Source organism: Manacus candei, unplaced genomic scaffold (genome assembly GCF_025592945.1).
Source record: "Manacus candei isolate 608988 ecotype Guabito, Panama unplaced genomic scaffold, ASM2559294v1 h1tg000010l, whole genome shotgun sequence".
Taxonomy (NCBI): Eukaryota; Metazoa; Chordata; class Aves; order Passeriformes; family Pipridae; genus Manacus; species Manacus candei.
In genome coordinates, this window is record NW_026138058.1 from 4,095,903 (window position 1) to 4,167,991 (window position 72,089).

At 39.7% G+C, this 72,089-nt stretch overlaps 1 protein-coding gene across 2 annotated transcripts; it reads left to right on the forward strand.

Annotated features, from left to right (window-relative positions):
• The first annotated feature begins 6,277 nt into the window (after positions 1 to 6,277).
• SYK (spleen associated tyrosine kinase) lies at positions 6,278 to 54,832 on the forward strand. 2 transcript variants are annotated; one of them, XM_051777426.1, is made up of 14 exons: positions 6,278 to 6,399; positions 24,555 to 25,000; positions 26,471 to 26,631; positions 34,807 to 34,945; positions 36,459 to 36,540; positions 37,679 to 37,728; positions 40,008 to 40,076; positions 46,831 to 46,921; positions 47,548 to 47,725; positions 48,912 to 49,121; positions 49,536 to 49,725; positions 51,033 to 51,173; positions 51,396 to 51,508; positions 53,091 to 54,832. In XM_051777426.1, the coding sequence occupies exons 2-14, from the start codon at positions 24,587 to 24,589 to the stop codon at positions 53,161 to 53,163; spliced, it is 1,911 nt and encodes a 636-aa protein (XP_051633386.1). In that variant the 5' UTR covers positions 6,278 to 6,399; positions 24,555 to 24,586; the 3' UTR covers positions 53,164 to 54,832. The 2 variants fall into 2 exon arrangements, with proteins under 2 accessions (XP_051633386.1, XP_051633387.1); XM_051777427.1 differs by lacking the exons at positions 6,278 to 6,399; positions 24,555 to 25,000; positions 36,459 to 36,540; positions 37,679 to 37,728 and having other exon boundaries at positions 26,490 to 26,631; positions 34,807 to 34,965; positions 40,018 to 40,076.
• Positions 54,833 to 72,089: the final 17,257 nt, after the last annotated feature.

Sequence of the window (72,089 nt, forward strand, 5' to 3'; positions counted from 1 at the left end):
ACATGCATTACTATAGCTGTTAGAAGTACAGTTTCTTTCTGGTAAAATTTTATTGTATGCACAAAATCAGGTAACCAGTAACAGTATAAATGGCATATTTATTGGAATAGCCACACTTCTGCTGCTCCTATAAACTGGAAGGACTGTTAACATTCTTGCAATCCGAGGATTTCGAAATCAATTCTGTAACAGTTAAGACAATGATGTTCAAAGCATTTGGAACAGTTCAGATTTTTTTTTTTTAATACTTTATTGTAGTTTTTATTTGGAGGCAGTCTGTGGAAAAGTTAAGTCAGCGCTAAATCAAGCCCCAGAAAACAAAATACCACAGAAAACAGAATAAGTGCCACTTGTTCAACTTTAAGATATCCCTTGGATTATATCATCTTAGGTGTATTGCTTCAGCATGAAGATCCCAGATACCATGCAGCAGCAAACTGTACACGAGGACTCTGATATTAATTAAGTATTTATTCTGACTGTAAAGTCAGGAATGTGGGTTATATGGAAAGATAGTTAATATTTTAAATTGTAATTTTATAAAATTTTGTAGCCTGATCCATTGACAGTGAATCCTGAACTGGAGGTGCCCACACTGTTTGGCTGGAAGAATATTTACGACTGGGTTACAAGGTCAGCTCAGATCTGACAGAACTCGTTAGTTCAGGTGCAGTGATGCAGAAATGCTTCATAGCTCTTCCAGAGCTAGCACTAACCCAGAAATAGCACATCTGCTTTTTGTGCATCAGTCAGATACTGTGACAATTATAAACTGGCTTCACAAAAAGACATGTTGGGTGTCTCCACAGCCTGTTCTCACAAAGGGGAGTACTTCTTGCTATTTGGAACACTCTCTCTTCTTCCTCAGAAAGCAATGCAGGTCCTTTTTGGATTGTCAGCTCTGAGCACTATGGGTGACACCTAATTCATTTTCTGGAAGGGTTTAATACGTTAAATCATAAATGCAGAGATGCCAGGACAGCATTTAAGCAAATACAAAGTCCTCGACCCCAGTGCAAAGATGGAGGGACTGGGTCTGTAGGGAACAGCTGACAAATGTTACAAACAGAACAAAACCACGGCTGCATCCAAGCTGATTTTTGCAGTATCTGTCTCATGTCTGCTCACTGATCCTTGAGATTAGAAAAGGGCTCATTGACAAAGTCATGACATGAGAATTTAGGAGAAATACTATGGAAAAGTCCCATTACCTGGGTTTATACTGAAGTTGCTTCATTCTATTTCTAAGTATGTGTTTGTATAAAAATAATGCTATTGAATTAATTTGTACTATTTACAGGTTATACTATGTTTCAGTTGAAAATAAAAATGGCAATATTATTTTCCTATTTTCTTTTTCTGAATCTCTTAAGGACCTGAAGTTTTCATCTATTTGTCTCTATTTACTTATGTCCTTGATTCAACATAAATGTAGCGGCTTTTATTATCCATATGAATATATAATAGCCTTAGAATGAAATTATAGGTGTTTGAATGCCAGTGCATATGACCAGGAGGTCTGACAGCCATGTCTCACCCAATGCAGTTGCCCTTAACAGTATCTTTCCATCCAGTAGTGCTATGCTTTCATATTTCTTAAAAGGAATGCCTATGTACAGACACTAATCATTGTAGTATACAATAGGTGGAAAGGTGAATTACCCCATCTATTAACTGATCCTTCAACCAGGGAGAATCACAAATGGGACAGGATGAAGAAAATGTGCTCTCCATGCTCCAGCATGTCAGTACACAACCAATGATAAAAAAAAGGCTTGTGTTCATGGTATAGCTTCATGTCAACACAATAGACAGCTCTGACATAACAGCTTCCAATACTGTTCTTTTTTTGCTGATTGTGACAGTCTTAGATGGTTCTCAGAAGGCTACAGATCTTACAAACTGAAATACTTCTGGAAATGGTGTTGAAACAGAATCTTCTCCCATAGTTAGTCAATCTTCTGACAGTTAAAAGATAATTATGTATGCTCCCTCTTTTTATTTCCTTTTCCCCACCTTTATGCTGTTTTTTATCCAAAGCAGAGATTACCAATACCAATAAATTCTTCTTAAAGGTTTTGCTCAAGTCTTCCTAAAAAGCTATTTATCAGCTCCTCGTTGCCCAGTGCCTGATTATTTTCTGTGCTACAATTAAGTAATTATTTTAAAGAAAAATTTACTTTTAAAAAAGCCCTATTTTCTGTTGCATCATAACTTGCTATTGTATATGCTTATCCTTCTGTCAGCCATTGTTCTTAAACAATGCACCATTCTTTAATATCTGCTTAAAAAGACAAAACATTGCTATAAAAACAGAAGCTAGGACCAGTAACTAGGTATGGGCATATGGTACAGGAAGTCATGAAGACTGGACTGGTCCAAACCTACATCTTCATTTCAACATAACCATGTATTATTTAAAGCCATGTAAATTCAGAACACATCTTTTCTCAACTAATCCACAATTCTACTCTACACTGACCCACATAACATTTTAAATGTGGACATCACACCCACTCGTATCCTGATCTTTTATGCGTAGAAAGTACATCCTAAAACTCCTCTTAATCACTAGTGAGCAAAACTTTCAGCACTGGTATAACAGGCCTGTATAATAAGTGTGATGTTTTTCTTGGTTTAAGACAAAAACAGAGGGGAAAGGTGATAAATGTGGCTACAGCACACCAAAATATCATATGAAAACAGTTATATTTATATAGACATGAAATAAAAGAGTTATAATTACAATTACTGTGAACCAACAAAGATCCCGTCCAATACAAACCAATGTATGATTCTATGATTCTATGATTCTATGATTCCATGATTCTATGATATTTGCTTTTGTGTCACAACACTGCTTTCAGGCTATTGACTTTTGATTTTCTCTAAATGTTGCTTACTGCTGTTTTTCTAAAATGGAAACTCTGCTTTCATCAGAGTTTAACTAATTATTTAATTAAAATTATGAAGATAATAACTTCCAAATAGAATATATTTTTTTTCAGACCATGACTGAATTCAACGAACTGTGCACAGATTTTATATGTCTTAAGCAAAAGGAATCACTTCTGTATTCATTTTGTAGAGACAGTCTGTACAGTCCCATCTTATTGACACTGATTTCCTCTATCATAGAGACCCTTTGCTTTTAGCTGTAGGTATGGTCACATGTTAAGAATTTGGACCTCAGTCTGTCAGTGGCATTGTCTCTCTTGTTGCTATGTGTTTTAGAGAATCTGACATTCAACCAGACAACAAAGCATCAATTTAGCTTCAGCATTCCCTACTATGGAAATGGACATGGCATTTTAGAAAATTGTCAGCTTCAACCTGTAATTACCTTAAGAGGAGTCACAGTAGTACCCCCTGCGCTGGAGCAGAATTCCGCCAGTGCAAACAATGTCTGCAAATGTACATCTGCAAATTGCAGCACACCTGTAAGACAAAAACCAACCTAAAAATTCCCTCTGGAGAATGAAATAAAAATTAACCTCTCAGCATGGCAGTTTAGTCGGAGGAAGCTTTATTTCAACATACCTACTGGTATTTTGTGTTCCCTGTAATGATGAAAACAGGTACCAGGAAGGCAACAGAATAGAAGTTCAAAATTCCAAAGTCATGAATTTTGGAGCGGCTCAAATATGTAATTAGCTTTTATAAATTATACTAATCCTAGAATCCTAGGAAGGAAATTAGATTCAGGCGTATTCTTTTAAATCATTTAAGCAAACTATCATGCCTCCTGAAAACAGGAGTCTTTCAAACTGTATTGCAATAATGGAAGCGTTGAAAATCTCTCACATGCTCTGAAGAAGTATGAAGTATTACGAAGTTAAGTACTACATTGTATACCTAGTGGGAAACTATGTAAAAAAATATTAGTTTCTATTGTACATATTTATATTTGGTAGGAGATTCCACAAATTTACTGAATCTTTCCTGAAATTCCGGATTTACACTGATTAAATTTTGCCAGAAAAAAGGAGTTATTTTACTTTACCGATTACAGGCCTTATATAGAGTTGGTCACAAATCACAGGAAAGTTTTGGAATGATAATATATATCTTAAGATATGCTAATATGTAACATTACATGCAACACATTAAATAGCATAATTCATTGTTGTGAGAGCCTTACCAAAAATCAGTATAGCAGAACTCAGACATTGGTATTAAATCTCATGCGAAACAAAAGACAAAGTAAACTGGGGACAGCCTAAAAGCTGTTTACTTCCCTTACTGGTATTCCCCTCTCCTGCTGTTATAAGCTGACCCAGGTCAGCAGTCAAGAACCCACACAGCTCAGTTCTCTCTGCCCTGTAGGACCGAGTATAGAATAGGAAGATCAAAAGCAAGAATTTAATAGGTGAAGGGGGGAAAAACAAAACAAACAAAAAACCCCACCAAACAAACAAACAAACAAAAACCCAACCAAAAATCACAACCAAACCAAATGATGCAGAGTTGGTCACTCACCACCTCCCAAAAGCACAGTGATGACCAGAAAGTCATTGTGGCCACCTTGGAAGAAGCCCACATTTTTCCATCCTTCATCTTTCCCCAGTTTTGACTGTCAAACATGATATGGGCTATGCCTTTGGTCATTTGCAGGCAAATGTTCAAACTCTGTCCCTCCCAACTTCTTGTGCACCTCTGGGGACAGGGGCAGATTGAAAAATGGAGAAAACATCAACGCTGTGAAGCAGTGTACAGAAATAGACAAATTGTTAGTTTGCTATCAAACTAATAGACAAATTATTTGTTTGTTACTGTTTTAGCCAAAGCAAAGACATAGCACCATATTGGCTCCTGTGATGAAAGTTAATTCCTTCCCAGCCAGGTCCAGTAGAATTGTTTATGTATAACTTAAAGCTATGCAGTATTGATGATTTTTTTCCAGCAATTTGAGACTTCCCCTTAAAAAACAGATCATAGTTCAATAATGACTTTCCAAAAGCTATTTCCTGCAGATTATGCTCTGTTCACATTTGGATGTTGATAGAAGAAGAACAGTGCCATCAAAACAGGTCTGAGAATCAGGTTTTCTAAGTTATTATTTTTTTTTCTAATGTGGAGACAGTGCCAATAAGAACCACACTGCCACTACAGCAATTACCAAAAGTCTCACTGAAATGGACCAAAACCAGAGACCTTTCTAACTGGCATGAAATATGAGAGATTTGTACTTTGGGAGCTCTATTAGCCATAAAGTGGGTGTATGGTCCACTTTGCAATAAGGAAAGAGAGCCAGTGTTTTCACATAGAAAACAATGCCTGTATCCCACATCAGCGTTTACACCAACTTATTATGGGGAAGAAGGAAGTGGACTTTTCCTCCTGCAAGCACTGCCCATCACGGGACACCGTGCCATGTCATGCATCACAGTCACAGTTGAAGGAGACCTGCCCACTCAGGCCTCAGCCAAGGCCCATCATGCCACTCATCAGTCCTGTATGAGCCACATCAGGATCAATCTGTCCTTGGGCAGTCCCTGGCAAAGGATAATGGCCCCTTTAGGCTGCGTGGTCTCATCTGCCACAGAAATTAATTCCCTGTCACACAGGGTGCTGAGGAAGCCTTGAAGAGGGATTTTCCTTCAACTCTGTCTGGGTACACTGGAGTCTCCACACCCGGAGTTGATCGAAATATGGCATGTTTTTTTGTGTGAAATATAACAGGAGGGAAGATACTGTGCTATGGTAGGCCCCTGTGTTGCTCCAGAAGAAAACTCTCTAAAAATCTTTTTCTCACCAAAGTACCGAAAGACACAGAACTTCAGTATTCCAGAATTCGCCAATTCCCAGTCGGTGTGTGCACCAACATGCACCCACTCGCTTCTCCCTGCTGAGAAGCCCGCATCTCACACACTTCGATCCTCGACTCCCAGCGTGGTGCTGAGCAGCGGCATGTCCATCTTCCAAGGCCAGATGCCGGCGGGGCAGGAACCCAAACCGCAGGGTACCAGGGAGAGCCGGCCCGGCGGGGTCCCAAGGACAGCTCCGTCACACGGCGCCGAGGGCACTCCCGTCACGGGGTCCCGAGGAGCCCGTGCCGCGGGGTCCGGACGGGACCGACGGCTCCTCACCCCCGGCAGAAGCGACGCCGACGGGTCCGGGGGTGCAGCCGCCCGTGCCCGGGCTCCCTCTCGGCGGGGCCGCCGCCCGAAAGAGGGGTCCGGGGGGGCGCGAAGGAGGAGGCAGCGCTCGTCCACACCCCGCTGAGGAAGTGGCCGCGGCTGCAAAAAAACGAGGAAGCGGCGGATCCGGCGGCGCGGAGAGAGGATCCATCGGCGCTCCCTCCGAGGCTCGGCGCGGCAGAGCCGCCCTGCCAGCGCTGCATCCCTGCCGGCCGGGGGAGGAGGCGGCGGAGCGGGGCCGAGCGACCCGCGGGCAGCGGTGAGTAGCGGCCCGGCCGCCAGCACGGAGAGCCGGCTGGCCCGGCCACACCGCCCTGCCCTGCTCCGGCCCCCGGAGCCGCGCCGGGCTGGGGAGCGGGCCGGGCCGGGCGGTGGGAGCGGGCGGCGCGGCTGCCGCATCCCGCGGGGTTCGGGGGGTCGGGAAGCGCGATGAGAAACCGGCACAAACGGGAGCCGGAGCGCTCGGCAGCGGGCGGGAGGGAGGGATGGAGAAGGAAGCGCTCCGGGACGCGGGAGCGGGGGCATCCGTGCCGGGGAAGGGAGCGGGCGGCTGGAAAACGCACCACCACCAGCCCGAAACCTTCCTGTGCTTCCAGCGGTTCGGGAAAATAAACGCGGCCAGAAATTTAAATCTAAAATTTAGGCGCAAAAAAAAAAAAAAAAGAAAAAAAAAAAAGAAAAAAAAAAAAGAAAAATTGGTTTTGCTGTGTCTCGGTACGTTATTGTGGCGGCAGGTTTTAAACAAAGACAAGTGTACACAAACATAGGGCTTGTGTCTAAATGGTGTATAACCTGTCAAAGCTTTGGTGCCTGACAAAATGTCTTTAAAGATGCGGGTTTTTTTCTTATGAAACTTCCCTATTCTGTTTCCCAGAAAACAACTGTAGTTAATGTTTTACTAGAAGTGCTAAAAGTAGTTGATTCTGGAAGTAATTTCTCTTTGTGTTATGTGTTCTGCCAGCATTATTCAGTTATCTTTGTTAGCACTGTATTACATAAAACTTTATGTTGTAGTTGTTCAGATGAGTTTCGAGTGATGTTATTTCGGACAAAGATAATACTTTTGTTAAGTGAATCCAGTAGAAGAGTGGCAAGTGGACTCCCAGTCTGATCAGGTTACATGATAAAGCAATTATTGAAAACAGTTTCAAAACGAAATTATTCTTCTTAAGGGCATTAATATCTTCTAAATTTTTTTATGTTCTTTTCTGTTAGGTTTCTTTCATGCTCTTTTTGTCCACAGAATCTTAGATCTCCTGAGCCCTTGGGTTGAATCCACAGAATAATCCATGGGAAAAAGCATCCAGTATAGAACTACTATCAGCATATGTAATTTTGCAGGCTTGGAGGCCATAAACAGTAGAAGTGTAGGGTAAATTAAGGCAGTCCACTTAGAGGAACTGTGACTTCTTTTTTTTTTCTTCATCTCTCAGTTCAGCATTGAGCGATAGACAAATAAGGAAGTTTGAATGCTGTTTATATTGTGACAGTTATCCTGTGGAGGAGAAAGATTATAGTTATATATATATGTATATTTGAACTAAAAGGTTTGAAATCAGTTGTGATGCTTAAAAATGGCTGAAATAGATAAAAGTATATAATTAAAAGTTTCACATTCGCTTGAGATAACTGTGAAATATCAAGAGAAATAGAGTTGACATGTTCTGGTTTTACTTCTGTTAAAAAATACTAACATTTTGTCACAGCAAAGGTGAACTGTGCAGCTTTCCGTTTTGCACAGTGTTGCAATTATGATAAAAGAGAAGAATTAAATCCACAGTCACAGGAAGACAAACACTGAAATTTATTTTCAGAAGTAGCTAGAAGTTTATGTTGAGCACAAAATAACAAATTGGAAGACTGATGGTGAAATTATAAACTGGTCTTAAGCACCTTTAAAGATACCAATGACCAAAAAAAAAAAAAAAAGGAGAATCATTTCATTAGTCTCCTATCCTTTCTTTGGTATCCGTTGTACCAGAGGCACTGGAATTGGGAGAAATCACTTCTGAAATGTATGTTGTGTTCAGAACCATAAGTTTTTTGAGTTTTTTTTTTTCCTTTTTAATCCTTTTTCAATATACAGTATTTAGCAGAAAACAATGAGTCTGTTGTTGTTGCTGTTTTGAATACTGTGACTATAAGAGATTTGCATCTGAATTCATTGAAGATTCTAGGTAGTGTCATCCTTTTCCCAGTTTTATAGACTTTGGGATAAGAGCCTCAAGATTTGTTGTGCACAGATTGTGCCAGAATCTGCTTTCAGTTGCATGTGTTTCGCTCCAGAACAGCACAGCTGAAAAGGGGAACTTGTCTAGGTTTATATCATAATTACAAGGAATACAAGACTTATCTTTAAATGTGAGTAATACTCACAGAAAAATCATTCCAATGAGCTGTTTAAAACTACTTCTTTTTTACTTAAATGTACAAACATGCTTGAGTGAGTTGCTCAGATGGGACAGGAGTACTCGTACCATTCAAGGAATCTGCTAAATAGCTGAAGAGGCACTTGAAGGTGTTTGTGAGTGTCAGTAGTAAGGTTCAGTCATAAGAATAAAAATTTCTCACCTTGCAAGGATTTACGCGTTCAGGTTCTTAATGTTTAATTTAATTAAAAATAAAAATGTATTTTATTATAGAGAAACAATTTTGTAATCCACTTTAACAGTAGTTTTGTTTGCATTTGATGAAAGAAGAAAATCTTGGGGGAGGAGGAGAAAGCAGATCACTTTATGTCTCAGCTGGAACTTCTGGAAACACTTTTACAGAAAAACATTCTTAATGTCTGCACCACTTTTACCAACAAGCATTATTAATTTCTGCAGTTGGATTTAAGCATTTTGACCACTCTTACGAGAAAAAGAAGCCTTGGGCTTTGCAACATCCTTCCCTATTCTTTTATGTAGTAGAGCATAGTACAATACACAGTTATAGATATTTATCTGAGCCATAGTGAAAAAAAAAATTGATCACAAAGTTCTTGGTTTGTATTTGCATTTTTCTCCTTTCATTTAAGGTTCCAGCAGCAAGGTTACATTGTTAATATTGTCTAGCTTTTAATTTCATGACACAGGGTAATGTGTAGGCATACAAGTAAGTAGAAGAAAACCTTTTGCCACTGACTTCTGCCTTGCATGTTGGGGTCATGGGAAAACGTCACCACTTTAAGTGCAAGAAGTGTGAAGGAGCCTATATGCTCCTGCACTAAAAAGAAAAAATTCCAGGATTTGCTGTAGGAAAGGACAGTTGATAAATATACATTGTGTTTGACACAAAAATATCACCTGCCTCGAAGAAATAAAATACAATTTAGTAGTTTTTCTTTACGTTCCAAAGTTAAAATTAGATTGTAACTTCCTGTACCTGCACATACAATGATTATTAAGTGGCCACTTCTTTAAAAGCAGCTCTTCTAAAAATGAAAGAAAAGGTAAAAATATTTTTGAGACTTATGAGGATCCTAATGTTCTAAAGAAACTTCAGCATACCCATATTTGGACCAGTGTTATTTAATATCTTCATTAATGACATATATGAAGAGATTGAGTGCACCCTCAGCAAATTTGCAGAGGACAGCAAGCTGAGTCATGCAGTTGAGTTGACACTCAACTCAACTTACACCCTGAAGGATGGGATGCCATCCAGGGGGACCTGGACAAACTCGGAAGTGGGTCCATGGGAATTTCATTAGGCTCAACAAGATCCAGTACAAGGTGCTGCACCTGGGTCAGGGCAAACCCTGGTATCAGCACAGACTAGGAGATAAAGGGATTGAGAGCAGCCCTGCTGAGAGGGACCTGAGGATGCTGGTGGGTGAGAGGCTGGACATGACCCAGCCCAGAAAGCCAGTTGTGTCCTGGGCTGCATCCAAAGCAGTGTGGCCAGTGGGGTGAGGAGGGGATTCTGCCCCTCTGCTCTGGGACATCCCAGCTGGAGCACTGCATCCAGCTTGGGGGTGCTCAGCACAGAAAGGACTTAGACCTGTTTGAGTGAGTCCAGAAGGGGGCCACTAGGTTGATTAAAGGGATGGAGCACCTCTCCTGCGAGGAGAGGCTGAGAGAATTGGTTTTGTTCAGCCTGGAAAAGAGAAGGCTTCACAATGACCTAAATGCTGCCTTCCAGTACCTGAAGGCAACCTACACGAAAAAGGGAGAGACATTTTACAAGGGCAAAGTGACAGGGCAAGGTGCAATGGCTTAAAACTGAAAGGGAGTAGGTTTAGATTGGATATTAGGAAGAAATTCTTTGCTGTGAGGATGGTAAGGCACTGGAACAGGTTGCCCAAAGAAGTTGTGGATGCCCCATTCCTGGAAGTGTTCCAGGCCAGGCTGGATGAATCTCTGGGCAAACCAGTCTAGTGAAAGGTGTCCCTGTCCACAGATGTAAATGATCTTTAAGGTCCCCTCCAATCCAAGCCACGCTATGGTTCTGTGATAAGCGGAGTGCCCTGAACCTTCTGTTTATAACAGGTACCAGAGCAACTAAAGGAAAATTAACATGTGTTAGAATCTAAATACCAGGGTACAGGAGTATGATACAAATAGTTTGTCCAGTTTCACTATGACTCAGTGTGCAATAAACTGAGGTTGCATTGTATTGGTTGACCAGCTAGGACTACCCTGTCATTCCTCCAGCTTTGTCCTAGTTTGCTTTGGGATGGCATTCCTCCAAACAGGTATGGATTGCCAGGTGTCCTGAATGGACAAAATGTCTGGCAATATCTCCAACAACTGTTCTTCTTTTCAAAATGTAAAGAGGCAGCAGAAGGAATCTTTCAGCACTGACACTGAGCAGGGGTAAGATGTGAGGTGCTAAAAGCTTTGGTAAGGAAGCAGGACTTTAGGCACTGTAGTATGTAGGTCCAGACATGTAAAACCCTGAGGCAATGCCTAGGTCAGGGGTGAAGTTGAAATTGGTGGGAAACACAATTGTAACTGGGGATAACTAGAGAAAACACATTCAGGAAGTGTTAAGGTAGGATATGTATCAAGAAAACAGAGACACAGTCACTTAAATATTTTAACATCATAAATCCTTGTCTTAAACAACAGATTCAGTAAAATGAGTAAGGAATCACCATTAAGTACATCAGCCACAACCTCTTGGATAGTCTTCCTCTTACTTTTTCCTCTCATTGGGTGAAATAATGAAGTAGGTGAGGGGAAAAAAAGAAAAGAAGAACAAACCAACCAAAGAGGAGAAACCCACAAAACTTTCAAGACCACAGCGTCTAGAACATAAAGAAGCCAAGATACTGTCTTTTAGCTAAAGCCACTCTGACTGAGAGCATCCGTGGGATGCTAGATCTAAAATTGTGCTGCTGCTGTACACAGAGTGGGTCATTCTGCTTAAAAAAATTCCGGTGTCAATATCAAAATTGACTCAGTTTTAAACAATGTCTACATATTTCTTACAAACTAGATTTCTTGATTTATTTTTTTTTTGTACAGTTGCCTGAAAAATTAATTTATTAGTCTATATTCAAAAACTGAGGTTAGAAATCTGCTATAATCTTCCCCCCCCCTTAAATTCTTGTAAAATACATTAGAGATAAACTTAAACTGAAAAAAAAAATCTTTTCATCCTTTGTTTTTTTTGAAAGACTATAGAAAAGGAAGCTGTTGTGTACTTAGTACCCTGAAGTGTACTAAGCAGTTGCTTATGGATAAGTTCCTACTCTGGGAAACTCAGACCAAATCTGATAACTTGAATCAAGAAGTTCATTCTATGAAAATAAAAGAAAAATTAAACTAAATTTTATCAAGGTGAAAATCTTCAATGTCATAGAATAATAGAATTACAGAAAGGTTTGGTTTGAAAGGGACCTTAAAGATCACCTAGTTTCAGCCACCCTGCCATGGACAGGGACACCTTCCACTAGATCAAGTTGCTGAGTATCTGAAAAATGGGGAATGTTAAGTAAAGGAAGCAACGTTAATATGATCATCTTTGACATAAAGTGTTAGATTTTACTGCTGTATTACAAAGAACACATATGAATTCCACAGTGTTTTGCTCAAAATTTAGTAAAGTAAGCAGGATGTTTAAATAAGGATTATTTCTGCAAATCACACAATGGTATTTGAAGGAGTAGAGCATCTTGCAACTCTCTGAGAATGATCATTTATTGAAAATAATTATCAAGAGTTAGAGCACTACTCTGAATAGTTCTGGTCATGCACGCAGTAGGACACCCCAGAACTGAAGTGGTCATCTAGGGAGGCTTTGAGTAACCATTCTGCCCTCATGTTATCATGTGCAGTTGGTAAGGAATCTCATGCTGCCTCGAGTGACAACTGCGTGACAATCTTCATCCAGTGGATGCATCAAAGATCTGGCCTGCAAGTATTTCTATGCACAGAAGTACACAGGGAAAAAAAAATCCACTAAGGCATGAGTGAACTCAAAACTACTGGAACACGCTTTCTGCCAAGGGTGCAGAGCTGTGTTCACTTGGAAGCAGTGGTGTGTTGAGGGAATGATGTCACTAAGTGTGAAATCCATTTGACTCCGACTGTCAAGGGACACATTTCATCAAATGAAGGCAGCTTTTGCCCATCCTGATGTAGCAGCTGTCCATAGCTACAGTCACCAATGGACCATTTAGCAACGTAATTGTTGATGCTGTGCAGAGCACAGCACACCATGAGAAAAGAAGCCTGGCCATGAGCTATTTTGTTCCAGCCTGGCAGTTTGTCATGCAAGAGATAGGGAAATACTGCCTATTGGCCCAGAACACACCCAGGCCAGGTGCATCCTCTCCCTGCCCAGAGTGATAAACAGGCCCTGTCGAGGGCGTTTAATTGGTCCAGGTGTTGCAAATGGGCTGACTCTCTGGGAGGGGAGGAGACAAGAAGGCTTGTGCCTCTCTCTCTCTGTCTAGCATTTCTGGACCATTCTATGTTTTACATGAGGGATGGGGTTAGGTTGGATTTAATCCAAGTTGGTTGTTTGCTGGCTAAAATGGGTTCCTGCACACTAAGAGGCTGTTTGATCCACTCTTTATACCAATAAGAAGTAAGTTTTATCTGTGCTGCTTATTCTGAGGATAAAGGTTGGTATGGGGAGAGATGCAGACTTGGTCTTTTCTGGATGGCTGATTGACTGATGCACTAATTGGTGTGAGGGGTTTTTTCTTGCTATGCAGTCTGTCTTTTTTGATGTGTGTGTCCTCACAAAAGCTAGTCAGGAAGAGCTGGTGCCCTTGCTGGAGGATACTATTTTTGGAGAGAAGCATTCCTTTGATCTGTCTCCTAATTAAAAAGTTGTTAAATTAAAAGTTCTTTACCGTGAGGGTGATGAGGCACTGGAATAGGTTACCCAGAGAGGTTGTGGATGCCCCATCCCTGGAAGTGTTCGAGGCCAGGCTGGATGGGACATTGAACAACCTAATCTAGTGGGAGGTATCCCTACCCATGGCAGGGGGGTTGGAACTAGATGATTTTTAAGGTCCCTTCCAACTCAAGACATTCTATGGTTCTATAATTCTAATTATTACATAGATTTTAAAAAACTGGTCCTTAATATTGGCAGTCAGACTGTGTGAGCTAACATCGCATCTTCCTTTCAAAAAATAAAATTACTTGCCCATTCTTCCATAACTCTGGGGGTGTGAATTCTTTCTGAATGTAATTGACAGCAGGAGATGAGCTATTTGTGCTTAGAGTGCCTCTGTAGCAGAAAATTACCCTGGCTAAAGGCTTCTAGCAGGAATTTTTCAAAGAATAATGTAACACAGCAAGGTTTTCATAGAGTAGAGAGGGGCACTGGGAAGGCTTGATTAGTTTTGTAGAAACTTTCCTATTCTAAGAGTATGAAAAGCAAGTTATTTTTGTTCTTGCTATTTCTCTGCTTTATATATAAAGCAGGACACTGAAGACTGTTTCAGGTCACAAAATAGTTGAAAGAGGAACCTGCCTAATTTTGCTGCTCTGACTCACAGTGAGCCCAGTCCACTGAGGCATCTCTTCAGCAAAGGCTTTAGTGATCTCAGACAAATGAATGAAATATAGTTGTGTTGTTTGCTTAATAATAAGCCATGGCTAATATGCATGGCTGAGCAACTGAGACCATTGCCCACATCTGTAGCTCCTGACTAGGAACCAAGTGGAGACAGGCAGAACTGCACAAAGAAGTGAAGCCCATACCCTTATGATAGCTTTGGAAATGTCAGCCTGCAACAATTAAAAAACTAGTTTAAAAAAAAAATTAAATGAGGATACTGGAGCCTAAAATTAAACTTATCCTTTAGGTCTGGCCACTAGCAAAACCAGAGTGGTGTTTATCCTGAATTTTGAATGACACACATGGCATTTTGCTTTAGTCCTGTGATGGCTATCAAATTTAGAGACTGCTGTAATAATGTTGAATTTCTGCTGTGATTTTGGTTTTGTGTTTTGTTTTTTTTTTTGGATGGAGCTTTTCTTTCACCTTTTGTTTCATGTAGCAACTTCCTTCTAGAACTGATAATGCTTTATTTCTCAGGGAGGCCTTGTTTATCAAGGATTTTGCTAAAAATGTCACAAGGATTGCAAAAGAAATGTATGGATTGTACATCCATCCACACTTAGAGCCTGATCCTTCTTAATGAAGCCAGTCTTTCTCAGTTCTCATGGTAATAAAAATTCACAGTATCACCAGCTCTGTGCTTGGGGCTGCACTTTTCTGGTTTTTGTGTGTGTGTGTTTGGAAATGGGGCAGATATTCCAGGTTTTGCCTTCCTGGAAAAAGTATTTTGATTCAACAATGCTGTTGGTGTAACATTCTGGTAGATCTCCTTTGTCTGGCAACATCTTTGTGAGTTGTGAAAGCAGTGAACCTTGAAAGACGATTTTGGAGTAATTCGTGGCAGGGCAAAATTTAGTGATAGTTAGATGTGTCTTGGTTTTACTGTGCTATCCTATCCATAACAGTTTTGTCATAGATGACCCTGTAAAAATGAAAATATATTCCACCTGTAAACATGCAATGCTGTCATACTTAATGTCACTGCAACTGTGAACCTGAAAATATCCAGGCCATTGGGGAGACAGTTCTATCCCTTTTTAGTGAACCTCCTTTCAAGTAAGCTGGTTTTTTTGTTGTTTGTTTGTTTGTTTTTCTCTTCACGTGTGTTCACTGACTTTATAAGTTCATTTCACAGCTCCCTATGTGCAGCCAACGTAGCCTCTGTGGCACGTAAAAGAGTTTTACTTTTTACCATAATTCTGGAAAGGAAATAAGTTTGAAACAAAACCAGAAAGGAAATATATATATATATATATATATATACTTTTTGGCCAACATTGGGAAGAAACAGTTATCCCTGCACTCTCTTTTGGTCACTACAGAGCCACAGCTGTCTGTGCCCAAAGAAGTTTGTTCACATCTTGTCACAGCAGGAAAATGAGAGACTAGAGAAGTGTCTGCCTGCAATATCTTGAATGTTTTCCTTCAGATTCCAGCTCATCCCTAATGGTTCCATTGCTTACATGGTGGTTTTATAGGGACTGATCACAGTTGAGTACTTTGTCCAAAAGGGAGCAGGTTTCCATAGAGATGATGGCACCTGTTTGTAGGCTGAAATGCTTGCTTTGACAAGAGGCATCTTTAGCCAATGTTTGTATCTGTGACAGTTGTAAGAGTTGAAACAGAGGCAAGGGAAAAACTAACAGGCCATGATGAGGATGTAGAAGGAAGTATTGATATTTTTGTATAAATGGTTTTGGGTTTTCTTTTTCTAAAGGAAAAAAAAAAGTAGATTTTTCAGATTTTTGTTTGGTTTGTTGTTGTCTGGTTTTTGTGCTGTTTTTAATATGTGTGAAAATCACAGGGTTTGTACTTCCAGGGAAGGAATTATTGCAATCCATAAACACCTGGCTTTTCCCCCCACACACAGTTTTTTGATAGCTTACTGAGCTTTTCAAAAGATCAAAGATGAAAAACCTTATTAGAGGAAAATTATGACACACAGAAAGATTACCAAAGACATGAGAGTCCTAAGAGAGAGGTTCTGTGAGAGAGACAATAGATTCCTAGCATCAGTGAGGAATGGTTTTTAGTTATTAATGCTCCTCCATGAGATCTGTACAGAAGTTTATGTAGAAAACCCCCGAATAGAACATGAATGTTATGGTGCTTTTTCTAAGCATCTGTTTGCCTTATAATAGGGCAGTAATTGTGTTGACAAGTCAAGTAGTATTTCCTCAGGAAATATTTCAATAGCTAGAGTGCCTGGAGTAGTCTGATGATATCAGAATGTCAGATGCAATTTAGAGTAAATGAGGGCATTTCTGGCATACTTCAGTTGAGTAGAAAATATCTATCTATCTATCTGTCCTCAGTATAGATTAAAATTACTCCAGAAAGTAAATTCAAGGGAAAATATTTCTAAAATCACAGGGGTTTTAAGCTAATGATAATTTTAGTTGTGTTCACGATATTTTTTTTCAATTCCTCTTATGAATGACTCTTTGACACGGGGGGGAGATAAACGGTGTTTTCCCCAAACCTACTAGGTGAAATAGCAATGCCACCTGTCTAACTGGCTTTTTTTTGTTTTTTTTGTTCTGATGTGGCCAAAATTTACACGAACAAGGGCAAACACCATTTTCTCTTGAGCTGAGAAAGGTGCTAACGAGGCCACTAAAACGAACCTCCCACAGACTGGACAATCCCAATGGTCTGGTAATAACTGATGGTGTTATTAAACCCAGTTTGTGAACTCCCCAGCAGAAAAGCCTTCTAGGCCCAAAGCTACCACATTCCCCATTTTTTCCCAGACAGACTTTAATGAATCTACAATTCGGATAAAGAATACATCTTAGTGTTTAAAAACCCTACCAGAAACACTGTGGTTATCCTTAAAGCATTGCAATAAATCAGAAATATCTCAAAGAAAGAAAATACTTCTGAAACTAGACACCCAAGTGTCTATGGAAACTTTACACCCAAGACTGCTTTGTCTGATAAAAGTGCTAAGGAAAGAGGCCAGTGTTGAAGAAAGAATAAAAGTGAAATTTGCTAAAAAATAACACATCCTCTGTGTATCTGACAGCATTGGCCAGGAGCACACATGGAGCCACAGAAAAGCCTTTGGAGATAAAATAAGACATATTTTTAGGGTCTGAAGTAAGGTAAAAAACAGTGCAGCATAGCTTATATCATCAGTAAAAGGATGCAGAGTTCAGAGAGGAGTGTTTGATTGTACGAGGAAAACTTCTCATGGAGAAGTTGGAGAAAACACATGGAAAAGGAGGCCCAAGCACATGAGTGGTGGGAATCTTGCTTCAGGCTGTGAACTGGTCAGAGACACCGTAGGTGCAGAATGAGACACACTGCCCTAAAAATCAGCACCCAGCAAGGGCACTGCCCTGAAGAAGGTCAGCAAACTTAAAGAAATAAGTTGGTGATCCCATGTATGTCAATTTTCCCTTTTAGACAGTACTACGCCACGTCCCCTTCAGTGTGATGGGTGGGACATGGTTTGGAAATGTCTACACAAGTTGCAAAAATCACCAGTGTTACAAGCTGAATTACATAGGATTTCAGATTTCTTCAGTGGGTCAGAAAATTCACTCTAGTGTCCTGATCAAACTCCAATTAGTTTGAATTACTTGAGAAAATTATATTCTGCTTCATTTCCTTCCATAATTGCTATTTACTGTATTCTTCCTTTATTCCTGCGTAATTCTCTCATAAAAAGTCCTCTCCTGAGATCTGGATAGAGATTAAATATTCATGTTTATGCAGAAAGGTAAAGAAGACATTTAAAAGTAATCTGATGAATCAAATTAAGGCCACAATTCAGCTGCCTATACACAGTGGAAAGTGATTTTAAAGGTGAAAAAATGAGAATAGAACAATAATTTAAATCCATTTTATTTGTTAAAATACTATAAAAATGTAAACTCTTTAACAGTGAGGCAATAGCAGTGGGTTTTTTTATACTTTATGTCAGGGTTTACATTAGTTTTGAGTATACCATTAAGATTCTACTTAAATCCTGAAAGAACCAAAATATTTAATATAGTGCATGAAGTCACCATTCAATGTTTGTTTCTAATTCCATGCATGCTGAATTCCTTTCAGCTTTCAAGTGTGTTACATAAGCTGAAAATGTAGAGAAGAATCTTAGAACAAAAACGTGTAGTGTTTTTCTCAGAGGCATACATCTTGATTCCAGGAATCCCAATTAAATAGAAACTTTAGAAAAAATGCATATTCACAATGTTCTGTTATTACTGATGTTTTTCTGTGTGTGACTAGGGAACTGTTGAAGTTATATTGGTGCTTAAAATACCACCCTGTCCTAGAAGAGATTGTTTCAGGACACATATTTTCATCATTCTGCACTGTCTAGTGAGCCTTATGCATCCTTATGCATGCAAAAGATACTTGCTCTAAACTTTACCTTCATAATTCCTCACAGAATACTACTTTGAAAAACAAGGAAACATAAAAAAATAATTCTGTTCAAATGAGGAAGTTGTTTGTAACACTGTTTCACCACTGCATGGCTTTTGATCTTCCGTCACGCTTCAGTCATTTTGCTTATGGATGAGTAAACTGATCCATCAGAAGTCCCTAAGTCTCCTTCCACATTTCTGCTTGGTCTTTTTTAGAAAGATTCATACTCCTATTTATAATTTTCTTATAGATATATTAAAGTGGAGACCAATAGGTAAATAATATTATACTCTTTGCCATGCAAACCTTTCAACAAAACAGTTATTCTCTCTTTATCCTCATCTAAATAAAAAAGATGAAATAGAAGTAAGCTCAGGGTAGCAGTTTTTTCCTTACACTTTCCAAGTGGGTTTTCCTGAGTTTTGCTCTTCTGCTTTGAGAGAATGTTCTGCTTCCCTTTATGCATGGAATGTGTGAGATACTAAACTCCTGTGCTATGTCTGGAGTACCCACCGTTTCAACATTGATGAGGAAGCTACCTGAGAGGAAGTGGGTACCTAATTTTCCTGTGTATTTGCATAATACATTTTCTTTCATGTAGGACAAACTTGATATCTGCATAAATTTGTAGCTTCCTTAAAAATCAAATTTAACGACCAAAGGGAGAACTGAACTTCAGACACTCTTTTGTGTTTATGCTCAAACACATCTGGGTAACTGGCTGCACTTCCTTCAGCCCCCTTAAGGGTAAAGCTCTACATTCAGCCCTTCAGGCTCCTAATCTCCATCTTACAGTCAAACATTTGTAGCTCTGCTCACTTGAAAAACTCAGCACTATTTGTCACCTGGAGGAATTTGGAAGAGGAGAAAACTGAGAATCCAAATATGTTTTCTTCTGCTGTGTTACTGGCCCTAGAAGGGTATTGTACTCCTGAAAGGAAGGCAAGATTTTGAAAGTCCAACCAAAGAGAGCATCCATCTCAAATTCACGCATTCTTTCAAAATTGATAAGAAATTTTTAACCATTATCTCAAGTTTTGTGTGTTTATTTGGCTCCTTGCATCCCAGGGAACACTACATCAGTCCAAACATTTCCTACCATTGCTGAACACTGAATATTCTTCACACCTTGCCTGAAATCTATCAACATTAACCTGTTTTGCAAAAGTAAATCAGGCCTTTGTTGTCTGAAACAGTAATGAATAAATCACTTGTGAAATCTATGATACCATAAGAATCCTGCTGTGGTTCTTTCCATAACTGAGAAATATTCTCTATACTTTAGAAACTTTTTATAGCAGGCCTTCTTATTTCTCTATTTTACATTCTGAAGATTTAAAAGGGCGTCCCTCATCAATGCCATTACTGGCATTTCATCTAATTTGCAACCAGCGGATTTTTTTTTCCTCTCTGTTTTAGGAATTTGTGTCTGAACGAATCATCTTGAAGAGAGTATAGTAAATACTGAGATTAATCTGAGATTAAAAAATACCCTGAGGAGTAGCCTGATCTGAAACACATCGAAGTCAGAGTGAATTTAACTTTCAGTAGCCATCAGGATTTTTGTAGCCAGGGAAGGTGAGTTTACCTCCTCTAGCCCTGCCCACTCCCTCTGTTCCCCATCAACAAACACACTTTTATTTTGGTAGATCTTATTTTCAGTCTAAAGTTCTTTATCTTTTTAAGATATGAAAGTTCTAACATTTTTTTAATTCTGAAAATAAAGGTATGGCAAAAAGGGACTTTCATTAAATACTTCCATGAAAATAAATTTCTATAGATAAAGAGTGTGATGGTATTTTTCATCTTGACATTTGTTCACTACAGTGTTACTTTGAACAGGTACACCAGTGCAATACCACTCTTGGGATGAGACACACTGGGATTATTTTGTCATCTTTTCCAAGTACATTGTGCAGTGGTGTTGAAGAGCCAGTGTCAACTGTTCATCCACCCAAGTTCTTTCATTCCTAAAAACCTAGCAGCAAATCTCCTCTCTTCCACCCTTCCTGAAAGTGATACTGAATACCTGAAGCCTGCCTTCAAGGGCCAGTTTGCCAGATGTGGGGTGAAGTATGTTCTTTTCCTAACCAGCAGTAGGTGTGGTGCAGAGTGGAGTAAAAAAGAATGACATAGTAACATAAGTTTGTCTGTGGGAAACAAGCAAGCAGGAATGAAGGAAACAGGAACTACAGCATTCAAAATCTCCATACTTGTAATGACTTTCAGAGTAATAGAATCAGAGTCACAGAAGCATCTAGGTTGTAAAAGATCTTAAGATCATCAAGTCCAACTGTAAACCTAACATTGCCAAATCCTATATCAGACCATATCCCTAAGCACCATGTCTGCAGGTCTTTTAAATACCTTCAGGATGGTGACTTAACCACTTCCCTGGGCAGCCTGTTCCAACGCTTCATAACCCCTTCAGCAAAAAATTTTTTCTGGTATCCACTCTAAACCTCCCCAGTACTGCTTGAGGCCATTTCCTCTCATCATATAACACATGGCAAGAGACTGACACCAACCTTGCCTGGAGTGCCTGGCCCATGCTACTGTCCCTTGCAGCAGAGTTGTTCTCCCCCATGGCTTCCTCACTGCCTGATGCCATGTCCTGCCAAGAGAGACATGTGAAGTGACACAGCTTGCCTTGTGCAAGAGTGGAAAAGTCTGGGAAGCATCAGAAGGCTTTGGGAGAAGAGAGGCAAAAGAAGAGCCTCTTGAAGGCTAGGAAGCAGCCACAGCCCTGGGGCAGGGCAGAGAGATGTGGGGCTGGACCAGGCTGTGCCTCTCTCTCTGCATCCCCTTGGAGCGCAGGGAGAGACGGGAGGGATGGAGAGCAAGAGGAAAACCTTAATCTCCTTCACACCTCCCCAGCGCTCAGGCTGAGGTGTGTGAGTTGCATGTGGCAGGCTCTGGCAAGCTGCCAGAGGGTCCTGGGAGATGAGCTGCTCCCTCCAAAACTCCAAGCCCCCACACAATCCCCCAGACACCACCAGGCTAGCACAGGGTACCTGGAAGATGTGGTCAGGGAAGAAAGAAGAACTTACTGAGAATCTTCCCTGCTAGTGTGCCTGGCACTCTTGCATTCACAGTCCCAGGACAGTCTCCTATGGAACCCATGGCACTGTGCAACTGGACAGAGGGAAGAGAGGCACTGGAAGGGGCTGCAATTGCACAGAGCCCAGAGCTGCTGCTGTCCCCTTTGCCAAAGCTGATAGAACAAGCTGAACATCCTGCCTGCATGTCTTGTGTGTGTGTATCCACAGCAGTCCTGGACAAACTGTGAGGGAACAGGCACTGCTGAAAAACATCAAGGTCACAGACTGTCACAGGTGATGTTACAAGAGTGCCAGGCACTGCCCCATCAGGGAAGCAGATGCTCCAAAAGGGGCAAAGACTAATCCACAGGATGTTTCCCCTTGTTTGAACTTCATTAAATTCCTTTCATCCCAATTTTTCACCCTTTCCATGTCCCTTTGAATGGCAACACAACCCTGTGCCTGTGATGTTTCAGGCACTACGCCCTGTCCTGTACTATCTGTGAACCTGCTGAGGCTGCACTCTTCCCTTTGTCCACCTCCCTCATGAAAATCTTAAATAATATTGACCTCAGTCCTGATCCTGGGCTTCAGCTCTACTAACTGGCCTCCAGCTGGACTTTCTGTTATTGATTGGAATCATCTGGCCCTGCATTATGCTAATGAATGGATCCATTCCATCTAAGGAGAGCTTTGTCTGGTACAGTCAAAATAGTCATTTTGCATAGTATTTTATGCAGAATCAATTTTTGGCGGTGACTTACTGAGGACTGCCTTGCATCTATTCAATTACAACTTTCTTTTGCAATGAATAGAAAAAAAAGTTATGTCAGTAGATCAATATATGAACTCAAACCAGTAACTTTCGGTTGCAGACCACAAGAGTAATAAAAAACATGCTACACAGAGCTCTGTTTTGTAGGGTTGCATTGGCTCTGCAACTTTGATGTCTGCCTTCTTTGGGAAGGAGGGAGAAGACTGTTGCACAGTTTGGCCAGCTGCAAGCCAAATGGGCTACTGACCCCATTCACATACAACCTGAACTGTTTAATGCTGACTCCACAGACTGCTGCATGGCTTCTTTAAAATCGTGCTTTCCATTTTATTGTGAAGTGCTAATTATTTTTACTCCTATGTCTTTCACGGCAATAGAAGCAGAATCTGAACTTCTGATCCTTTTGTCCACTTCTAGCCAAGGTGGTAGGAGCTGGGAAAAGAGATCTGCAGTAACCTGAACAAAACAGAGATAACACATACTGTATTTAGTGCGTTGTATTTAGTATATTGATGTTCATGGGTTTCATATTAGGCATATATGCATACTACCTAGTATACATTTTGGAAAACAAGAATAAAAGATGTCCACTGACACAAAGAAACAAGTTATTTTCCTTTTATATACTTGCAGTATTGTTTAATTAGCCTAAAATCCGTGTAATACACTACACATAACAGAAGCTCTCACCTATTTTGTATACTTGAGAATATTTTGATATTAAGTTGTCACAAATGAACTTAAAAGACAAGGAAATAAAAATGCTGGCAATGAGGTTGTGAGCTATTTCCTAAGGAGAAACGTTATCTAACACAGACAATGTAAACATAAACACATAGTGCTAGTTTTATTCAGCATTTAATGTGTTATTTGAAAGTAATTTTGGGGGATTTTACAGATGTGCAGACAGTAATACTTTGTGGAATTTTTCTTTTCTTTTTAGACAGAAAGGTGTTTGGCTGTTCCTAAATGGCATGCCTTCCTTTTTATGCACCATAAACTGCAGATGTAATGGTTTGACCAGTCCTGATTAAGCAGTGGTTGGACTGGGGAAGCATTTGGAGTGGAAAGTATATGAATAACCCATAATGTTTGGAAATTATTAATGACTTGACTGGTGAACTTGCAATTACATAGTTAATTGTGGTTATGGGACACTTCATCTGACAAAAAAAGAGCATATCATAACATATAATAATATCTGTAAGATATATTAAACACGTATTAGAGATTGCTTTTATTGTTATGAATAAAAGAACTGAGGATATTTTTGTTATGATCACTAATATTCTTCAGAGATGCTGCATTTGATTCTCATCTATGTTTTTGTTGGTAGTACGCTTTCATATTATTTCAATATGAGCTGTTTGAAATTGAAACTATTCAAAAAGACGTCACTTTTTTTTTTACCATTAAAAAAAACTAATAAAAAAACCCTGATAAATCTCTGTGGAGAGAAATGTTAACTGTTTAATTTCATGCTTCGATATGGCTTTTGTCCATACTCAACCCACATGCTTGCATACAATTCTCTTACAGGCAAAATTATATGTCATAAAACTATTCTCAGTTAGTCTTTCTTACCTAGTTATTTCCTCTTATTGAAGGAGGCCAATAAAAAGAATGGACAGAGACACTCAGACAAATGAAGATGTCAGGACCTCTGTATAGTTAAGCAACACAGCAGACAGGGAAAGAGTTAAAAGAAAATTGGGCGGTTATGGAAAATCTTTTTATTACTGTATAACAGGGAAAAAGTTTCTATTAAGATTTAAAAACTCAACTTCTAACAAGATTAAAATACAAGTGTGATCCTCATTCCAAAATAATTTTTTAATTACCAGCCCTATGTATCACCAACAAATGCATTACCAACACAGCCTCAAGCTGCACCAGTAGAGGTTCAGGCTGGACATCAGGAAGAATTTATTCACAGAAAGAGTTGTTAAAGGTTGGAAAGGCCTGCCCAGGATGGTGATGGAGTCACCATCCCTAGAGGCATTCAGGAAACAACTGGACAGAGCACTCAGTGCCATGGTCTAGTTGACAAGGCGGTGATCAGCCACAGCTTGGAATCCCTGATCTCGGAGGTCATTTCCAGACTAAATAATTCTGTGATTCTGTTAACATACCACAGGTGAACCACCATTTGCTGGTTTATCCGCTTTTTTTCAACTGATACTCATGTCTCTGTCTGTGTATTTTCAGATACTGGGTTTACTACTTGGAAAAGAAAAGGGATGGCTTCCAACACAGCAAACCCTGCCAACCACTTGCCGTACTTCTTCGGCAACATCACACGTGAAGATGCCGAGGAGTACCTGATGCAAGGAGGAGCAAGTGATGGACTGTACTTGCTCCGCCAAAGCCGGAATTACCTGGGGGGCTTTGCCTTATCCTTGGCCCACGGAAGGAAGGTCCATCACTACACAATTGAGAGGGAGCTGAGTGGCTCGTACGCTATTGCAGGAGGCAAGTCACATGCCAGTCCTGCTGAACTCGTTAAGTATCACTCAGAGGAAGCTGATGGCCTTATCTGTCTACTGAGGAAACCTTTCAACCGACCACCAGGCATTGAACCCAAAACAGGACCCTTTGAAGATTTGAAAGAGAACCTTATCAGAGAATATGTCAAACAAACTTGGAATTTGCAGGTAAAACCAGACTGATCTTGCCATGAAGTGGTCTTTGAGCTGGGAGAAAAAGAGATTCCGGTGTTTGTTTCTAGCTCTTGCTGTTGCTAGGTAGTATTTTTTTACAATGGAATTATAGCCATTTGAGTTTGAACAGTGGGTTGTTTTTCTTCTCCCCAAGAAATGCAGTAACTTGGCCCTAAGTGTAGTTTCCCTGAAATTTACAAAACTTAGAATTTCTGTGATGTCTTGGGCTAGCATAATCTTATCTACTACTGCACTAACATGTCTCATCAGATTTGGACCAAAAATTAATAGATGTCATGAACAAGATACAAAAAATATTTCTTTGATTGCTGTTAGCTCTGAATTTTTATGAAATGATATTCAGAGAGGCATGGTGACGTGATGACTTGTTTTGCATCCTCCTCTCTTAGCTGGTCTTGTTTCCATGATGCTAATTTAGATTGTGTCCAAAACTAACTTTTCCTGAAACAGGGGAGTTTCTACATTGCAGTGTAGAACTGCAGTACATTCAGTACTGCATGTGCCAAGTAGGAATGTTCCATGTGAAGGATGGATTTTTTTCCTGAGAATTACTATGAGGAAGCCAGTCTTAACATGGCAACACTAGTACAGGAGTCTGCAACAGGAATATTATCTCACCTTGGAATGCCATCATGAGTTATCTTCATGAACTCACAGATCTACACAAGATTTTTAATCTCCTTTGCTACTAGCAAGTAACCCTGTGAATTCTACTCTTTGAAATATGTGGAACAATTCCCAAACTGGCAAAGGCCGAAACTTATTTTCTGCAAGTGCTGAGGCTCACAATCTTTTTTCTGCAGAGTCTGAGCCCAGTCTAAAGGGAGGCTGATGAACTCAAGCTAAAAACTAATGAAACTAGGGGGTTTTGCCATGAGATTCTGGGCCTCGTTTAGAATTGGTAGGTTATAGATGAGATTAGAATTATCACTTCACTCTAAAATTGGGACTGTTCTGTCTGCTCTGAGGAAATTTGCGTTGATGTCTTTGACATAGACATGCTGCAACAATGAAAAGCACGTTCAGATTATATCAGTACACTGCCACAAGATATGTAATTTGGAGGTATGTTTGAAATCTCACACTGACACTGTTTACTTAAGTATGTCTCACTAGCATAAAAGTAAGACTTTATTTTAAATCACAGTATAGCATATTATAATACGGTTAAATTCTGCTATATTAAGGGCTTAATTTATTGCCTAATTTTCCTTCTTTTTCTCAGAGGTACAGGAAGAACCCCAGTTTCGTGATGTTTAGATTGCCATACGTTAGTTTTTGGTTTAAAGTCTTTACAGAAACCAGACCTTTTCTTCACACACAACAAATACACGCAGATTTTGGATGTCCCAGAATCAGTCCCATTAGGCTGGGGGTCAACCTGCCATGTTTTTATTGCAGAAGATAGTCTGACTGTCCCACCATGCTTTTACTACTCTCCAGGGCCATGCTCTTGAACAAGCTATCATTAGTCAGAAGCCTCAGCTGGAGAAGTTGATTGCCACCACAGCCCATGAAAAGATGCCGTGGTTCCACGGGAGGATCTCTCGGGAGGAGTCAGAGCACCGTATCCTCGCTGGGTCAAGAAACAATGGAAAATTTCTGTGAGTGCTTTTTTTTCTGTGGTATTGCTTGTTTGCCTACAGGGCTGCTGTAAAATTCTTCTGAATAAATCTCAGATGAGACCATGCCCTGAAGGGTGGCTCATTCGCAGTGAGAGAACCCAGTCCAGCATGATAGACGAGACATGATGCTTTCTACACTGAGCAAGTGCCTCACCTAACTAAAGATGGGAAACTGTAGCAAAAGCATGGGATACCTGCAGGGGTGTCCACTGGGACCTGCTGGAGCCCAGGACAGCCCCTGGCCTCTGCAGCCCCACTGCCAAAACCTGACTGCCTGTACCCCATATGTACATTTACTAAACTGGTACAATTATAGGCAAACTGCTTATCTTGGCAACTGTTGGGATCTGTATCTGCCAGGTGTCCCAGGGACAGTGGTGATGCTTTGTTTTGTGGGTAAGCATATTGGAAGAAGGAATTGCTTCCACCTTGACAGCACCACCTTGTGTCTGCTGCTTACCATCTGCATTTGGCTGGCCTGATGTTTTGTTTTCTGAGAACAAGTGTGCCTCTCAGGACAGTGACAGACAGCCATCAGTACGGACTAGAGCCAGACAAAGACTTCTAACCAAAAAGGTTTTCTTTTGGAAAGTTCTCATTTGGAAAATATCAGTGTTTTGAAAGAGCCACCTTTTGTCATTCTCCCCCTCCCACTCCAAACAAGAGAATAATTATACAATGATAGAAAACGAACCTTAAAAGTCATGGTCGGGTAAGGCTCACTTAGAGGTGTGTAATTTCCAAGAGAAATTTCATCACCTATGTGTGTAACAACTCTTTCACTTTACTGATTTGCTGTGACTCTACCACACAGGAACCAGTAACTCCTCTAAATCTTAATTTTCAGTGGAGTTAATTCCTATGAAGTCTTACCTATGAATATGTTGAATGTAGTGACATCTCATTTCTTGAAAACTCTTTTCATCTCTCAGTCCTTGAATTTTTTTTTTGTGTCTCATGCAATTAGCCATGCATCTGCATTTTTAGCCCCTTAGTCTGTATTTCTGAGTTTCACATCCAGAGGGTCGTTTACCCAGTTGCTTTCATTGCCAAGTGTAACAAACCCTTGGCATAAATTTGTCACAGATTTTGTTATATCTGTAATAAAAAAGTGTTACAAAAGTTCGTGGAGCCATATATTTCAGTTATTGCAGATTCATCTTTTATCAGTGCTTCTTCCCGCCACACAGGAGTTTCATGGATTTGATGTACATAGTTGCTGTTCTAGATTACCAACCCAGCATTACCATTCAATACTCCTTTTTCTTGACATCTGACTTTGCTAGTTTCTTTTCCTACATTTTAGACACAGGGTCAGGTGGACATGTAATCTGAAATAAAACATCAATCCTTTCTTTTAATGATTTTTTTTTCTTTTTTTTCCTAAAAAAATATTGCCTTACTGCTTTCTGTTTCAACACCTTACCAAATCGATGTTATAGCAGCTGAGTAACGATATGGATCATATATTAAAATTTGCAGCTTTTCCAGTTTGCCTCATGCACGTTTCTATGTGGCCAAAAACGGGGAGGGGAGGGGGAAAGAAGCTAATTTTTCTCCAAAGAAAAGGATCCATTGGCTAATATTTCTTAACAACAGGTGTAGGCTTTGGAGTAAGGGAGTGAGACTTTTTAGCAGACTAGACCTTTTCAGTCTCTATTATAAACACTGATCTCATTTTAATTTTCTATAAGCATTCCTACTGCTTTGAATAGAAATACTTTCCCAGGATTTCCCTGTGTTCCCTAAAGATTCCCTAAAGACTGAGCTGTCTGCAGTGACATGCTCAATGAGCTGTGTGGGGAATATTCAGGCCTTGTCCCACTAGTTGTGTTGGTGGGTCTGTACCTTATATAGTTTTGCTGGAACTCAGGTGGCTGCTTTCATATCAGGTAGATAAACCCATAGAGGAGAAAATGCCAACTTTAGGGCTCTCTTCAAACCATAAGAAGTGCCACAGGAGCTTAAGTAATATGAGTATATAACTGCTAGTGTGTTGAGCTTGGGTCTCTCTTATTAAGCATAATAATGTTTACATCTGCATCTGTAGGGTGTTTTCCAGTGCATTGATTGTCTTTGCACAGACTTCCTATCTGGTCAGTTTGGAGCTTAGTAACCACTCACCTGCCATTTACTTTTATGGTCTCAGGGAATAAACAGAGCAGCAAGAGAAATAATGTGTTGCTCATTTGCGTCAGAAATCCATTATTTTGTCTTCCTGAGCCTTTCTAGCTTTTAGATCCATAGACCTAGAGGTTCACAGCAAACAACAAAAGGACTGTCTAATTCAGAGAGGTTTTCTGCAGCAGTTCGCTTCAACATGGGCTTGCTCAGAAGGTGTTGAGAAATAAACCACTCATTTCTGGGTAACTGAAGCAGCATCAGCAAAGCTACTGTGTGTGAGAGTGGTGCATTGTTTTACATTTCAGGCACAGACATCACACAGCTTTGCTTACCGAGCAGCAGTGCTTGGCAGAATATTCTGTACGTCTGTGAACTGAAGACTGTGAGTTTGTGGATGTGGCTGCTCAGGGACTGTTTTTTCTTACACTGGCTGATATACTCAAGCCTGGTTGCTGACTGAAAAGTAAAACTTAAACACAGTCAAGGTCTAAGACAAGTTTGCTTGTTGAGGTAGGAATTGGAGCCCGGGAACATAGAGGGAAGATAGATTTTTAATGAGATGAAGTACTCCAGGGCTATTTAACAATTCCACAAACTGATGCTAGTATATGACAAAAATCACATTTTTATCATGGAAAAAAATAATAAATATTAGAAGACTAGAATATTTCTATATATTTTTAACAAGTCTCTGAAACTTCATTGCACCAGAAATTTGCTATCTGTCTGACCTAACTGCCTTGAAACAAAATCCAGCACAGCAGTCTCTCTGAGAACATATCTAAATCTAGATTTCTTTAGCACTGCTTTGCAGCAGTATAGGATTACAAAATCTAGAATTATTCTAAATATATTAATTATGGAAATAGTTGAAAAGTTTCCTGACTGCAGTTCAAAATACCGTGAATAACACCATAAGGACAACACTACAACTCACTCAAAGAAAAATTCTGAGCTAACTGGGAATTTTCAAAGGTCTTTTTAAAGTTTTTCGTGAGTGAAGAGTCAATAAAGTAAGAATGTATGTGGATGCTAAAGAGTTTGTTTTCAAACCCAAACATAGCAACAATGTCATGAAATGACATGAAATAAAAAGGTGTCCTTCTCTTCTGGGAAGAACACTTAAGTAAGATTGCCACTTGGCACAAAATTTGGGGAAAAAAATGTAGCAGTAGAATAAAAGTAAAATATCTCTAAAAGAATATGAAGAACAACTGGAAATAGAGAACTTTAAGCCCCAGTTAAATTCATTAACACACTTTGCATTCTATGTTGGATGACAATTCTTGACCAAACTTCTGGGTTTTATTAGATTTTGCCTGGTAGGACGCATTGATCATAGATCAAACTATTAACATTGGTAATACTGTTATTGATATTGTAATAGTATTTATATTTATAATGTATCATAACATATTTATAATGTTGTCAATATTATGTATGTGACTGTACACATGTGAACCAGTTTAAAAATAAATTGTAACTGTGCTAACAGTGACAGAACAGCAATATAAGAAAAGTCAGTTTTCTCTACAGTTTCACATAGGAAACAGCTCTGTTATGTGGTAAGTGTTGGCACATCTTGATTTATCACCAGTAATGACCACTTCAGTTACATGAACATGTGATCTTGCATGTGTATTAGAAACCAGAAGTTCTGAAGTTGGAGGGGGATAAAGAATATTCAGAAAGACTGTTAAACTTAAAAATCAACATTACAGAAATGTAAGTGAAGGCATTGCATAATTAGCAGTTTAGTCTCTGTAAACTTTTTACATGGGTTCACGGGTGTTATGTAGTTCACATAAAATATGAACAGTTATGTAAAAAGAAAGTAGGAAACTATTTTGGTATCATGTGAATGTCTTCAGTATGCAATGAGACTACTAAAGAGGACAAAAGTAGTTTAGACTATTAGAATGATTCACAGCAATGCTCGTCATGGCATCCCATGACATCTAGAAACTAAACTGTCTCTTATATGTCACAATAATTAACACTAGTAAAAACGTTTCAAAATAACAAGTTTTGAATTGCAGTTGTCTGTAGGAGTTTTCTTGTCTTTTTCTTGATTAAAAATTTCTTTTCCTATTATACTTAGCAGTCTATATTTACACTAATCTTACTGCCTTCTAGGACTTTCCCACTACTAGGGTGCATACTGATCTAGGAGATTTATCTGACCTTGTAGAGTATTCTTTAAATGATTCTACTGATATTAAGTTTGTATCCACAAATGGAACTGGACATTGTTGATATCAAATAAGGTGAAAATGAGACCTCAATTCAGGGCTACTAATTAACGATGAAGTTCCTCTCCAAAGTGCCAAGCAGTTGATGGACTTACACGACAGAAAAACGTTTCAAGATAAAACACAGACAGTGAACCTTGTTTCTGGGGGTGCTGTCTTCCACTCCATGGCAGCTTGGGAGAGTTGTGTTCTGAACTTCAGTTAGGTGCATAGCTGAGTGACACTGCAGTGGGGCTGTGGCTTCTCAAAGCTGGCTCTTCTTTGTCTGCTTCAGCAGGAAGAGCCAAAGGTGTGAAAAAAGCCGCGGTCCCCTCCTAAGGTAGCTGAGCTGAGAAGGTGCCCTATTGAGGTGCAGTTTTACAGCAAAGCTGTTTGTCAGGGGTTTGGTGGAACACAGTTTATTTTGCCAGCAGGGTGAAGTCAGCTAAAACAGACCAGTGTGATGCAATCTTTCTCGCAAAAGTATTTTGTAACTGTGCAGCAGCCTTAGGAGGAGGTGAATTTTCAGGTTCCGTTGTAGATAGCAACAGTGTGAGGCTGAGCTGTCTCCTAAATTCTATAGTGTGCTGACATTTCTGAAGCAGCTTTGAGTGTGTTACCGAACAGAGGAGAGGAAATGATGCAAATGCAGGCAGAGGTCGATCCATTTTGTCCTTTATATAATTCTTCTACAGATGGCACCAAGTTCATTCCTTATTGCCTTAAAACTTGGAACATGTGCAGTGTGCAGCAGATCTTTGAAGTGATAATGAGTGGCCATGTTGCTAATAGCATTACCAGAGAGATGGTCATAAGGGCAGACAAGCAGGGAATGGCTGGAGCTCGATCAGCAGTGAGGAATGTCAGTATCTCTGGCGTCAACAAAGCTGTAATCGCTGAGAAGGCAAAGCAAGGCATAGAATAAACTTGGATTGGCCTTGGATTCAGGAGGAAGAACAATGTCACACCATTCCTAAAACAAGCATTTTACTCCTTTATTTTCTTCATTATTCTCCGCTGTAAAATGCTGCAACTTCTGGGGTTTTTTTCTACACAGTAAATGAGTCATGTTATAGTAGCAATTTATTTTTTTTTTTTTTTACCCTCAGGGATATTTTCCTTTAGAAAGAGAGGGATCATTTGGTTTTTCAGATGGAAGCAGAAAAAAATTGAGGCATTGTTCATTTTACTTCCAAAGAAAAATAGACTTTACCAAAGGAGGGAATGGATAGATATTTACACTGTCTGTAATGATGGTCCAAATAGGTATTGATTGCTATCTGGGTTACAGTCACAAAAACATAGAAATTACTCAAACATAGATTGTATGAAATAGAAAACCAATACCTAAATTTGATTGCATTGCATAAGGTAACAGTTTGAGATTCTACTTTCCTTTTTGTGTTGTTTTAAAAAATCTAGGTAGCTTGGCACTTCTTGAAAATATCCATGAATTCAATTTTTTTCTCAATGAAGTTGTTCATATTTCTGATTAATTTCAGTGGATGAAAGGGCAATATTGTTTATCTACAGGTGTTTATTATCTTTATGTTTTTCTTCTGTACATTTGTAATTCTCTGCTATAGCATGAAATGGAAGACCAGGTGATATTTCAGTACTGGCTTCCTTGCCAAAATGCTTTCTTTTGTTGTTTTTTTTGTGGTTTTGGGGAGTTTTCTGTGTGTGTGTGTGTGTGTGTTTTGGTTTGGGGTTTTTGTTTGTTTGGGGGTTTTTTGTTGGGTTTTTTTGGTTGTTGTTGTTTTGTTTTTTGGTTTTTGCTGGTTTTTTTGTAAGGATCCTGGTTGTACTGGAGTTGACTACCTACAGTTTAAAAGACACCTGCTAGGTGTTTTTTTCTCCTGACCCTAGGAGAACAAGGCTCCCCCTGGACCCTGGTCAATCATTAGTGTTAGAATGGAGACTTCTTTTAGGATGTGGGGTGATAGAGCAGTCTGACAGAAGTTGCCCTGACTGTGAACTGCAGATGTCTTCAGAGTTATGTAGCTGTTGGGTTAGGGGAAGAAAACACTCAGAAATGCACCTGCAACCTTATAAACCTGAACTCTGCCTAAATCCTTCACTAAACTGTGATAGAGCTGTTTGGGTCTGTGCTATGGTCTTTAGCAATCAGGGCTCTCCTCTCCTGTGGGTGCCTGTGCTCTCAAGAAATGTTTACAGTGCTTCTTGTGATAGTATCAACTCTTGCAAATGATAATCAGTTTCAATAGATCTAATTGCACTGGAGCCACCATTTTTTCACGTGGAACACAAAGGACATTTGTTACTGGGAAGCAATCCATTGCATTTTTCTAGTCTTACTTGTGCTTTATTCTGAGGAGAAGTTTGATTGCAAAAAAGTTTGTGTTTTAGAAGCAATGTCCTCTATTCTGAAAATACTTTTCTAAGCCTCATTTGCTTAGAGCAAGTCAGAGGAAGACAAAGTAAAAGCCACTCTTCATTTTAGCAGAGCCCATTGCTCTTCACTGGTCAGTCAGCACAGGAAATCAACATGCTGAGAAAACACCTATCATGAAAAACCACAGTGTGTTTCAATTTGCCTTAGAGACTTAGGCAAGCTACTTTGGTTTCAGAAAACAAAAAAAATTGACATTACTTCCCTTTTCCTTTAGCCAGTGTCCTGTTCAATATGAGGCAACAAGAATCACTCTACTTAAAAAAAGCAGGTGCATGAGTAGTTCAGACAAAACATAGTTCTACTTCAGCGTTGAGTGAGTCAGCTGAGGAACAGAATGTAATACCTACCTCTGCAATCTTTTGAGATACAATAACAAGTACTAGTGCTGCACCAACAAAGCTTCTCAGCATCTTAGTGAGCATATACTGCTGTATTTCTTTCCAGGGCTGTTCAAAAGAGTTCAAGAGAGAGTGAGTAGATTTCTGTGCACATTGGAGCAAGAAATATTTCACTGTTGCAGAATCTGTGTTTTTCACTAAAAAAGCCAGAAAATTTTTGGTCTAGCACTATTGCTGTCTCACTGTCAGCAGTAAGTGCACATGGGCAACTCAAACTAAAAGAAAAAGCCTACTTTCTAAACTCAGAAACACTGCACTGGCTGTGATGGAGCCAGTGGCAAATTCCTGTCTCCTCTGAGTCCAGTCACCAGAATACACAGACCCTGAGTACACATAAAACAACTCTGCCACACTTCACAGGCATCTGAGATGGTGTTTGCAGGTCTTTTGAAAAAAGGAGATCATCCTGGCTACCTATGAATTTTAGACACGATTTTTATATTACGTTTCATGATCTGTCCATGGTGAAGTTTAGATATATATGTGCCAACGCCACCTAGAGTTTCAAATGAATTTTGCATGAAATCTGCAACAAAGCAATGTCTTTACTGAAATTTTAAGAATTAATGATTACAGAAATGCATTCCCAGAAAAAAAAAAATCTATTTCAGAGCACAGAGATTTTCTCTTTGTTTGATTTTCACATTATATTCTTTTAATGTTTTATTTTCTGCTCTTACTGTCAAATAAAATACACAAGAGAGGTAGGCCAGCACTGCAGAAGCTTTCAAATGCTTATTTAGAGCAGTCTTTATGCATTGCACAGTGTTCTGCAGCCATGGATTTTCTGTTTCAATCTGTTGCATTTTGGGGAAAAGAAGGGAAACTTCGGGGAATTTATCTGAAAACAAGCTACGCAAAGAAATAAATGAAAAGCTTAACAAAATGTCTCCAAAAGTTGCAATGCTGACTTTGTTTTGTTTTTAACTCAAAATCTAAAAAATATTCCTGTTAGATTGTAACCCTGAAAATCTTATTCCTGCAGTATCCGAGAGAGGGACAGGAATGGTTCCTATGCCCTGTGCCTGCTAAATGATGGAAAAGTACTGCATTACCGAATTGACAGAGATAAGACAGGAAAGCTCTCCATACCAGACGGAAAAAGGTTTGACACCCTCTGGCAGGTCTGTTAAATTTTTATCACGTGGATAACTGTCATCAGATTTCCCTGTAACTGACCAAGGCAGCTTTGTTTTGTTTTGCCATGTTGCAATAGCCTTTGGCCAAAACCAATGTGTTCTGGCAGGTTATTTTTTATATGTTTCCAACTTTGTGTGGCTTCTATACGTGAGGAAAATATATGTTAATACAGACAGCTATGTGAGTGTAGAGGGTTTAATCATTTCTAAATGTAATGTTGCAGCCTAGCCGAGTTCAAAATTGCTGTAATTAGTTATTCAGTTGGCTGAACATTCTCTGGAATGGAAGTCCATTTGCATTTGCAAATGACCATATTCATGGCTATGCTTGGTGTAGTCTTTTGTTAATGACCTTTATGACAGCAGCAAAGAGAGTTCCAGGAAGTACAAATTGAATGATTTGAGATGCTGTACACATAATGCAGTCTTTAGCTTTGAAATTCTCTACCTTCAAATCTGCGAAAGGTTAATTTGCTGAGGCTTACCACCAAAATATGTTTGAACATTGGTAAAGATTAAATAACTAAGAAGTGCATACTTCTTAATACTAAAATTGAATACTAGTGAAATGAGTACTGAGGGAATTGAAACCCCCATAGAAATCTCTTATGTCCTCTTGCTTAAAAATCTATTAATGTAAAGTGACTCACAAATCTAAAATATGATTCTTTGTTTGCATATATTAATTCTTAGCCTTTTTGTAAATGTCCTGCATATTTCTTTCCTGGTGTCACTGGAAATTTTAAAGCAGCTGTGCTGTCTTACAATTTTTTTTTTTAACATGTCTGCAACTCTTACTCTCACAGACTGTCTCCTTTCTACCCAAAGGCACCAAAGTAAAAATAGAAGTAACAAATCTGTAACAAAATGACGTGGAGAGGACAATTCGGGCACAAATGGACACAACTGTTTTGTGCTATACATTTATTAACTGCATACATCTCATTCCAACTTTGAGGTCCAAAGAAAGCATTGTGTATTAGGACAATTCTTGCACTGTAACTATACCCCAAAAATTAAAACAAACAAACAAACCAAACAAAAAACAAACAAACAAAAAAACACAAAAACAAACAAAAAACCAAACAAAAAAAAAAAAACAAACAAAAAACAAAAAACAAAACAAAACACAAAAAAGAAGAGGATGAAAACCCAAAGGCATAAAAATAAATTATTTACTCAGACTTACAAACCTGTTTAGTAGCAGAACTAGTGGGGAATGCTGAGTCTTACAAATCCAATTCTTGGATCACTTTCAAGGTTCATCCATAAGGTTACTTCAGAAACATGAACCCCTGCTAAATAAAAGTAAACATGAGATAAGAACATGTGCAGTAAAGATCTGCTGTATACCCAGGTCATTTGTTGTAATATATAGCAATGATTATACGTATGCACACAGTCCTAAAGAGACAATATATAATTGTACCACCCTTACCTTTTCACATACTTTTCTCTTATTCTTTCTTTTTTTTTCCCTCCCCTCTCATTTTGTTAGTTAGTTGAGCATTATTCATACAAACCAGATGGATTACTAAGGGTCCTTACCACTCCTTGTCCACAACTTGGCTCAGAAAATGGTGAGTTATTCCTATTATTTTTATGTTTATGAGCACCCATGACAATTATGATAAAGACATGCACATTTTTTCACTTGACATGTAGGTTGGGTGCAGATTTTCTGCTTTTCAAACAAGTTAATACCTGCCAGACCACGCATGATGGAGGCAGATCCTTTAGCTCCAGGCTAGCAATTCAGATTATTGCTGCCTCTAAATTAGTGTCAGATCTGAAATGTGGCTTGCTGCTCAAAGGGGCAGTGAGTGTTGCTGGAACGACACACACAGATGAGGTGGTCTCCCCAGCACTGCCCCAAAGGTCCTCACTCCAGATGCTGAAGCACATCAGCAGTGCTGCCCTGGGTGTTCAGGTTGGGAGCACCCAGCAGGTGAGTCTCTGGAAGATGAAGAGCTGCTTCCCCTGCTGGGGAGGGCAGGGCAGAACAATGGATTGGCTGCACCAGATGCTGGAAATGGGGATCAGAGAGGCATCTCCTTGATAAAGAGGGGGAAGGGGGAGAAGGCGTGGAGGGACATGTCCTAAGGTTCAGTGTGCTTTTTATCCTGTTTCTTCTTTAATGTCATGTCGTACTGAAAAGACCTTGCCCTCCCTCTTACTCTGACTGAAAGGGGAAAAGAGATGCTTCTGATGGATCTGTGTCTAACTTGTGCCCCTCCAGAAGTGATGTTCTCTCTCCAAGGCCTTCTTATGTCATTCTGGCTGGATACCAGTGCCATGGTGAGAAGATGAATAGAATAGAATAGAATAGAATAGAATAGAATAGAATAGAATAGAATAGAATAGAATAGAATAGAATAGAATAGAATAGAATAGAATCACAGTTGGAAAATACATTTAAAATCACTAAGTCTAAAGCTTAATTTTTCATTTTTCTACTCCTTTGAATCATTACGTACTTTTCCCACCTGTACTTTTTCTTCTCCTTTGAATCATTTAGGCACTGCACATGCTTTTGTCTCTGTGGCAGCTGATACCAGAGTCTGCTGCATATAAGAAAAAAGAGCAAAGAATGTGGTCCAAGAGAAACACTGTAATGTGATTTAAAAACTAGAAAGTTGGTTCCCTATGTAAAATTCTGCATTCTCACACAAACTTCTCACCTTGCTCAGTATCGTTCTACATTTGATTATTTTACAGATAATTTTGGTTTTAATGCTCATCCTTCTCCCTCTGGAACACTTCCTAAGGTAAGATTATGTGGTGATACAGCAACAGCATTTATTTGAGAAGGATTACAGTCACATACTGCTTTGGGAATCCTAAATCTTTTACGTTATTGCAGCTGTGAGTTTGTTTTTCTAGGGATATAAGCAGTAAGTTGAAAAGAAGCTTAACATACTCTACAGTAGTATTGCTTTCATCATTGTTTTGAATGTTCTAGTAATCATTTAATTTTTAACTTCTTTTACACATATAATGTATGTGAAAAAAACAGGCAAAATGCCTCACTGATGATCATGTTCTATAGTGATTGTATCAGCCATAGAAGAAGAGATACTGTATTATTGACATTGTTCACTTTGAGAATCTGCTGGCTGAAATGGAGGTTCACTTTACCTTATTTGCTGTGTGCAGTTAACATCCAGCATTGCACGAGGGTTTGACCCCTTGTGCAGTGAGTTAGGGGCAATTCTTTCTCCAACTCCACAAAGACTGAGCAAGCCAATCTATTATTCTAATTGCCTAAGTTCTCAGAGTCCATTGATTAGAGGAGCCACCCGAGGTGTGATACATACACAGAATCACGTAACACTGTCTTATTCAGAGGTAGTCAATCTCATCTGAAAAAAAGGGCTTAATTTAGTTGTCTCCCCGGAGAGCTCAATCATCTAAGTCATTATCTTGATGTTGTTCCACATTATAGAAAAATATTTTAGGCAATTATATTTATTTGGGTACTATTGAGCCCCTGCAGGTCTGTGAACAAGCATTCGCATTCCTTCACTTCTGAAAATCAGAAGTGCCCTTTTAAATAATTGGAAATAATGCAACCAAAATCAGTCTCTTATTTTTTATTAAATATTGCCTCAAGGTTTGGATCTGTGCCACTTACAAGTAAGTCCACGAAGTTTAAGCACATGAGGTCCCATGTGTATCATCTGGTGTACCTGCAGTTACAGAGATGGATCAAACACACTCAGTGTGGGAATACTACAGATGTTTCATATTATCCATGATGTTCTAAGAGAAGCAAGAATAAGCAAGCCTCCACATTCTACATGGAAAAATTAACCTCCATTACAGACTTGAACCATAAACTACTTCCTTTTGCAGAGGAAGCATATTAGTATCATTAAAAATCCATGTTACAAGAAACATTTACACTTTGTTACTCCAAGTTTACTCAGTAGCAAATGCAACGCAAATCCCTTCCCTGATGTAAAGTTTACTCCAAGCCCTTATACATGAACAGTTTGCCATTAAATTAGTTGGACAATCTGTCCTGCATATCATTCAGCAGATCTTTCTACAGTGTTCATACACTTTCTTATCTTCAAAGCAACTTCAGGTTTGGACATGCTAAGACTATTCCACTAAGGCTTTAGAGTATCACCACTGTATTTCACGCTGCAATACATATAAAAATTTAAATTAAAAAAAAAAACAAATTGAAAAATTGATCTGGATGAACCAGACCTTGCCTTTCACCAGAGGCTCCATGACCAGATATAAGGTGATTTTGACTCCTTTAACTTTGTAAGTTACTTTTTTCTCCCTGCAAAGTCTGTTCAAAGGCTGTTTAAAGCAGCTGAGGATGTGTCTCAGATCATCATTTCAACCTCAGCATCAGTCTAAATGTTTAATCTGCAAGTACTACATCACAGTTTTAAGTAGTCAGGTATGATCTCTCAGTGACCCCTGAAAATGCTAATTTGTCACATTTAATTAAATTAATGCATTTTTATAGAACATATTTGTATATCTTCTAAAAGTATCTTTATACAGAACATAAGTCAGTGTAAAAAGTGTAAAGCCTGTTCATTTTTGTTTGGAATTAACACCATTTTGTGTGCTTTTTACTTCACGTTGTTTGTTGTAAGACAAAGGTGCACTTCAAGCCTTGCTCAATACAATTGTCATACTTCCCCATACCAAAGTTATCAACTGCTTTGCATTGCTAAATATGGTGGGAGGGGTGGCTAAAATTCAATAACAGAGGCGGGAGAAACATGAAACATACTGTATAAATACAGATTTGGGGAAAGGGCAGTGCACTTGAATTTTAAAAACTGCCTTAAGGTGTATCTACAGATTCAAGATGGTTTGACAGCATACAGTTGAAACAAAATGTAGTGCTAAGGCTTCCTATGCTACATTTGTTTGATGCATCACATACGTACTTGCAGGCATGCAAGAGGAGGGTTGGGAGTGTTTTATTCTTGTAGAGCACTTTTGTTTTGTAAAATATTTTTAGCTATTTTTTCATGACACATTCACTGTTCCTCTTTGACATTGTGGTTTCTAGAGTTGGGCAGGAGGTGGAATTATCTCGAGAATCAAATCGTACACCTTTCCAAAGGCTGGCAGCAAAAAGGTGCCTCATATATGGCTTTTTTTAGGTTTTTGACTGAGTTAAAAAGACTTACATGACTAATTTCACTCTTTTTTCCCCCTCTTTTGGCTTGCTGTCTTGACTACTAACAATTAGGTTGTGAAGATTTTGTAAGCTTTCTGTTTCTTTCCTAGTCATCTGCATAATTATGGGCTTGATTTTATAAGCAAAGCAATGGGTTTGAAGAAGTTTTAAAAATAGAGAGACTATTTTTAAGTAATTTCTCACAAAATATTTGTGGAGATCTCAACATGTCTGCAAATTAAATGTAAGTGATAAAATGTTTTTCAAAACCACTCACTTACAGAAGAACAAAATTATATTTCTACTCTGAACTATCCCTCCTGATCAGAAAATTGTCTTACTTACATAAGTATGTTATTACTTAGCACGCTTGTGGAACAGTTTGTTAATAAAATATATTCTTACATAACCTATGTGCACAAATCTTGTTATGCACTGAATTACATGTAGGCAAGTGTAAGATGTCACGAGACCAAGCAGAATGGGAAAGGTGATATCAGGGAGTCGAGGGGAGCCCAGCCCTGTCTTAGTGAAAATGCTGTTGCATGTCCAGAAAATTGTGCTGTCCAGTAATTGGTGTAGCTCTGAAGCACATAGTTATGAGCTTGTTTGCATACTGAGAATAACATGTACGTCCCTGTTTGATCCATGAGTCTATGTTTATTTATTTGTTTCTGGTTGCTCTTCAACAAAAATGATCAGGCATGAAAAGCCCTAGAGGTGTGCTACTGTTCAGAGTGAAAAACTGTATTTGATTTGTACTGTAGCTGATAATCCTGATAAATAACAATTATTCCTTTTCTACTGCTTTGGTTCACTTTTATACCAAAGTACCAATAGCTGTTGTCATCTGTATATCCTTACAGGACACGCATCTCTTTTTCAGTGTGCATTTATCTTGTACAAATATATATGCAGTGTCAGGACGTGCTCCAAACCATCTGAAATAACATCCCATACTCCCACACATTTTGGTTTCATTCAGAAAAGTGAGTGTGGGTTTTGAATTCAGTGGACATGGCTTTGGTTACACTGCTGTCTCTTCACCAGGTAAAACCTGTGACTCACCCTGGTCACTTCCTGCTGTCAAACACCTATTTCCTCCCTTCTGGGCAGCAGACACAGAGTACAGCCTGAAGCATATTGGCAGAGAAGGACCAATCATTTAAAAACATAATTTCAGAAATCTGATTTGATCACCATTTACCCTGAATACTCAGACCCACAAGTTTCATCATACTGTCAGATTTTAGACTCTGGGCAAAAGTCCTGCTCTGAACAATTCCAAGATTTACTATTCATTAACCCTAACATGGAGAGTTTACTTTCCACCTGGTTAATTAGGCAGTTACTTCTCCTACGTCAAAAACTTTCAGAGAATAAATTAAAAAAGCCGCTTATTTTTAATATTATATTTACTCATTATTGGGAATTTTTTTTTTTAATTTCACAAACTCAAATTTTTATCTGAATACTAAAATTATATATAAATAATCCAGATCAAAATTTCTCGAGCTGTTCTACGAGTGTTAAGATTGGTAATTTAGACAATTTAAATGAACTCGTGCCACCTAGTGGCAACTGAGATGTCTTAGCCAAAGCTCATTGAGGATTTGGGTAATGTGATCTTTGTTATGCAGTATTTCGGTGTTCAGTTTGGTTTAGCAAAGACGACTTTATGATCCTACATATAAGTCTGCATTTTTTCAAATCAGAATTATTAACCTGAAAAGAAATTGCTGTTGCTGTACGGATTGCCTTTATAAGAATATTACTATATTATTTATATGAAGTTATAATCTTTACTGTAAAAGTCAGATTTAGAGTAATTGGAGCCATTTCATTAATATGTGACATTTTTAACAGACTCCTCTAGTGGACTCCTTTCTTGTATTCCTTTTTACTGATTGAAGAAATCCATGGTCATTTTGCCAATTTTTTGTTTCATGTAAGAATACAAGAAGCAATCTTTTATCCTGTGTCTTGGTCGTATTAAGACAAAGTTCCCTTTATCTAAAAAAGATCTGTAGAATTAAACTTGATGTTTTAAAAGTGTAGGGTAGAAAGGACTCTGGGTTTAAATGATAGTTAAATGGAAGGAAATTTTATTGTACTATTACCCAGATCACTGTACATTCAATGGTACATACCTCCTTCATAATTTCTAGTCAGAAATTATGCTTGACTGCAAGAGAAAAAATTCCATCTCCTGGTAGAAAATCCAATTCCTGGTAGAAAATCTTATTCAAAGGCCTGCAGGGTGCTACATGCCATGACTACTTGAGTGGCATGAACTAAAGAAAAATGTTTGAGGTTTTCTGAGTACTGCACAACATTCCCAAGTTACTATTATGAGCTGAAAATGTGCCTGTGAAATATTAAATTGCAGTTCAATCAGAAATCACAGAATCACAGAATTCTGTGTTGGAAGTGTTGGAAGGGAGCTTAAGGATCATCTAGTCCCAGCCCCCTCTGTCACAGGGGGGGGACACATCCCACTAGATCAGGTTGCTCAAAGCCTTCTGCCACCTGGCCTTGAACACTGCCAGGGATGGGGCATCCACAGCTTCTCTGGGAAGCCTGCTCCAGTGTTTCACCACTCTCACAGTGAAGAATTTCTTCTTAATATCTAACCTAATTTCCCCTCTTTCAGTTTGTACCCATTACTTCTTGTGCTGTCACTACAGTTCCTGACCAAGGATCCCTCTCTGGCTTCCCTGTAGGCCCCTTCAGACACTGGAAGGTTGCCATGAGGTCTCTACACAACCTTCTCTTCTCCAGGCTGAACAGCCCTGACTTTCTCAGCCTGCCTTCGTAGGAGAGGTACTCCAGTCCTCTTAGCAACTTTGCAGCCCGTCTCTGGGCTTACCCCAACAGTTCCACGTCCTTCTCATGTTGGGGGGCAACAGAACTGTACAGGTGTTCCAAGGGGGTCTGACAAGAGCAGCGGAGAGGGGCAGAACCCCCTCTCTCGCCCTGCTGGCCACGCTGCAGTGGGTGCAGCCCAGGATGCAGTTGGATTTCTGGGCTGTGACCACACACTGCCAGCTCATGTTGAGTTTTTCATCAACCATCAGCCCCAAATCCTTCTCCACAGGGCTGCTCTCAATCACTTTTCCACCCAACCTGTAGCTGTGTCTGGGATCGCCCTGACCCAGGTGCAGCACCTTGCACTTCGCTTTGTTGAACTCCATGAGGTTCACACACACCCATCTCTCAGCTGTGTCAAGGTCCCTCTGGATGGCATCCCTTTCCTCCAGCCTGTCAACTGCACACAGGGCTCGGTGTCATCAGCAAACTTGCTGGGGGTGCCCTCGATCCCGCTGTCCCCGTCACTGAACAGCATCGGCCCCAACACCGACCGCTGACACACCGCCCGTCCCTGCTCTCCGCGGGGACAGTGAGCCACTGACCACAACTATTTGCATGCAGACATCCATCCAGTTCTTTATGCACTGGGTGGTCCATCCATCGAATCCATGTCTCTCCAATTTTGGGACAAGGATGTGTCAAACACTTTGTGTATAAATCCAGATAAACTGCATCGGTTGCTCTGTCCCATCCACCAAATGCTGCAGCCTTGTTATAGAAGGTCAGGCATGATTTTCCCTTGCTAAAGCCATGTTACCTGTTGCAAATCACCTCTTTTTTTTTTGCATGTGCCTTAGCATAGTTTCCAGGAAAATCTGCTTCATGGTCCTGCCTGGCCCAGAAGTGAGACTGACTGATCTCTAGTTCCCCAGGTCTTCTGATTTCCCATTTTTAAAAAATGGGGGGTTATATTGACCTTTTTCCAGTCATCATGGACTTGACCTGACTGTCACAGTTTTTCAAAAATTATGGATAGTGGCTTAGCAACTTTGTCTGCCAGATCCCTGAAGACCCTTGGATGAATCTCATCGGTTCCCATGGACTTGTGCACATTCTCCCAGTCCCTGCGTTTGTCTTTCTCAACTTGGGCAGCGTGCCTGGAGAGCACTTGCCATTGAAGATTGAGGCATAGAAGTCATTGAGAACCTCATCCTTTTCTTTGTTCAGGGTAGCCAGGTCTCCCATTTCCTTCCAGAGAAGAAGGAAGCAACATAAATGAAAAAGACATTATAAAGCTATTTAATCAATCTGCAACAATCAGAAGTAACATTCCATGCATACATTTATATTAGTTACCAAGCTAACACTAATGATACATAAGATATCCTTTTCAAAAATGAGGAGATCTCTGAGAAAGAGAACCCACTTCATTTGGTGTCGATGTGTGATTTCCAATTCACAGTTACAGCGCTTTATTTACAAGCACAGAACTGATGTGCTCCTTTTTTTCAATGCAGTTCCTGAACAAGAGCATCCAATACTTTCTGATTCTTTTATTTTGTTCTTGAATTGCAAAGAGCAGAAACATCTCTGTATGTTCCACTTGAGGACTCAGCTATGTCTTGACCAGAACTGTTATTTTCACCAACTGTTCTTCACTGGTGAATAGATTCTTGAGATGTATGAGTTTGATGTACATTATGTTTGACCTGTCTCCACTGCACTTGTATATGTCTAACAACAGGTATTGTTGGCAGTCCAAATTGCTTTGTATCCACTCGGTTAATTGACTCCAAATGACTTCTGGAATGTAAAATGATCTCCCTTTCAAAGTATAAATACTGTTAATGTAGGAAGCAAGAATACATCCAGGAAGCTGTCCAGTGGGATTACAATCACTTCTTGGTAGTAATACTGAGTGAGTCATAGTAACTAGCAACAAGATAAAACCCCTTAAGTGTTCTTGATGCATTCTGAAGCAATTCAGGATCTGTGAAACACACGAGATAAAATCACTGTGGAATCACTAAGTATAATTCTTTGCAAAGCAAAATTTGATTAATATTTTTGACTGAACATAAGCATTTTCCTATATATACCTACAGTGTAGGAAAAAACTGCCCTAAGTATTCACAGTGAAACTACCAGCCCAAATTGAGAGATTTATGATTGAGTTCAAATCCTACTGGGGTTTTTGGCTTAGTGAATTACCTGTGTGAAGTAGAGTGACACAGGTCTTGGAAACAGAGTTCCTCCTTGCAAAGCTGGCAAGGTATATCAGCCTAGAGAGACAAAACTAGAGCTGAGGATCTTGTTTTATACCTTCGTTTGCCTCTCTTGTTCTTGAGATTGGTAGGTCAGTCAGTTTGTCCCCTGACCTGTCCCAGAACTGTCTTGGCGCTTTTGTGGCTTACCCTGATGGCAAGTGGCCTTTCAACACTGTTCCTAAGACTGAGGAATTCAAGCCAAAAACACTTCCCTTACCATGCCTGATGTCACTGTGCTCATCCCACAAGGCCAGAACCTTACTGAGAGCTGGCCTCCTACTCATGGTTTGCTGTAAAATCTAGATAGTGAAACCTTTTCTGTTTCGTCCAGCCGGACAGATAACTTCATCAGGATTCAAGGAACTGTAATGCCCAAGTCAGGTGTTTTCCCTACTAAACAGAGTTTCCAAAAGATAAAACTTGTATTGTATTTAACAGTTCACTCCAGAAAATGCCATAGAGTCATTGAATGGTTTGGGTAGGAAAGGACCTTAAAGATCATCTCATTCCAAACTCCTTGCCGTGAGCAGGGACACCTTCCACTAGAGCTTTCTTTCTCTTTACTTCAAAACTGCAAAGTTTCTGGAAGGAACTTATGACACTGAAAGCTTCAGTTATTAAAAAGAAGAGGTATATACTCAAATATTTTCAAAATAACCCTATCCAGTATTTCTCAAGTGCAATATACTTTTTTTTTCCTATTTGAACTGAGCAAACTTGCAAAGACGTTTGAATTTTTCATTTTAAAACACTACCTTAGGAGTGCGAGGTAATTAATAAGTAGAGTAAAATCTGTACTGAGAAAGAAAAGGGACAAAACTGCAGAAATAAGTTCTGTGATTTCATATTCTGTAATTCCATGCTCAAAGACAGAATAGAGCATGTATACTTTATTGGGCCAGCCTAATCCTTCAACCAAATCGCTCCAGAACACACCATGTTTCTGTTGGGATGGTTTGTGTCCTCCATATTATTCGTCTGACAAGAGTAAAGGCAGAGGGATTGTATTTGAACTAGGTGCTCAATTAATTAAAGCATTTTCTCCCCTCTCAGAAGAGACAGACTGGCCTAGTATCTGGTCAATTATATTTGTCCCTGATGTTACACAACTCTATTAAAATAATAACTTCTTACTCCAGTTTGTTCCACTTCTTTTAAGTGGAGTCGCTCTGTAATATCCACAAGAAAAAAAGGGAATTGTTTTTTGTTTTCATTTGTGCTAACAATTTCCCCATGGTAAGGGGAGAGATAACTTGGACAGGGAGAAAGGACAGATTAAAGAGAAATCCTTATGACTACTTGTGTTACAAGGCAGATTTGAAAAGATCATGTAAGTTTAATATCTGCAGAATAAGATTTGTGCATGACCCAGTACAGTTAATTCTCTCGTATCTAGTGCTCTGAAATATTTTGGTTATATTTTTGTGCTTTAGCAGTGTATGTTTCATTTGGCCTGGATGTTTGCTTTAGCAATAACCTTCAGAATGAAGTAAACTCTTTTGTATCCCTTTCTTACTTTCTGATTCTCACCTGTGTGCCTCTTGCAACCATTATTCCTTAATTCTTGGGGGGGGGAAGTGCTTTTAACTTACCTATTCATTGTTAAACAGAAAAACTCTATTTGTGTGCTGTAGCTTCAGTCAACTATTGGCCACTCACTCGAAGAAGCACCTTTTAATCCTTATGTGCTGCAAAGAAAGAGAGGTTCTACAGAAGAAGAAAGAGGTAGGCAGAGTAATTTATATAATTAATACAGTTTTCTTCTTTATGGCAGAGATCTCTCTCAACCCACATTTTTTTTTTTGTTGCAAGTATTTCACACCCTGTTATGTGTTGGTGCAACCACTGCCATAACTCAAGCCTGGTAGCTGAAACTGCCAGATGTTACCACCTACTTCCCTGACTCTAAAAAGCTATATCCTTGTGCTTCATAGAAAGAATTCTGCCCTGTTGCATCCACAGTGCCAAGTATAATGCAGTTAAAGTAGGGTGCCTGAGAATGAAGCACACATAAGGCAGCATTCTGAGCAAAAAATTGTCTGAGGTAACTAATGGGAAGCAGTAAGGAGAAGGGAAGCAGTAAGGAGAAGGGTCTTTAATCCTTCTGTCAAGGAACGTCCTGGTTTCACATTGCACAAATGTCCAGTAGTTAAAGCATGTCACCAGGAGGAAGTCACTGTCTTTTGGGATGTTCTGAAGTGCATATAGATGGGCTGTATGTGATCTCTTTATAACACCCTTATAAGTCAAACCCACTGACGATCCTGAACATAGAAAAGGTGAATATATTATCTGTGGCAGCAAAAAAATGTCTAAAATCATGTCCAATTTTTTCATTGTTTGAACTGCAGGTGATCAGAGAGAGGCCTTGCCCATGGATACTGAGGTCTATGAAAGTCCATATGCTGATCCAGATGAAATTAAACCAAAAAATGTCACTCTTGACAGGAAATTGTTAACCTTGGAGGAAGGTGAACTTGGCTCTGGCAACTTTGGTACTGTAAAGAAAGGACTCTATAGGATGAAAAAGTAAGTGTTTCCTTCTGTTTTCATGGTGTCTAATATGTAAAAGCTCTAGCCTTCACTGTTTGGAGCAGCAGTAATCTTTGCGTGTCATTTGGGTGACAGACTGTACCTAAGTAATTTGGGCTAATATTCACCAGTTTCTTTCATTGTTCTTACACGTAATGCACTCATTTTTGTTAGTAAAGCAGGGAAGTGCTCCTTATGACTATTTTCTTTCCTGGTGGGGAAGTCCACTGCCTTCCTCCACAGTTTGTGTGGGCAGTTGTGTTATGCAATGTTTCCCATCTGCACAAAATCTATTTCAGAAACAGTGTAGAGTCCCGTGGTCAGTTTACCTGTATCAAAGAGATTTTTTTGGCCTAAAATAAGTATGATAAATACCAGCTCCATGAAGCTGGAGTGTTGATTTTCAAGAAGACAGAATGTGTTGTAACCTCTTTTATCACATCATGTCGATAGGAACAAACCCTGTTCCTACCTGACTGTTCATGCATTTTCATAGGAAAATGCTATTCTATGTTGTTTATGTGCATGGACTGCTTATGTATACACTCATCATTTGAAGCTGGGGTCATTTCTTTGACCGAGGTTTTCAGAGGCAGGAGGGATTTTTATTTTTCTAGTATAGTCTGTAGTGATTTGAAGGGCTCTGATCTCAGCTCGTGTGTTTTTAATCCTGCTTCACACTTGAGGTGTGTCAATGTCATCAGTCACTCTTTCAGGTAACTGTATGAACTGAAAGTTGCAGAAGTAGGCTTAATTTCTCAGGATTTCAGAGCACTGCCTTGGGGTCCTGCAATGCTGTTCTAGTCTCACCCCCCGAAATATCTTAGTGCTTAGAAAGCTCTTTATAGCTTTTCTGACAAGAAAATGCCATCCTTGCCAGAATGGGCATGAAAATTGTGTCCAGTACATTTGTTTTCAGGCTTCTTAAGATTTTTTTTGGTGACAATTTTTAATTTTCTTGGGTTCTTTCCATTCTCCCTCTTTTGCTTAACTGTCTTCCGAGCTTTGGACAGAGCAGTGTTCCTGTTGTGGTTGGGTTTTTTCTCCTCTGAATGTCAATTCTGTCTTTTGTCACGATTTGTACCATGTGCACAGAAACATCAGACAAAGATTCTGTGCATCAGCACACAGATTTTTCACCAGCTTGTCCCAGAAATGGATTTTTTTTTTTTTTTTTTTGCAGGGGTGCCAAGCCAGTGGCTGTAAAAATTCTTAAGAATGAGAGTAATGATCCAGCCATAAAGGATGAATTGCTGAGAGAAGCAAATGTAATGCAGCAACTGGATAACCCATATATTGTCCGAATGATAGGCATATGTGAAGCTGAGGCCTGGATGTTAGTAATGGAAATGGCTGAGCTTGGGCCATTGAACAGATTTTTGCAAAAAAATAGGTATGTAAGCCTTGATTCCATTTCATAGCGTACAGGTCCTTTCTTCTATTTTTTTCTTTAAGGGCAATTATGAATTAACATGTCATTAATGTAATAATTAATGATTCTAGTTACTCTCCATTGGAAATTATTATCTTGTGCATGTCAAACATTTCTGCCAAAATAGTGTATTTTGAATAAATAAAAGAATTTTCACATGTCCTTCAACTGCTCATTTATTGATGTGATCACACACCATCTTGCCCAGGACAGGTAGCCTAGGCTACCTTTTCTAATTAAAGCTTAGCTAAATGTAAGTGCATCAGGTTCACAGCGTGATATGGGCAAGTTCATAGTAAAGATTTGTGTTTGAACTCCATGAAGAGTCATAAAAATGAACTACTGACCTCTTTAAAATTCAATTATGATTTTCAGACATGTCACAGAGAAGAACATAACAGAGCTGGTGCACCAGGTTTCCATGGGGATGAAATACCTGGAGGAGAATAACTTTGTTCATAGGGATCTGGCTGCAAGGAATGTGCTATTAGTCACCCAACATTATGCCAAAATTAGTGACTTTGGACTTTCCAAAGCTCTTAGTGCAGACGAAAATTATTATAAGGTAAGTTTTTAACAAGACATGAAAGCTGCATAGTAACATAGCTTAATAAGGTTATTTTCAGTGGAAATGTAGTTTGTTTTGCAAGTTGAAAATTAAAAATATTACGTATCATCCACTATTTTATAGCCTGATATTAGGTTACCAATTTCCAAAATTGGTGATTAACATTAAGAGATGTGTAGGGAGGAAAAAGCTCTTTCTTTTCCTTGCCTACTTTCATTTACTTTTGGTAAACTTGTCATTAGAAGGTTGAAAATGATGGTGGAAATGAGATACTTCCTTATATAACAGGGGGAAAATGTATTTGTTGCAGACCAGTTCTCACCATGTCCACGGAAAACACAGGCTAATGCACTGTATTATTGACTAATAGAATTGAATTAGGGAAGGTTTTTGAAAGAATACCATCAGTAAATTATAAATTAACGTAAGCTGAATTTGTTTAGTTTGTTTTAAATTCATAGGACATCCGTACAGCTAAGGGGGTAAAATAATTGCCACATTTAAAGGGTGGAAGACAAAGGCTGTAGTTATGTCTGCACCCTTTTTTTTTTTCTGATATATCACTCTTGCAGTTCAAATTATTTGTTCCTTCTGCTTATTCCCTTTCATCAGCTGTTTAAAGCTAATAAGCCAGACCATGAAACACTGCAGAGGAGGAGCAAGCACATGCTCCCTTCTGATGACCTTCTTATAGGAATAATAAGTACTGCCACTAGCCTGCCCAGAGATGCTTGTCAATCTCAACCCTCAGAGGCTTGAGAATTAATATCAAAGGTCTGTTCTCTTTACAACTCCACAGGGTGAAGTGGTGTCCTATCACTAGATCTAGCACTGTGCTAGGATAGACTGAGGCTTGAGTGGCTGCAAGGCAGTGCTGTGGCATAATTTAATCAAACTGTGGTTTGCCACAAAGCAGTCACTTTGCTTTGAAATAGAGCCTCAACTTCAAGTATCCGGGTATGTATCTCTTACCCTCGGTGCAGAGCCTAAATTTAAAAAAAAAAAACACTAATTTTAAAGAGTACCTTTAAACTAAATGCCACTAAAAAATTACTCCATGTCATTTAGCTGAGCTTTGCTTTACTGCAGATTTCCTTTCAGTGCGTTATTTTGAAAGTGGAAGATTAAGAACAGTTTTGTAACACTTCTGAAGTGGCTGTTACCCATTCTCTCTAAAGCTAGCTACATCAGAAATGTAATGGTAGTTAGCACAAATGTGTGCAGATCTAAGTTAACCTGGTGGTGTTTAGCACTTATCATTGTCTCTAGCCTGCTTTTTTCCCTTTCTGTTATGACGTATTTAGGCACAAAGTCATGGAAAATGGCCAGTCAAGTGGTATGCTCCGGAATGCATGAATTTCTACAAATTTTCTAGCAAAAGCGACGTCTGGAGCTTTGGAGTCTTAATGTGGGAAGCTTTCTCTTATGGGCAAAAGCCATATAAGGTGAGTGATTACACCTGGTCATTTTTTCTTTTTTTTCACCCTGTAAAAATTCAGAGCAAATTTGAACCAGTGCCTTCTCCTACCTAAAAAGAGTCGTTGCAACAAATGAGTCAAAGGTTTAGCTCAAAAATCAGTTCCGGGCCTCTGTTTGATTCATACTGGCACACATACTGTAAGTATTTGCAACTTGGATGACTGACTGTTCTGGTCACCCTGTTCCAGGGAATGAAAGGTGGTGAAGTTGCACAGATGATTGAAAGAGGAGAACGAATGGAACGTCCTGAGGTCTGTCCAACAGAAGTCTACAGTCTAATGAAATTGTGTTGGACATACAAGTGAGTGTGACGTGCTGGTCTTTTAATAGAAGTATATTTTAATCTACATGGTTAGTAGCCAGAAAGGGGATGAGAGGATTTTTTCAAAGTGCAGCTTTTTAGCCCTTTTTCCATTACAACCATCCTCCAAACTAAGGAGTCAGTTGCCCTTTAAGGTGAAAATTATTTGAGTTATACAGTGCACTACAAGAAGCTGATTCTGCACAACAGAGTTTGCTGGAACAGCTATCTACAAAATATAGGGTATCATAAAACCCACCTAATTCCACACAAAGGTCAGTCTAATATATTTTGAAAAGAACGCTTGAAATTAAGCAAATAATTTTGTTTCATTTTGGATTGTATTTTGTTTAATCTTCATTTCCAAGTCTTTATCTTTACTGAAATTTCAAAGTCATATTACCAAAATATTTATTCCATTCTTCAATAGTTAGCTGTTTTGACCTATTTTCTCTTCTCTCATTTCTGTACATACTCAGATTGGCTCCCACACTGACCTCCAACCAGTGAAAGGCTAAACATCTTTTCCTTTTCAGATCATACTTCATATGTCAAAAACTTTTTTTCTGGTTGACAATTCAGAAGTTAGAATTATGAAATACAGAAGAAAAAAAATAAAGCCTACCTGATTTTTTTTAAATAGTATATTGCAAAAATTTTTAAAAACTATTTTATGATTTATCATTTTAAACTATATTTGTGAAGTTACCTTTAGCTGTAGGAAGGCTCCAAGAAGTACCCAAAGTGACTGTAATGTCACTTATTATTCCAGTTCATCATCTAGAGAATATGAGTGTCCAACAAAGATCTATATTTAAGGAGCTGTGGTACTTCACTTTTAGGTGCCTTGCTTCTTTATTAGTTTTGTTACACCTTGTACTCTAGAATAAATGTGCAGCCATACAATAATTCCTGCCTTTTTGTTGGACTCAAAGAATGCTGTAAAAGTTCTACAGTGAAATGGATCAGGTTTTGTTAGGATGAATAAATGTATCATAAAGCAGGCTCATTATTATTTTTTGTACTCAAAGATCTTTATTATTGGAAAGAAGAAAAATTCAAAAAGAAAAGTTTGAGTCAGGCAGAGTAACTATCTCAATATGTAACATAATATTGTAGGGGCTTGTCAGTTTGTGTTCTCCAAATAAAGAAATAGTTGCAGATATAGAAGAAAGACCATCCAGTCATAGTGTGTGGGTAGGCTCCTCTCAGTGGTTCTAAGCCTCTCTGTGTGACTGCAGTGCCAATTATAAGGCAGATATTACACCTCAAATACCCTTTTCTCTAGATTATTACTAAAGTAAATAAAGTAGAAAATTAAATGGGGCTGATTTACTGTTTCTTTCTTCTAGCACTTTCACCAACCATAGAGTAACAGGCGTGATAGTAAAGCCACTCACTGGATGCTCTGTAGCGACATTTGCCACTTAGCATTAATTTTTAACCTCATTTTGGTAGCCTCCAAATATTGTGAGCAGCTTTAAATGAGCTGTCACCAAGGTAGAGTCCCAAGCATTATAAGGCCCATGCACCCTTACAGCTTTCTTCTTCCTGTGCAGTGATACTTGTCATCTTTCCACAGCGCTGATGACCGACCAGGATTTGTCGCGGTCGAGCTGAGACTGCGTAACTACTATTATGACATTTCCCACTAACAGCCTGAAGAACAGCAGCTTCCTTGCCTCCAGCCAGCACCCTCTGAGAAGCAATTTGATTTCCAAAACCAAGCAGCTTTGGCTTCTGTGCTTCCATTTTCACCCTGCAAAGCACAGAGCTGAGCCTTGTGGTCTGTAAGGTTGCCTTTTCTTGCCTTCTGCACAATATCCAAGCACAGAAAGAGAGTGTTGAAAGTGTAGAGGACTCAAAGTGAGCAGCAAGGCTCTCAGAGAGCAGACTTTTGCTACATCCAATTTCATTTTATTTACAACTTCATTTGCATTACCTTTGCAGTCCTGTAAAAACCATTTAATGACTTCGAACTTCCTTCCTCTCCTGTATTGGAACGCGAATTGGAATTTAGATGTTCCTAGTAATATTCTTAGTCCTCAAATGTATTTAGTTTTTCTGGTTTTCCTGCTCCTCAAGAAAGAATAGCATAAACATTTCTCACTGTGAAGGAAATTCACTGTGAAAGTGTGTCAGTCGCTTTGACTGACGGTGTGTTTGATTTTATCACCCAGCCCCTTTAAAATCAAGTTATATTCTTCTTAGTGGTAAAGTGGGCAGAGGAGAACTGGAAGTTTTGACTTTCTAACATCATCACCTCCTTCAAATGTGACCAGCTTCTCTCGTTACTCATCTAATGTGTGGAGCCCAGCTGTTCCTCAGGGAGTTATTCTTTTTCCTGGTGAAACCTGGGAACTCAGGGGTTTGCTCTCATCTTTGAAGAAAACACACCAGCGCCTAAGACAATGATTCTGTATTTTAACACAAACTCTGCCACTGCATTCCTGAAAATACACCTGTGATGGAGCAGCACCTAGTTTTCTCTGTGCTGTTTCATCCTTCTCCAGACATACCTTTTCCATGTATCTGTTTGGGTATACCAAAGCCCCTTGTTTTGTGTTTTGAGCAGCAATCATTTTTGCCTTTTTCTCAAATCTTTATTGAAAAGCATCTGTCAGAATTTCACCACACCTTATCACCTCTAAAGTTAAATTTCACCTCTAGCATAAATTCTTTAAAATAGGCATGTGGACCTCAAGATTACTTTAGTCTGTTCCAAAATCTTAGTATTTGTCCTGCTGTCTATCACCATGGCTATCTCAGGAAAGGGTATTTTTATTATCACTCTTCTGTAATTTAGGGTGCATCCCCATTAAATTGGAAGTTTAGTAATAGTAATTACAAATAGTATAATCTACTCCTGATTGTTTTTACCCTTATGCTTTGCTTGTCCGATCTCATTTTAAATATTATCAATATCAAAATTTCTATCACTTATTACTCACAAGCAACTACTCTATTGTCATTTACACATATCTCAGGAGTCTACATAACATTACAACTGTTAGATAAAGAGATTTTAGAAGAATATAAAGGATAAGATTTAGAGTTAGATATATTTATTGCATATGTCTGGTTAGAGTATATGTCTTTCATTTTCATGTGAACAGGATATTCTTAGAGATGGAGTGATATTTTTTTCTCTAGAAAAGATATTATGTGAAAAAGTGAAAAAGTGTGAAATAATTTTAGAAACAGATAGGACTACAAACAAATGTAGGATTTACTGAATTTTTTCTTTTTACTAAGGTTGTGATCTATTTGTTAAATAATACCTGATTACTTTTGGTAGTTCAATCTTGAGAAACCACATACTACTGAAAATAGATCGTGTTTCAAACGTGACCAAATGTGACTTATACCGAAGATGATTTATTTTTTGTTTTGTTTTTAAGAAACATTTTGTACAAGACCAGATTGAGTAGAAGTTAGCCATAGTTACACGTGGGTATTTTGTCACTTTAGTTGTGTTGCAGAGAAATTGCTATTTCTACATGTGCAATTAGTACATTTATGGGGATATTAGTTATAAAAAATTGCACAGATCGCACAAATCTCTATTAACCAGCAAGTGACAGTACTCAATTTCCCTGAGTGAGAGATATATCTCTCTGTATCTCTCACTCTCTTTAAAAACGATGTCTGATACAACAAAATCGGAGGATTATTTCATGTCCTCTCTTCTGAGTGAATGTCAACATCACTTTCCAGTGTTACTTGATTATTCTTGACTTCACTGTTACGTAATAAAAGTTTACACTGAGAATATAAAGAATTGTGAAATAAATGGATTAGGTTTTAAAATTTAAATTAAAGACATTTTTACAAATTATGTTGTTTTTTAAAGGAATTCTTTAATATTTGTATGCTTTCTAGAAAATGCTGGTGCTGTGCAGAGTGTGTATATGCACTGAGTTACTGTGACTGTTGTGGAAGACTGAGATTTTCCTATTGACACTGAAAGGTACGTGACAGGACAGAGAAACCCAGTGAAGTCTGGGCTGAAGACAGAACTAGTAGGAAACTCCCAAAATATGCATGTTGTTACTACAACTAACTCTTTTCAAGATGGTGTTTTACCACAATACAGTGCTGGATCTGGAAGGTTAGAGGTGTCAGGAGTCAGTGCAGTGTATCAGATAACCAAGAAATTCTGCCTTACAGGTGTCAGCTGTGCAGGATTTAGGTCATATTATACGACCATGGAGCTTCCCTCATAGGCACACACAACTGTTCTAGGTGTTCTGAAATATAAAAACAGTGATACCTTAGTCTTTCATTTAGCTTTTGCTGCATGCCCAAGTTCTCAGGAAAGCAGAGGCTGGATGGGTCTGAATGTGAATTTGAATAATTAACAACAAAGGTAGAAAGGTTGACAACTCTTCAAGCAGGTACATACCTTAGAGGTGCATCAGCCAGTGACTGGCTTACACTGCTCTGCTGTGATTGTTTTCCTGGGTAGCAAATCTGTCCTAAGTTTTGCACCTTCGCATTTGTGGGACTGCACCATCAACTGATATGAAGGGGCTGTCGTCTACTGGCTGTCTGGACTTAGTTGTCTTTATTTTTAGGTTGGCTTGTATCAGAAATGCCACTTGGTGGTGTAGGCCCACAAGTAATTATCATGATAGAGTTAAGGGTTAGAAAACTGCAGCACGTAGTAAGATGCTGGTGGAGAAGAAGGAGCAAATGATAACACTCAAGGAAAACAGAAGACTTCTGAGAGTCTGTGTCTCCTTGTCTTTTAAGTGATACCAGCAGCGAGAGACTGCATGCACAAAGATGCAGACTATGTCCCACACGGGCACAGAAGGGAGTGAGAGTGGCATCTGGGTTGAATAATACAGAAAAACATTAAGCCAGCAAGTTTGATTAAGAGCTCTAAGTTTAGTGAGAACAGAAAGAATGCAAGTCATGCAGAAGAAGAAAAAAAGGAGAAAAAATACACCATCTGATTTATTGACAGCAAAAAAACACAGCAGCAGACTTAAAACAATCCCAGACTCAGATGGAAAAGAGCCACTTCAAGACTCAGTACCACCGTTCCCCAGGAGTGTGTCACCATGGTGCAGTGGGAGACAGTGGCACAGCCACACTGGGGCCCAGTTCTCCCTGCAGGGATGGATCATTGTCCCAGGGGTAGTAAGAAGGGATTGTAGGGCTGACGGGAAAGACTCAACAGCCAAATGCCTCCTGCTGTAACTGTACCTTTACTGGGGCCACCAGGTAACCAGCAAAGGCTTACAGCTGGAAAAGGAGGGGAGGAAGGAGGGTGGAGCATGAAACAAATATCAGAGAGGCAAAGTGTGTATTGTCCCCTATTAATAGTGATGGAAAAATGAGACAAGCCTATGGAATTACCATCTTCCTTCAGAATTGTATTACACAATGGATTACTGTGAAACAACAGTCAGTGATGTAACACAAATTCAGCTGAGGTCGGCAGTCCTCCAGCTCCTCAGAGTTCTCTGAAGCAAGGCTAGCAGTATGCATCTATCTCCAAACAGGTACTTTTTCTTTTCTGTCATATATGTGTTAGTTGGGAGGAAGGCCCACTGGGTTCCTTGGCATATAACTAATGCTGCACAAAGTCTGATCACTGCTTCCCTGAGGCAGTGGAGGTGTTCACATTTGTTGATAACCAAAGAAGAGAGCAAACAAGAGGCAGCCGGGGAAAGCATTAATTGCTGTCCATGAAAATTCGTGACTTTGAATGCAAATAGCACCTGAGTGGCCACTCCAATATAAATGCACACGGATCCCTAACTCCCCTCATCTGTCCACCATCTCAAATGCCTTAAATTGTCAGGGTAAGAAACCATTAGGTCCAGGCCTTGCTTAACTTGTGTCAAACTGCTTGTGGAGGAGTCCCACAGCCATGCACCCACAGCTACAGCTGCCCACCTATCACGCTCCACGTGACAGTGGTTTGGTAAGTTAAGGGCCAGGCATCCTGTGCCTCTGTCATGTTAGAAATGCAACATACAACAAACAAACAAAACAAAACAAAACAAAAAAGCAAAAAAATTGCGAAGAACAGTTCGATGACACTGTCCTGTTACATTGCCACCAGTCAGTGGCTGCACTGACATCAAATCTGTTCTTTCTCCTCCCTGCTTTGATAAAGTGCAATTGTGCTAGTTGCGGCAACAACAAGAGTACCAAGAATATAATTTCATGATCAAACAGCAGGACAAGTAGCAGAAAACTTGTATAGCTGCTTCTTGCACAGCTTGAAGACTTTTCTTTGAAAACATTACACACATATGCACGTATATGTGCATGCAGTTTATTGTCAGTCTTTGCTACCTGAGTTCAACAGTGCCCTGTCCTCAGTTTTCGGTTCACAATCACTGTAGCTGTATCTTCATGTCTTGTTCTAATTTATGTACAGATTTCATCAGCGTTGTTAAATGATTTCAGTCTGACTGGTGCATCAAGTCCCACCTCCAGTAACCTAAAGCAGTGGCCAGCTGGCAAAGAATTACTAACACTGGTTATCAGTGATATTTCTAGAAGATAGCTGAAAGATAGATGATAGATGGAAGAGAATGTCTGTGGGGAGCAGGGATACATCAAGAGATGCACAAGAAATGCGAACTCACTGAGCTTGTCAAAGAGCAGCACTTAGGGGTATTTTTTCCTCTCTACTTTGGAGCAGTTGTTTAATTTGGTTAGATATTTCTTTTCCCAAGACACACATATTTAGCACCAATCCTTCCTTATTTTTCCCTAGTAATGACACATCTTAGCCATACTTGGGTACAAACACCTAGATTATCAATGTCATTTTGTTTCAGAAAGATTTCCACTGTTGCCAGTAAATCCCTCAAACTAGGGGGATGCTGTTCTAGCAGCTTCCATGGGCCTCATTCTCCTGACTAGTGTGCAAATACATGCTTAAGTTACAACAGGAGCACCAGCAAACTGCCCTCATGCTCTCTCTGACAGGCAAAGAACAATGCAGAGAAGCAATGCACTATAAAGTTCAGTCACCTCCAAGAGGAAGGCTCCCAGTCTCCTTCTCCCAGCATGTCTGGTTTTTTTAGACAACATAGACCCCTTTAAGACCAAAAATAAAAAATGGTGCAGATATTTATTGTCAGATTACATTGGTGTAACAGGACCCACACACACACACCTTGCACTGAGGAGCCACCTCATTTTTTGCAGGGTTCTAAAGAACTAGAGCATAAACCCTTTTTTCTTTTTCCCCTTTTGTAAATATGTTGTTGACTCTGTCATCAATATATGCATCTCTGGCTATTTTAAAATGTTATATCCACTGTTCTTACTGCTTTGCCAGGGGCATACAGTAATGAGGCACTATTTTTAAGCTCTTCAATCAGCCATGACTTCCTTTTTCATTCCACTCTGTAGCTGCCATAGGGAGTGAGCACAGCGTTCCTCATCTTTTTGTGGTTTTTACTTATAAGGAATAGGCAGGACAAGTAGTGATTCTTGTCAGTGCTGGAGTCCTACACAATTTAGATTACAGGAAAAAGTACAGATTGAATCATGTCTCAGAAATTCACCCTCCAGTGTCACATTGTACCAAGTTAATGCAAACCAGAACTCACACTACACAAGCACAGAGCTCACAGTTTGTTTCCAAAGCTCCCACAGCTTTTTCCATGCCAGCTATATAAAACAACAAAAAAAGAACCCCACAAAAATAAAAACCAAAACAAACACCAAAACCCAACAAGACTATTAATATAACACATTCTTGTGTTTGTTTGCAGAACTGTATGTGAGCAATTTTATGAGTCATTTAATTACAAGGAAGCTGAGGCCTAAACAAAGAAATGCACTCAAGGTTTGCTTGGGTTGGCGACAGCCTCTGTCTTTCTTTCCCCCAAAAAGCAAAAGGTCCCAATACGTTTGAAGTGCAGCTAAAAGGAATGAATACATCAGATGGCACACCAAAACTGGACCCTGATACAGCTGTGAGACTGCTGGTACCTCCATGTTTTGCTTGAAAACTGCCTTATTTGGTGGAGGTATGCTGCCAGGCACATGAAGGCAGCACGTCTCACTGCTGGGCCACCAAGCCTAGGCAGGACCTTGCTGATTACTGCACATTGTATATAAATAAGCATTTGTGGAATAAAAACCCAAATACTGCACCCTCTTCACCTAACATAAGCATCACTCCCTGAAAATGTGATGTGGTGTTTCAAAGGGAAGCGGTGTTTATCCCTGTACCCAGTAAATGCAGTCAGTCCTTGCTCCTTCTTCTCCGAGGAGCTGATCTGCTGCCAGCATGCTTGTCCCCTAGCTAGGAAATGTGCCTGCACACCTTTGGGGGTCACCAAGAAATCAATAACTCTAAAAAGACAGGGTGGGATGGGAAGCGGGAGAGACACAACACACTTGGAAGAAACTCTAAGAAACACACTTGTCCACTCATAAGCTGAGAAACTTAAACTAGGGGGAAATTGGGTCTGGGACATTCAGGCCACCAATGAGGCTCAACTTGCACTCTAGCAAGCTGCCCCATGTTTGTAGAGGCACCGTGATAGTGTGCTGTTAAAAAAGGTATTTCATCTTGTAAAAATTATGACCATGCAAGATTAAATTCATGTGCCTCCATTGGCTGATTTATTTATTCTCCTTAAGCTGTGCTTAGCAACATGGAACCATGTGTAAATACACCTTGCTTCATAAATATTTTGTTCTCACCACTAATTAACAGGCATTTTCCAATCTTGCTGTTGGTTGCGGCAAGTCCACAGCAGCAGGACAAACTTGTCCAAGTTGTACCTGTTTCAAGGAGGAAAAGCTTGCAGGTACTCTCCATGCTCACTGCTCCTGCGTTTCTCCATGGCCTTCTGTATTCCTGTTGGCTGACCATAACTCATCACCAATTCCTCTGCCACCAGAGAAACTCCTTTGACCTTTGGCAGGTTGTTGTGCGAAGGGCACTGGACAGCTGTCTGCCTTGAGAGGCTGCTGTGGGAAAATGCTCCAGACCAGGGTGAAACGGCAAGAAAACACCTGGTACCACCCCCTGCCACTGCTGGGGAGCAGGATCTGGAATCCTGTCTCGCTGAGGTGACAGCAGCATCACAGCTGTGCAGCACAGCCGTTCTGCAGTGCCACTGGTGAGCCGGGGGCAGGGACTGAGGATGCCAGTGTAAACCTCAGACAAAGCATTGGTAGCAGTGCTCTTTCTGTCTTTTAAGCAAGTGCTGATCAGCCCAGTGTATGGCTTCCTCTTTCCATATTTCAGATGACCTCTTGTGGGGCTGTTTCCCTGTCTGTGCAAGTAAATCGGGGGAAGAAATGAGGCTCTGGATGTCATCACAGGGACAATGAATGTGCAGAGCAAATGCACATGTCCGTGGTTGGGGCTTATTTCCTGTATTCTGGAAAGGTGTCTCTTTTCTGTGGCAGAGTGTATTTTTTGAACTGAACTTTTCCCCCCTTTTAGTTACAGCAAATTACTTTTTTTAAAAAAATTGAAAATGAAATAATCTAGCTTTAGTTGATTAAGTGAAGCTGAAGAACCAGGAAAGAAGGCAATACTGAATAACCAAGTGCCCATAAATTTCAAGGTCAGGAGTTTGTAGGTTTTTTTTATTTTTTGTCTGTATGTAACAATGAATAAACCAAAAGGTTGCTTCCCTTAAAGCTCTCTGGGCAATGCCCCCCATCCATTAACTCAACAAAGCCATGAACAAAACCAGCTCCAACTAGCCAAGTTTCCAAAACTGCAGAGGTTGGCAGGGAAGTTGGGGCACACATGTGTAGATCTGAATGGCCCAAACAGGTGGCCTCATCCAACCTCTCTCTGACCCAAAAGACAAGGTCCCCCTTCAGCTATACACCTCTTGGGTAGGGTGGGGTGTGCAAGAAGCTCACCAGAGATCAGTAAAGTTAAACAAAAAAAGAGAACTAAGTTATTTCTATCCTTGTGGGCATGCACACCCACACCCACACACACACACAGAGGGGCATGTATGGTCTATTCCTTGTAGTAAGGAATATTATTAGCTAACATGCCTTATTAGGAAAAAGGCAAATGGGCAGATGCAATTCTGAAGTTTCCTGCCTTCCCTATTCCTCTGTTTCTCTAACAAATCTGTGTTCTTGTTGTCATCTGTAAATTTTATACGCAAGACATTTTTCCTGTATTTTCAACTCCCCAGTAAAATCATGAAAAGGCATTGGGCCTATCACGAAAAGTAGCATATTCCCCCCACAGACACCTTGAAGTGATCTGTCACTTTGCAGTCATTAAATTCATTTAACCTGGAGGAAAGGGCTTTAAAGCTCTGCCCTCTAGAATGACAGCACAGAACTGACAGATCACACAAAAAAAATTGTTTTAATACATTCCAGATGTATTTCTTCAGTGAAGTTAATACAAAGGTTAATCTGAATCTCTGTTCCTATAGTCTTCACTCTTCAATTCTCTCATGGCTACATGCCACATTTTTTTCTGCTTTCAACTGCATGGCTTTCAACAGAGTCAGACCAAGGGAGTACACAGTTTGGTCCCAAGCAACTTTTAAAGTATTTGAAGCTGCTGCCAGGCTTTTATGAGCTCAGTTCAAAATGACATTTGGGAGGTTTGAAGCATCTCTGATAAGACAGATACTGAAGAAATAAAGGAGAATCATCAAGGGGGAAAAAAAAAGAAAAAGAAAAAGCAGTATCCTACTGAAATGATAGAAATTACACTTATAAACAAACATATGGAACAGTATTCCCCTGTTCCCAAAGTAAATGTGCACCATTGACAGAAATTTGCAAATTATGAAACAATATGATAAGTTGCTTGAATCCTAAACCTTCAGTTGTAGGGAAGTGATTTATTCTGTACCATTAAAATGCTTAGCTGCAAAACAGAGACCAGAATTCAGTGTTCTGTTCAAATGCTCACATAAATTGGTAGGAAAGTTGGAAGACAGCTTTGATACCATCTTAATGGAATCAGCATTATTTATTTAAGGAAAAACAGTATTTTGAAGAGATTAAAAAGGACAAAAAAAAGAAAAAAAGAAGTTAGAACAACAGCAATGGCAAAGCAATTCAAACTACCTCTGCAGAATAGCAGAAATTCAGGAGAAAAGATTAATGTCTGAAACTCTTTTGTAGGCAAGAATATTAACTTCTGCTTTTATGAATAAATGAATTCTAAATTATTCTTTGTCTGCTAGATTTTATGAACTATTACCATAATCACATAAAACTTCCTTTTTTTTTTCATATAAATCTATGTATAGCATAAGACTTCCCTTTCAGTGCCATGATCAGAGACACTGCTTGAATGAAGACATTAAACCAGTGAGATTCCAATTAATGTACAGAACACTCTTAAATCTGTCAAAATGAGCTACTTGGATTACTGCTAAACCCAGAAAACCCCAAACTATGGAAGATGAAGGTGAATAGAAACTCAGATGTGGAGCTGTATCCATTCCACAAGCCCCGCTCCCCTGCCTGGTTTGATCCCAGAACGTATCCCTTTGCAGCCAAGCTGTTCTTTTCCTGCCTCCAAGTAGATGAAGAAAAAAGTTTTACTCAAAATGAGGGACAAGAAGGAGAATGTATTACATAGCACAAGTTTGAAAGGCAGTGACTTCAACCGTCTTGCCAGACAAGTATGATCTGCCTGATGCAGATGTAAGGGGAAAGAGGAGAAAAGAGAGCAATGCTGATGGCTGAGCTTAAAAGGGAAGTTTTACAGAATAGCTGAAAGAACATGATTCTTGCACTAAGAAATTTGAAGCTACTTGTCCGACATTAACATAAAGTTAAAGAGACCTGACGTGCAGCTGTTCCATGTAAAAAATATTTTACGGAATTTCTTTTCGGTATCTTCAGTTCTTTAGTGCATCTTTTATGTATGTCAGGCATGCACACACACATACACAATCAGGAAAGCTTTTATGGACATATAGATCAAGCTGCCGTTCAAAGGACTAACCCCACATTGAAGTGACATTATTTATGCTTCAGTCTATCCTGCATGAACTCAAGGGCCTTGTCCTCTACTTGAAAACCCATATGGGAAAAACTATGTTCCTACACTGTCCTCGGGCCCCTGGTGAGCCACAGACCCTTCAGTGAGCCCACAGGAAAAAAACGAAGAAATTGTCCACCCTGTGGTCCACCCTGTACACCCTGGCCTGAACCACTGACCTTACTGAGAATATTCATCTAGTAAAAATAAATATTTACAGAAAACGAGTCCTGCCTGAGCAAGGCTCCCCACATGGCAAGATGTGCTGGTGCAGGAGGAGCAGAGGTGTCCCCCAGCAGTGACAGGATGGATGACAGAGGACAGGCACCAAAGCCCACAGCACCTATGCCAAGAACCACGTGGGAAAATCTCCTGCTGTGGCAGGTTGCCACTGTGGCTGCTGGGTGTCCCCCTCTCCTTCACTGGCTGCCCCACACATGACATTTTGATACTCCTGCAGCCACTTTGGCCATAGCAAGGCTGAGCAGGAGGTAAACTGAGCCTCAGAGCTGGACTGCACAGAGTAGCCTTTCAGGGAGGAGGGGTGATGCTGCTCAAACCAGCAGCATCAGACTGCATGTCTTTCACACTTCACATTCATTGTTATTTCCTTAATAGAAACTCATGCTCTGGCCTCTTAATATGTTTAGAAGTGAAACAATAACCAATTTTCACTATCTTCCCTTCAGATTCTGAGTACTTAGGCATTTTTCATTTTTTCTTAGTCCTGTTACTGTTCTGTCTAGTAGTCATACTGCAGGTCTGGCAGCTAATGGAGGCACCAAGTGAGACCATGGTCATTGCTTGGTACAGACAAAGAGTATGACCTGTGTCACCACTATCCTTCAAAGTTTTATGCAGTTCTTCATATTTTGCAAATTTCATCCTACAGTTTCACTTCAGTATTGTCCTCAAGCTGCCTGTAGGAGGAAGTGGATTTAAAAAGGTAGATAAGCAGATAAACAGAAGGATAACCCAGTTCACTTAGCAAGTTTCAGCCACCACTGCCTTCTCTCCTTGGCTGCCTTTTGGATCAATGTGTGGGCTGGAACTGAACTTAGTTGGAGAAATGAAGGAATTTTACCCTCCAAGCATCATTCCCACCTGAGGGCTCTGGTACAGCCTTCCCTCTTGATTACTGGTTTTTGCAAACTTCATTCCTTCATTTTTCTCTGACAGTAGGATCAGTGTGAAGTATTCTGATGGTCTAGGCGCACCTTTTAACCTTGACCTCTATGAAGAAGCCTGTTGGCTTAGATTGAGCAGTTTTACAACATGGCCACTTTATTTCATAAAAATTTGTGAGTATTTTTCCCCCACAATTTCACAATTTGTTTGTTTTAAGAATCATTGTTAAGCCTAGTCAATGTTTTCTGGCCAGAGCACAAAACTTAATTTTAGGGACACTACAGCTGTATTTTGAAGTTGTTGTTTTTTACGGGGATATTGGCAGAATAATCATCCTCTCTCAAATTCATTAATCAAATTAATTAATTAAATATGTGTTTTCCTTTGCCAGAGGTCCTGTTTTCCTACTACATTTTTGTTTCTTAAGAACTTACTTTGGCCTATGGTATCACATGAAAATGCTGTAGTGATGAGCAGGTCTGACACTTTGCTGCACCTCTCCCAGTTTTCAAAAAAAAAACTTCTAGATAAATGCTTTTACAACACTCTGGCTAGCTCATTAGGAATACGGCATTTAGTAATTTTATTATTAAAAGTGATTACTAACACATTAAAAGGTTCTTTTTCATATGTACTGAAAAGGTTGCAGTAACATATCATTTCTATGCAATAATTTGAATTGTATTCATTGCCAGGGTGATATCTACCGATTCCAATGAAGCTACATCAGGAACTAATTTTGCTCATGACGTCTGTGTTCCTATTCTGTGTTATCTGCGTTATATTATCTCCCTTCACAGGCACAATTGCATGTATGTCAGGCTTGATTTGACGCAATTATCTGGGAATAAATGATCTTGGTTTGGCTAGTTTCAACAACTTGAGTAATTTCCACACTGTTACCACAAGACTTTTCTGCCTTGCGGAAGCCTCTTGGCAATTCTTCAACTCCGATCTAGAAGCCAATCTAAAAAGGTACAAACCCTTGGTGTGTACTTACTGTACAAACACAGTTGTTGCAGCTTATTTTTTTTTACAGTGTGTCAAAGCATGTGTGTGTGGTTTACGAGAAATATTAATTTAAAGCATTTTCTAGGGTTAATACACTTCCATGCGAAAAGCAAGTGTAGCAACCACAATTCAGATGCTTGTGAGAAACACACCTTTAGACTTGTATTGCAACTTAAGCTCCCATATTGCTTCCATCCTTATAGGAAAGTATTTGCAAGCTTTCAGTTGTGTGCTGTTATTCAGTCATATACTGGTCTATCAACTAAAAAGAAATGAAACAGAGGTTATGTTTTTATCATTAATAAGGAAATTGACAACTTATTTCAAAACATAATGCAGCTAAGCAGAGGAAGAGGCTGCATTTTCTTCAGGCTTCAAGCATCTTGGAGACAGCAAAGAGCAAAGAAGGGATCTGGGCACTCTCCCTTTTAAACACTTGCACAATGAAGCACTGTGTTGGCTAACACACAGATACACACTTCTGTTGCCTTTCTGAGTGTCTAGTGTTGACAAGAAAAGAGCCTCAGTTTTGTCTAAACTAACACTTTCTGGGTGTATCAAGAGCAAAAATGAATTTGGCAGATGCATGAGACATAACCCCACACTTCATCCCAGGGCAGAGGATGCTTCAAAGATCATTGTAAGATGCTGACAAAGCAACTGGTGCTCCTCATTTCTGTGGTTATGGTCTGACAAGTGTTCCTGAAACCTGCACTGTCTACTCAGGCATCCAGCAAATATATAGAAATGGCAAAAGATGGTACCTATAGCACCCACTTGAATCTGCCTGCTCTTGCTCACTAAAAATTCCAGTGGCCAGCTCTGGTGAGCTGAATTGTCTTTTTGATGTATTTAGAAAATGCAGATCAGATCCAAGACCTTCAGGTTCTGCTGGAATAAAACTAATCAATGGTACTGATATCCTAGCAGTCAGGGACTCACCTAGCTAGACCAGGACCTGGCACTAGTCCTCTCTACCACTCTAACCCAGATGGAGGCTAGCAAGAACAATTTATTTAGTACTAGATGTTGCTGCTCCATGGCTCAAGAGAAATCCCACTCCACCTGACATCTCTGATTTTCACATCAGTGCTTGGTGCAATAAAAGTTCAGTGGTGTTCACTGTGCTCTCTGTGCTTCCATGCTCTTAGAGCAGGCTGAGAAATGACAGCCCCTCATGCTGTCCTCACAGTGTGAAATGAAGGAACTCACCACCATGAGATGCTTTGTGTTACAGAAGTATAAAAAGGTTCAAAAAGCCATTAGGGAAGGCCAGGGAGGGAAGGTCCTTAAAAGGGTGACTGAAGTTCCCTTCAGGCAGCAGCCTCCAGCATGGCAAGTCTCTGAGCCTGACTGGTAGCCAGGAATTTTTATACTGGAGAATTGTCTAGGAGAACATGCTTTTTCTGGTCTAAGCATATGCCAAATATAGGACATGTGAATGGTTGAATTTTTCTTCTCATCCTTTATGGGTTTTTTTTGTAATAACCGTCAATTTAATTTTCTTACTTTCCAGACCTGGTGAGATATTGCAGGAAGAGAATTAGAAGGGCCAAAGGCCAACTAGAATGTTATCTAGCTGCTGCTATAAAAGACAATAAAGATAGTTTCTATAAATACAGCAGCAACACAAGGAGAATCTGCATCCTTTATTGGATGCGGGGAGTGATAAAGGATCAGGAAAAGACTGAGGCGCTTAATGCCTTCTTTGCCTCAGTCTTTAGTAGTAAGACCAGTATCCAAGTGCTCAGCCCTATAAATTGGAAGAAAGGAATGAGGAGCAGAATGAAGGCCCGTAATCCAAAGGAAAATGCCTGTTACATAAGTTCCACACACACACTGACATTGAAAATACCAAGTCTCATCACGGGATCCAACGGTTGGTAACTATATATCTCTCTACTTTTATCCTTTCTTTCTCTTTCTTAGCCTTATACATTTTCTTAAGTGTTATTTTTATACTTTTATGTTGCTCTATAACTATAGATAATAACAACCAAAATGGCTACATACCTGTTTTCTTTTGCAACCAAATTGTTTCTTCCAGGTAAAGGGAGACAGGGCAAGAGGAAATGGCTTTAAGTTCCTTCAGGGAAAGTTTAGATTGGATATTAGTAAAAATGTCTTCAGCAGAAGGGTTGTCAAGCAGTGGAACACACTGTCCAAGAAAGTGTCTGAGTGATCATCCCTGGAGGTATTTAAAAGATGTTGTTCTTAGGGGCACTGTCTAGTAGTGAACTCGGCAGTGTTAGATTAATGGTTGTACTCAATCTTAAAGGGATTCTGTGATTCTATTAACCTGTTATTTTTTTTTATTCTCCCAGTGATCATACTTTCACTTTTGTCCTCCAGTGCTTCTCCTAGAAAATGGAAAAATCTGCTGTGGTTAATGATTCTTCTAAAAGAAATAAACAAACAAACAAGCTGCTAGCACACCAAAAAACACTGCTTCTTTTAGGCTGTGAAGGTTGTAAAAGCCATGTGCTACTGCAGATGGGATCCTGATCACACTTGCAAACACACTGAAGAAAGTTACCAGTCCTGCACATTAGAAACTGACAGGGGTCAGCTCATGAAAAACAGGGCAGTGCCAGTGCTCATTTTCCACTCTTTTAGAGCTTGTAAAATAACTTTTATTTGACTTAAGCAAGAAGAGTGTCAGAACCGCTTCAGAAGGCCTGGCACTGGTTCTGCACACTCTGCATTACTCAAGAGGTGCAAGATGATGGAAGCAGAGGCTTGGGACAGCTCATGTGACCATAATACATTTGAACTTCCCAAGGGAAGTTCACTCTGCCTGCAAGTCAGGCAGCACACGCAGCGACGCAGAAGCTGGGCTGTGATGCCATTACTTTGCTGACGAGGGTGCCAGGCTGTTGCTTCTCTGCATGTGGTGCCTGGCCCATTTTCACAGCTCAATTTGACAGTACACACCTCAAAAAAAGCAGGAAGAAGGACAAAGGGCGAAGGGGGGGGGGGGGGGGGGGGGGAGCAGAACCAGATTTCAGCCAGGTCTGAAATCCCCTGAACAAAACTTATGGCCTCTTCTGGCTAAGACCATTTTGTTTTCAAAAGCAACATTCTTGCATGATTTCACTACTGCTTCACATGGGACTATTTTATGGAATTTGGACAATTTGTGGCATGATTTTTATGGTTAGATTTGCTGGAAAATACGAGCATGTGGTGGTCAGAAGCAGTTACCATCCTCAAACTCTGCAAACTCTGCCCCCAGCAAGGCCACAGGTGGGAGGCACGTGACACTGAAAAGAGGGAGATGACCAACAGCAATTTTGACACTAGTAATGCTTCTGAGTGTGCAGGCTCCTCACCATCTCATATTCTGCAGTGCAGAGCACTCCTTTTCTGTGGGTCCAGATGCCCAGCTGGTGTAAATTAGCTTCCTGGTGCTGCCATCATTTGTCTCTGCCCGTTGACATCAGCTGAGCATTTGTCTCTGGGTCCTTCTTTTCCTGAAGTCAAGCAACACTCCTAGAAGTTGTCAGAAGCCTTAGACCTTTCTGTTTGTCTTTTCCCATCCATCCTGGCAGCAAATCTGGGTGCCAGCAGTCTGTTAGGAAAGCGTTTGTCGGTTTTTAAAAACACAGTCGTAAAAGTGAAGGGAAAACTCCCACCTATCTCTTTCCTTTCTCGTTCCCATGAGGAACCTCACCATCCCCTGGAGAGAGAAGGCTTGCTGGACACAACCCACAGCCCAAGTGGGATGTTTCAACCCACCCAGGGAAGGGGAGCAGTCCCATTGGGGTCGGACCAGAGCCAATGCACAACATTTTACGCAACTCTGTTGTGGTGGGATCTAATGGCTTGGTGTCTGGGACATCTGGAAACCAGACACCCTTTGTGGGAGTCTGTGCAGCTCAGTCAGCCTCATGCTGCTTGTTGCTGAAGCCACAGCCCTGGAACACTTCTCAGTTTTGCTTAAGGGCAGGAAAAAAAGAAAAAAAAAAAAAACAAAACAAACAAAAAAACCCCCAACCAACCAACGAAAAAAAAGTGAAAAAACCCAGTTTACTTGAAACTGGTATCAATCAAGTTCAGTGTTACTGTGTTAGGTACACCTTGTGCAAAAACCAAAAACCTGCAACATCCCCCCCCACATGCCTCTCTGCTTCCCCAAATCCTATTTTTGAGTGAGGAGACAGAGTGAAAGCATGGTTTTGTCAGGACCTCATGACCTGTAACCTCTAATTAAAGGGGATTCTGATCTATATTAACAGAAAAACACCCTCCCCACACTCAAACACATTCATGGTCATTCAACTACTAATTTCAGGCACTTGTTCCAATATGGCAATATGACATAAATATACACTGTAATATCCCCAAAGTCGTTTTCTTCTTCTTTTTCTCCACTTTAATTCTCATATTAGTTTCACAGTTGATTCTTATGGTCAATTTTGTGATCTGAAATCCAATCCTTGGGGTCACTGTCTTTAACCCAGGCAGTCATACTCTTAAACCAGTATCTGTCAGCATCAATGGATGCTCCAAGCACAAAGGGTGGGCAGGCAAGTAGTTGGTTTTTCAGATCGACGCACTAAACTTTTGATGAAAGAAGAAAACCTTGACACAGACTAACTCCTCTTCTGCTTGCAGAAAAGACACTTGTCACTTGTGATAAAACACAGAGGTATTTTGTGCTCAGAGATAATGCTGCTACAGGCCACGATAAGACAAGTGTGCAGTCATGACTTATAAGTCCCCCTTTAATAGCCCCATTTGCCTTCTTGCTTTATCTGTGGCAAACATTCAAAACAACATCAGGGGATTACCTGTGTAAGGGCTGCAGCACCCAGCCCTGGCCTATAGGCTTACTTACCCACAGGTATATTCCATTATATGTATACATATATGCATTAAAGAGAGAATAACCTTCAAATTATACTCTGGACATTTTGTAAAACTCTTCAAGAAAAGGCATCCTAATGTCTCTGTGCTGTTACAAAACTATTTTTTGGGAGAATGGGTCTTAGCTTTTCAACCTCACAGGGGAACACAGTGGTTCCTTTGGCTTCATGACTCAACAGAAGCTTGGCTTCAAGCAACACGACTGAAGGGCAGAGGGAAATATGTTGTTTACCTACCATGGAAAAAAATACTTTTCTATCTTTTCTCTTGCTCATTTGTAGAGTGAGGATTTGCATAGTCTGCAAATCAGCCAGGCTGAGGGACGAAGACCACCCAGATGATCCTATGGTTAATACCCTCCCTGTGATCCAGCCCATATACTTTGTGGCTGAGGAGATGGCTCACTGGCCTCTGAGTAGCCTCTGAGAGCCCTAACCTCAAACATACCACATCTTTCTTTGGCAGGACAGTAATGTGAGATTGGTTTGCTCTTCGCTGAACTCCAAATCCAGATCTGCATCCTTTGTTCCAAACTACGGTTTGCTGAAGTGCAGTTTAACATATGTCATATGCTATTTCAGATATGTAACAACCAAAATGTAGCTGGAAAATCAAAGAAAATGAAAAACAGCTTATTGAACTCAAATATCCAACAATTATATGTGAATCCTCCATAATATAGAGTTAAGAAAATAGGAGAGGGCAGGCAGAGACCCCAAGGAAACATAAATCACAAGGAAAGTAGAGGGGAGGATGGCAGGAATCTGGCAGAGATTTCAAGCCATCCACTCTTTTTCTTAGGACAAAATCACTATCTCTATCATTCCCTACAAATGCTTGTATTATCTTAGAAGAGAAAAGATAAACATCAAACACCAGTAATGGGGATTCCAAAGCCTCTCCAGGCAATCTGTCCCAGCACTTCACTACCTCTTCTTTTAATGTGTTGCCTAAGTCTTTCTTCCTTTGCTTTGAGTGTTTCTTCATGTCATATCCACCAGGGACAAGAAAATGAGTAGGAGTCAATTTAGAGAAATTGCACTGTGTTTTGAACAAGGGATAGAAAACTGTTTTCCTTTACAAGTTCATTGTAAGTAGTTCTGGCTTACAACTATGGCTTTTTCCCTCTCTTCTTTTTTTTTTTTTTTAGGGCCAAATTCATTTCCACATGCATACTGCTGGCAAAATTATCTGTTTCAGAAAAGTCATCAGTAACAGTAAAACCCTGTAAAGACGTGGAGATGGGTATGAGTTCTGAAATCTTTCCTGAACCTATTTAATAGTGTTCCTGTTGGAGGGCTGAATCAGCAAAAGCCTGGAGGCTTGCTGGGGTCTTTGATCCTGACACCTTGAAAGGCGATTTGATATTCTTATCTGTAAGAATATATGCTGAAGTTTTTAGATGTATTATGGTTTGGCCAGATAGTTCCTCTCAGGCAGTAGGATTTTTGCCACTAATGTAATTGCTTTTAAGGAGAAGCTGGTAAGAAATGGAGTCTGAGTGCAGGTTGCAGTCTTTGTATTTCATTGCCAAAAAGAAACCAGTTCTTGTGCAGCACACAGTCTGCAAAAGTTATGTTTTTGAGAGTGGCA

Excerpts from the sequence above, each read along its gene's own strand:
- SYK (XM_051777426.1), top strand. The coding sequence starts at position 24,587 with ATGGCTTCCAACACAGCAAACCCTGCCAACCACTTGCCGTACTTCTTC. Across the intron at positions 25,001-26,470 it reads AACAAACTTGGAATTTGCAG|GGCCATGCTCTTGAACAAGC; the intron begins GTAAAACCAGAC and ends ACTACTCTCCAG. Across the intron at positions 47,726-48,911 it reads GGACTCTATAGGATGAAAAA|GGGTGCCAAGCCAGTGGCTG; the intron begins GTAAGTGTTTCC and ends TTTTTTTTGCAG.